Raw genomic sequence first — 55,182 nt, 5'->3', positions numbered from 1 at the left:
AGAGAGAGAGAGAGAGAGAAGAGAGACGAGAGAGAGAAGAGAGAGAGAGAGAGAAGAGAGAGAGAGAGGAATATAAGAGATCGGGAGAGGAGAGGAGAGAGAGAGAGAGAGAGAGAGAGAGAAGAGAGAGAGAATATTAAGAACGGGACGCCGAGAGAGAGAGAAGAGAGAGAGAGAGAGAAAAGATCAGAGGAAGAAGAGAGCGAGAGAGAGAGAATATAAAGATCGGGAGAGAGAGAAGAGAGAGATGAGAGAGAGAAGAGAGAGGAGAGAGAGAGAGAAGAGAGAGAGAGAGAGAGAATAGAGAGAGGATTATAGAGATCGGGGAGAGAGGAGAAGAGAGAGAGAGAGAGAAGGAGAGAGAGAGAGAAGAGAGAGAGAGAGAGAGAATATTAAGAGATCGGAAGATGAGAGGAGAAGAGAGAGATCAGAGAGAAGAGAGAGAGAGAGGAATATAAGAGATCGAGAGAGAGAGAGAGAGAGAGAGAGAAGACGAAGAGAAATAAGAGTCGGGAGAGGGAGAAGAGAGAGGAGAGAGAGAGAGAGAGACTTACCTCCAGGGATATTCTTTGAACAGAACAGAGAATCTTCCCCTTGACATCCAACCCCCTCTTGGCCTCCCAGTCTCTCCTCCCTTATGAAGAGTGCAAGATAGCCAATATATTTTATTACGTACAGGAAACTCCTGTTACAAAGGACACTTTGTTAGCTGATCCGTGGGGATCCCATGTGGGGTTGAGACTTGTCCTCTTTTTCTCTTTCGCTCTTATACTCCATCTTTTTCTCTCTCGCGCTTTTTTTTCTCTCTCTCTTCACTGTTTCCCTCCCTCTACTCCCTCTCTCTGCTCTCTATGTATGTGGGTGGGTGGTAGGCATTTCGGCTGACCGACTGTGGAGCGCACCACGCAAGGGCCTTGGGTGCTTTCTCAGAGCCAAGATGGCACCTGGGTCTCCCAGCGCCTCCACCTCCAACCAGCTCCCATTGCCTGCCCTGCACCCTCACCACAACCATCCCCTGCCCTGCACCCTCACCATAACCATCCCCTGCCCTGCACCCTCACCACAACCATCCCCTGCCCTGCACCCTCACCACAACCATCCCCTGCCCTGACGTAACAAACCCCCTCCAGTCTCTGCAACCAGTCTACACACACACACCCGCTACACGGTAGCAGTTCAGTTGAACAGCCACCAGGAGACCAGGGGCCTGGACAAAATGAGCCACTCATATTATTCCCCATCCCTCCCTCTGCTCCAGTGAATACTTTCAGACTAACTTATTCACATCAATGCATTTTGTTATTTAACAAACAGCGAGAAAGGGGCAGACATCATGTCAGTAAAGCTGCTTTTTTCCACCTTTTGTGTCTTTGCTCCGGTGGTCTGTAACTGACAGGAACTCAGGCACTATTTGTTATCTTTAGGCCCAATAAGTACATCTGGTTCTGGTTTGGTTCCTCCACATCGCCCCTGGAGATGTGGATGGAGGGGACGCAGGGGTGGGGGAGGGTGGCGGGGAGGAGAGAGTGGATTTCTGTGTGGGAGCGTGGGTCTTTTTTTTCTCCTCAGTCTTAAATTGAATTTCTCACCATCCCAAGCTGGGCCTTGGACCAGGGATCTAGGGCTTCTCAAGTCTGTCACACAAAACTCTCTGTTTAGCTAGCTCCCAGGCCCTCAGGCTCTCAAATACAACGTGAAGGGAAAAAAAAACCTGGAAAGAAATCAGTTTCACCTGTTTAGCCAAACGATTGCATGTTCAAAGGAATAAGACATATTAGCTAGATCACATGAGGTAAGAATGGCTCAACTCTTTCTGAACCCTCCCTGTCATGAAACCATTTTTGTCTGTTGTTGGTGAAACGCAGTGTCTGATGGTGAAACAATAATATTCAGTTCCCAGCTAGCCAAGATGAAAAGACAAGAGATGCACTGATATTTTGTTGAATTATACTTTTGATCGCATATCTCATTTCAATCAGGAGGTAGGCCTACTTGTTTCCAAGCCAGTATCACCGTTTTCTCATAACTTTGAAAGAGAAAACTAGGTAAATGTTCTCTTGTTCTGGAGCGAGAGCAGTCATATACTGAGAAGACCAACTTTACCTGAGGGCCTCACACTGTCTTGGTAGGAAGATTCACATTGGAAGAATGGTGAAGATGGCCTCTCCTGCGGTTTAGCTGGCTAGCAGGCAGCTATAGCAGAAGGTAGCTGGCAAGTCCAGTTAGCCAGGAGGTGATCTTGCTAGCAGTTACGCAGAAGGTCATCTGTCCCTGCTAATGTTTCACCGTTGGTACATGTTTATCATATGTTAAGTAGCTTGTTCTACCATGGAATATTGTTATAAAATGCAGTAACGTGTTGGAATCGCGGGTTTATGCACTGCAGTTTCGTTTTTAGATTTTAAAATGGTGGGAGTTACTGCCGGTTTGAGAGTGGCATCATGGGTAATGTTTAAACATTGTTTCTACTTGTTATTACTTTTTTTTATGTATTCTTTATTCAGCATTTACTAACACTAACTGTTACTGTCTGAATTGTTAGGCTAACTGTTGAAGATGTTAAGAATAAAACCATTAGCATAATTAGTAGTGAGCGCCATGAGGTCTTGGTGGAGGACTCTCCCTTGTTTCAATAATTGCAAGCTGAGGCTCATAAAAATGCCATTACCATGCACAGTCACTACAAATGCCTCATACTAATAAGGGCATTTTAATTAGTAATATGAAGAGTGCCTTGGTCCTCCTTTCTTTTTGATGACCAATTTACCCCTTTTACCAAAGAGCACCTTCTATCTACCAAAATGTACTATTGTGTACCTTAGTAGCGCTTACCTTCCTCCTCTTTCTGCCTCATTTGTTAAGTTTGACATTGTGTATCAGAACAGCAGGCCTATACACTATACCAATTTTAGCTCAAGGCGCCCGCCAATAAAATACAAATGATTTATTGGCACATCGAACCTTCGTTTAATTCTTAACAGACACCCGAAAAAGACAGCTTAGAATCCAGACTACATCCAGATGATAACAGTAAGTACTACATTACCAATAACAAAATCACTACCTTTTTCATTTCTTCCTTAGCTACCGGAGCATGACTAGTTGCCATTATCAGCATCTTTCCCACTGTCCAGACAGCAGCCAACCAATGGAAGCCTCATGCAGGAAGTAATAAACACAGACCAGACCAGACTAATCAATTCATAACAACCCCAGTTAACCAGTCACTGGCGTTTCTCTCTCCTGGGCCATCCTCCTAATTCAATCATCTTTCTCATGACATCATCAGGACCGACGGGCCAATCAGAGCTGGACGGGCTGACAGGGTTGATTGTTGTCCTTTGATTAGCTCTCCTTGTGTGGTATGGCCCGGCCGAGACGAGGCTCATAACATTGGGCTACAGTAAGTGCCAAGTCCAGCCCAACACAGGCATGGTTGTTATAAGCTCAATTGAAATGCTGACGGTGGTAAAATGGAGAGAGAGATAACAGAACTAGACAGGGGGATAAGGAGGCGGTTGTGTGGATTAGATTAGATGGAAGCGATCAGGACGGGAGAGCTGAGATACCCTAAAGAACCCCTTTGTCCCTCTGACCTCACACGCACACACACACACACACACACGCACATGCACACGCACACACACACACGCACACACACACACACACACACACACACACACACACACACACACACACACACACACACACACACACACTTGGTTTTCCTTTTTCTTCACTTTCTGACAAATTGTGTGTGTCTTGACAGTGAAAACATGACCATACATATTTGAAAGGCTAGAGCTTTCTGGAAACAAAACATCATAATCAGTAGAAATTAACAACACAAATTCCTTACCAGGTGCTTTCACACAGACACAAACGCACATATAGTATTTGCCCCCTTTCTGATTTTCTCTATTTTTGCATATTTTTGATACTGAATGTAATCAGATCTTCAACCAAGTTTAAGTTTACAAATGACAAAATTAACAAAAATATGAAATTGATACTTGTTTTATTTATTTAATTAACAAAGTTATGCAACACCCAATTCCACTATGTGAAAAATCAATTGCCCCCTTACACTCAGTACCTGGTTGTGCCACCTTCAGCTTCAATGACTGCAACCAAATGCTTCCGGTTAATCGGTCTCTCACGTCGCTGTGAAGGAATTTTGGCCCACTCTTGCATGCAGAACTGCTTGATCTCAGAGACATTTGGGGGTTTTCATGCATGAACTGCTCATTTTAAGTCCTTCCACAACATCTCAATTGGGAGCTGAGGCGCAGCTGGGTCAAGACTATGATGCATGAAAATGGCTAAAAAGCAACAAATTGGACATTTTGGAATGGCCTAGTCAAAGTATAGACCTATTCCCAATTAAGATGTTGTGGCAAGATTTGAAACGAGAAGTTCTTCCTTGAAAACCCACAAATGTCGCTGAGTTGCGGTAGTTCTGCATGGGAGAGTTGCCGAAAATTCCTCTACAGCGACATGAGAGACCGATCAACAACTGTAGGAAGTGTTTGTTTGGAATTCATTGCAGCTAAAAGTGACACAACCAGTTATTGAGTCAAAGGGCGCAATTACTTTTTCACACAGGGCCATTGGGTGTTGCATACATTTCCTTATGAAATCAATTAAATAAGTATGTAATTGTTGTTTTATTTGTTCCCTAAGTTTCCCTTTATCTAATATTAGGTTTTGGTTGAAGGTCTGATAACAGTCTGTATCAAAACATATGTAAAAGTAGATTAAATTAGAAAGGGGACAAACACATCCACTTTCTCGTTCCCTCTCTTTCTTTTCATTCTGTGTTTCTCAGCCCTTCCTCTGGCCCCTGTTAAAAATCCCTGATTCCCACTTTTTCCCAACATAGCTCAGCTAAACCCCATCCACCAGCAGCACCAGCACCCCACCCCACACACTATAGTCCTCTGTTTATTTTTTCAGGTGAACAAACTGTATCCCACACACTGGCTCCCTCAGTTGCTTTTAATTAGGCTTCTGGAATCTTCTGTGCTTTCATCTGATTTCCACGGGTGTGTGTGTGTGTGTGTGTGTGTGTGTGTGTGTGTGTGTGTGTGTGTGTGTGTGTGTGTGTGTGTGTGTGTGTGTGTGTGTGTGTGTGTGTGTGTGTGTGTGTGTGTGTGTGTGTGTGTGTGTGTGTGTGTGTGTGCGTGCGCACGCTTGAGTGCATGTGTGGTGACTCCTGGCCGAGGTAAATAAAAGTTAGAACAGAAATAGTTTGAGACAAGATTGCGTCAGAGGCAGCAGGGTTAACGAGAGGTTGAACTGCCAAGCCAAGGAACATTTTGCTCACATCAGTGGATTCTAACAATAGTTATCTTTAATTGATCAAATCCATTTACGTAATAGAGATGTGCACGTTGTCTGTCTGTGGGTACGTTAGTCCTTCTGACACTTTTTCACCCCCTCAAATACAACCTTGCAAAGCCTGAACACTCAACTCATCACAAACAACAAGGCTGTTTTCATTCCAACCCTAAATCGAAACAGATCTCACTCAAGGATTGCTTTCGCCTAAGCTTCTAATGCGAGAGACCATAGATGGACTTCACTTACTGGGGTCTGCCCTAGGGTATTATGGGGCAAAGGTGTTAGGCTAATCCACACCATCCAAAATCATTCATCTATAAAGGGCCATGACCCTTTGATTTTCTTGGCCAAAGCATTACTAGGCCTAAGGTTAGGTTGAGAGTTCAGGAGGACATGGTTTGACCATGGTGGCCAACCTGGTCTCAGAGCAATTCGTATTATTCTGTACGTAAATCAGCGTCACTCCATCTAGTATGATAGATTGCGTTTCGTATTGTACAGTAGGTATTCTTTTGTGGATGTCCATCGCCCATTTCATTATGATATGTTTTTACGAATTACAATTCATATCATATCTTAGCTAGGCTAGGAGTTAGGGGTTAAGGTTAGGGTTACGTTTAGGAGTTAGGTTAAAGGGTTACAATTAGGGTCAGGGGAAGGGTTAGCTAACATGCTAAGTAGTTGCAAAGTAACAAGTAAAAAAGTGCCTTTGATATTTTAAGTAGAATTTAACTAATTAACTCAATTCTAAAGTTGTCTGTGATGAGATTCGAACTCGCATCCCTTGGGTTGCTAGATGTTCTTGTTATACACCCACCCATACTACTTTAGTTTTTTGCTTTAAGTAACCATCTGCCTTATGTAACCGTAACAAATGTAACATATCATACTAATTAGAGTGTCCCGTGTTTACATGTATTATGTTTAGTCTATAAGACCAGGCTGTGGTGGCATTCTCTGTGTGTAGCTATCGCTTGTAAACCTAAGAGAAGTTAACTAAATGGCATCAAAACAACAATGAGTTATATTTTACATGAACTTTCATGAGGCCATTCTTAATTAAACATGTTTACAAATAATTAAATACCTAGTCATGCTTAAAAAACTATTTATTAATGCTTATTCATGAAATGTATTTTATGCGTCACCCAATAACAATCCTAGTCATATAATCAGAACTCAGGAATGATCCCGTGATCCAAACCATCAATTTATTAATTTCAAATTTGTTCAGAGATTTTATCTAACACCCAAGAAGCGTTTTATAATGAAATTGGCCCCAACTTCCAAATGTTCATTGTGTCCCCTAAATCAGGTAGGGACATTCCTTCATATGATGTGGGAGTGCCCTGCAGTTAAATGCTTTTGGGACAAAGTCACAAAATTCATTTCAAAGAGAATGAATGTAAATATTCAAAGCTCCCCTGCCGTTATGTTACTTAATGATAATAGCCCTTTGAATCTCTCATTTAATCAGAGAAGATTACTGCTGGCAGGCAGCACTGCTGCAAAACATGTTGGGGCTCTAAGATGGCAGCCATCTCACTGTCTCCCATTTAACCAGTGGATACAGTTACTGTTAGAAATAATAACATTAGAATTATCGACAACGAGAATGAATGGTGCCAGTCAAGGAACAATTGAGGCATTGACAAATATACTAAAAGAAGTCAACTAAAACCTCAACATACAAACCAACGATATACTGTATATTTAATGAGACTCTGGTCATTGTGGGGGGGGGTTGATTAGGGGGAATATAAGGGGAAACTCAGGGTATGGATGGGTGGGAGGGGGACTGATAAGCAACCTCGGTTGCCTGGTGGGACAGGAGGGGGTGGGAGGCATGCTTTCTTTGGGTCGGGATGTGGGGGGTAGGGGAGATGAAGATGAAGATGCGGGAGGAGGGGAGCTAGGCATGGTGGGAAGGGGTGGGGAACATGGTTTTCGGGTGGGGGTGGAGGATGCGGGCGGGTGGATGGGGACTGAGGGGGTTGGGGGGGGGGAATGGCTTGGGAAGGGGGAGCCTTTTTTCATTTTCATTTTCCTTGCATACAGAATATTTCTGTTGATGCTGTTCTTTTGTCTTTGTATGCATTTCTTTGATTGTTTCTTCAATGATTCTTTCAGGTGGCAGCCCACAGGAACAGGAAAGTCGGTTATATGAAATACAAATATCACAACTGAATGTATGAATATATCTGAATTAAAATGATGTTGAATGTTCCACCTGTATCTGTAACCACCTTCTGAAAAAAATGACAAACTCAATTTGAAAACTTGGTAATGAAGAGGCAGATCGACAAATGCTACAGCAGCTACAGCCATGCCATGAACACTAGCAGCAAATGGCTATTGACAACCCCTTAAACCAAGGAGATATACTGTACCATCAGACCTGGTCTTAAAAGTACCTGGGTCGTTCCATGAAAAGAGTGCCTTTGATATTTTAAGTAGAAATTGTGCACCGATATTGCATTTTTAAGAGCCTGTTATATTCATTGATAAAGACCACACGGAGAATTGAATAAATCCCTCGGTCAACCCTGCGTCACTTCTAGGATGATTTTAACCCACTTAATCCCAACATGTATCCAAGTTTCACAATCAAAGCCCTAGTTATGTTGTAGCCATTTCTGAAGATGATTCGTTATTTAATGTGATTAGTGAATCATTTCTGAAGATGATTCGTTATGTAATGTGATTCCTGAATCATTTATGCCTGTACATCATTTGAAGTTTAACCCTATCTATACGTGAACTGAACTCTCATTTTAATATGGTGGAACTATTCCTTTATTTTATTATTCTAAAGAAACATTGAACATTTAATGGTCAAATCATAGAGTCAAACCAGGTAAGCTGGTTCTACTCTTTTTGGCCATTTTCTGATGTTTTGTGGTGGTGAAAACTGAGTGGGTTGAGCGTAAAACATCAACCCTGTTACACACAGATAGACAGGCTAGCAATGTTTGAATTGAATTTGCATTCAGTTGCCACTCACTGTTGCTTAAAACAATCTTCCATTCTCCCTGTAACAAGGGAATTTATGGATGATTTAAGAACAAATCGTCAACCCTGTTACTTTATTTGGCACTTATTTGGTACTTGCTATAGTCACTTTTTTATTTCACCAAATGAGATGGGGGGAAAACATGTTTTTTTGTGATTTTTTTTACGACTGAATGTTAAAATTAGGTCGACTAAATTACACTGCTCAAAAGACACCAAATTGGTTGAACGACCCACCTGCTGCAACTTTTGAACATTGCTTTAGTTTAAAAGGAGAGCCTAATGAGCATGACTGTATTTCGTGGCACCCACTTTTGCCCTCAGAACAGCCTCAATTTGTCGGGGGACATGGACCCTACAAGGTGCAAAAAGCACTCCACAGGGATGCTGGCCCATGTTGACTCCAATGCTTCCCACAGTTGTGTCAAGTTGGCTGGATGTCCTTTGGTTGGTGGCCCATTCTTGATACCCATGGGAAGCTGTGCAGCGTTGCAGTTCTTGACACACTCAAACCGGTGTGTCTGGCACCTACTACCATATCCCGTATACAAGGCACCTAAATATTTTGTCTTTACCTGCTGATACGGCACATATTTACATTCCAAGTCTCACAAATCCTTCTTTACCCTGTCTCGTCCACTTTATCTGCACTGATTGAAGTGTATTTAAAAAGTGACATCAACAAGGGATCATAGCTTTCATCTGGATTCACCTGGGCAGTTTGTCATGGAAACAGCAGGTGTTCCTAATGTTTTGTCCACTCAATATATATCTACATTGAAATCCTGAGTATGCTACGGATTTCTTCCCTAGTTTTACTGCCCTCTACTGGACACATGTGTTCAATGGAATTAAAAACCCATTGGGATTGGCTACAGCCAGGAAACACACTGTGATTGACAGAAACTCCGAACTAAAGATTTGTTCTTACTTTATGTTGGAAATACAACACAACTTGAATACGTTTTAAAGAGAATTTCAATGAAAAGACACTTGTGATAATGTAGGCCGTCATTGTAAATAAGAATTTGTCCTTAACTGACTTGCCTAGTTAAATAAAAGGTTAAATACAAAAATACAAAAGTTAAATGATAATAAAGGTGTTTTTTCTTTCGCTGTAATATTTATTTAAGTTTTAATGCTCCAAAACTTCAAAAGTCACATTGAATTCAAAATGTGTTTCACTCCATTGCTGAGATCAGATTATTATTGTATTTTTTATTGTACTCTATCCTTCAAAACAATGACAATCAATGTCCAACGGACTAAAAAGACAGCAGTTTTACTGTTTACACAACTGTAAACCTAAGATAGATATACACCATAGAGGAAAAGTGTAATATATGAAACACTAGCCATATTTAATTCTAATAGCTAGTATACTTTCCAATAGCCAACATTCATGGAAGGTAATAAAGTAGTTTTATTTTTTAATTACAAAATTATAACATGTGGACAAGCATTGAGAAAAAGTTTGAACAAATAACAATAGTAGCTATGGAAACATGTTTGCACAACCCAACACATTGAAATAATGATGTATAATGTGTCATGTATGTACTATAATTGGTTTTACTGAGCACATGAAAGCAAAAAGCATGCTTTCATTAAATAAAAAGTAACAAAGGCAACAAAAATAAAAATCCAAAGAAAACAAAGAAAATACTAATAAAATAAGATTATTTGAATATAAAGTAAAACTGTTGGGGATATATATACATATACACACACACACATTAACAAAATATAATGAAATAATGCAGGGTATGACTACAGGCATAAAAACATCATTTCTAACATGGTATTTTCTCTTAAGTGCCAGGATTAGTTTTGATAAATTCATCTGATTTAAACAAATAACAATTTAAAGTGCACATCCTAGAGCTTATAAAACCTGACCAGACAAGATCCATTCAACCCTTTTCATACTGTAGATTTACAAATATACTAGAACATAGATAAAACATCCCGAACGTTGTCAGATTATTTGAGATTTAAATCTATTAATATTCTTGCTTGAACTTAGGCCTTTCTTTGTTATGTCTGTGTGAAAAAAAAAAAAGAGTATTCCTGCGCAACAATTTCCATTTTCTTTACTGAAAGTACATCTTTTTCCAAAATACAATATAGATTATCAACAGCAATTTATATTCTATAATTCTATAATGGATCGAATGATTTCAAGAAAATGAAAACAGTATAACAATGCTTTCCCAGACTCACTAAGTACCCCAGGTCTGCATTAGAAGTTTAAGCAAACATCTACACATTTGATCTATTTACACCCAATACCAAGAGAGCACAAAACAAACAGCAAACACATGACATTTGTCGGTCTATCAGTCAAGTTAAACGGAAAAATCCTTTGGTTTGATAAATACACACACGTTCCGAAGAAAAGTGGGGTACAGTGCTCAACACGGAACTCTTTTACATGAACAGAAAATGAGATGAAATGGAGAGCAGCATCACAGCATAAACGCTGAGATGCATTGTGGATAACTGAGATGGAAATAAAGCTAATCAAAATGGATTCACACATGAGGGAAGAGAACAGTACAGCTGTACGACAGGGAAACAACATTGGCTAAAAGTAAACATTTTTTTAAAATCTGGAATCTAGTTTGTCTGACAAAATCAAACCCCCAAAGTATTTACAAGATACGAGGTTAGAGTTTGGTGTTATGTCATACTAACCTTGCGTTGCAGATGAAATTCCCATACTGTACCTGGCATACTATCTTTCACGACACCCTCCAGTCTTCTAAGCTTTGGCATCACACTGAAATAGCACTTTTACAGTACATGACAACCCACTCAAAAAAGTACAGTATGACTGTCAGGTAATGTTTCCACTAAAACCAATTCCTTATTTTTGTCTAATTTTTGACCTATCCTTGGATATACGTACAAAAACCAACAAAACAGCATATCTAGTGAGCTAACAGTTGTTCAGGTAACATGTATCGTCCAACCATCACACAGCTACGGTTGTTCTACAGGTTGTAGTTCTACAGGTGTACAGACAGGTAAGCTCCAGTAATTCTACAGGTTGTAGTTTTGCAGGTTGTAGTTCTACAGGTGTACAGACAGGTAAGCTCCAGTAGTTCTACAGGTGTACTTCTACAGGTGTTTAGATAGGTAAGCGCTGGTAAACATGCAGGTGTACAGCAGGCTTGGTCCAGGTGGCCACAGCTGGCGCCGTCTAGTCATCATGCTGCTCAAAACATAACGGGATGGGAAACACTTCAGTTTCAGCAATGTCAACATTTTTGGGCTGTTTTGCTCTAATCTGAATTTCTTACTGCCTTTATGCACAAACATTGAGAAAATGCTTCCCCCTGGTGGTTCCTAAGAGGACATTACTTTATTGTGGAGATTGAGAGCTGAATCCTGACTTGAGACATAGCATTTTGGGGAAAATATTCCATTAAACTGTGTAGGGTGTTGACACAAATGTAGAAAAAAATATGCAGTAGGAAGTAGATATAATTTGTGATGAGGAAGGTTTAGCGTCTTACCTCAACTCTCTGTAATGGGTACGCATGAAGATCTCCGGGAACAGTGACACATGTTCTTCTATAAAACACAAAGTTAAGTCCAATATTCCATAACAATTAGAAACAAAAACACTTCCTAACCTCAGCAAACCAATCAGTGCCTGTTTTAAAAATAGAACTACACCACTTCATAATATAGCAATATTCTCTAAGGTAGTAAGCTGTTTCAAGTTTTTAGGTCACGTGCACAAGTTACGGTGAAATGCCTTTTTTGAAAACTCAAAAACCCAACAATGCAATAATCAATAACAATGCAATTCTAGAAAAACATAAACACAGGAGAAATAAGAAATATGAAGAACACAATGCGTAAGCCTACTATATACAGCAGGGGTCGGCAACCTAAGGCACGTGTGCCAGCCTTCGATACATTGATCTCAAATTTGCGTCGGTATTCACTGCAATGTCATAGTTTCCAAGGTATATCTATCCTGATTAGCCAATGGGCTTTCATGATTTTGCAGGAGTTTCATTTTATTAGTTCAGTGCAAGACAACCCACCTCACCTCTCCCACAAAATTCAAAACCAAGGCAGCACTGAAGATGAGAGATTCGTTTTCACATGGCTAGCAGCAAGCACACCTTCTTTTCTTATTTCAAAAAGTGCAGGGCACAAAATGTCATCAGCAAAGAAAAACAAGGCAGATGTCCAGTCATTTATTGCCTCTTGGACAAATGAATAATGATTCATTTTACTGATGCACCGGTCTATTTGCTCTCTTTGTTGTAAACCTGTTGTTTTGTCGGACATCAAGTGTGCAGCATCATATTTGGAACAAGACATGAGAAAAACGTTAAGGATGAGGTCGGACAAGACTGAAGGAATCAAAAAGACACAATCATCTCAAAGACAAAAGACACGCCTGTGTCTGCCAGAACTGTTGCAAGCCGCGTTACCGAGATGGTTGAAAATGTATAGGAGCAGCAAACTGTAGCGTCAAAAGACGCACCTGTGTGGCTCTTGATGAGAGTTTGGATGTGATTGACATTCCACGTCTGGCAGTTGTTGCAACATACGGTGACTCAGAGCAGGTACGTGAGGAGCTGATTGGTCTATAAAACCCGTGCATGGTACTACTAAAGGCAAAAGCCTTCACAGATCATTTTGAGGAGAGAGGTGTCGATATCAAAAACATATTCACTATTACACCCAGCTACGGTGGGGAAACAAAGGCCCGAAGATAAGATTGGCCACCCCGTGGTTAAATGTCACTACATAAATCACCAAGAGAATCTGTGTTCCAAGATCAAGCCTGCGGGGCTAACGGAAAGCGCCTCTGTTAAGCGAGCTATGGAATTCTTACTTTTGTGGATATTCAACAGACACAATTAGTTGTAATGCACATTTGAAAATCACTACTAGCACACAGATCGCTAGACGTGTTAAGATAAATAGTAAATTGGCACTCCAAACAAAAAAGGTTGCCGACCGCTGACATATAGGCAGTTATAGACAGTTCAAATACCATATTTACAATGTGCAGGGATACTGGAGTGATGGAGGTAGATATCTATAGGGGTAAGGACTAAGCAACAGGATATAAGATTAACAGAGAAGAAGCAGCTTGTACAGTGCCTTCGGAAAGTATTCAGACCCCTTCACTTGGTCCACATTTTGTTGCGTTACAGCCTTCTTCTAAAAATTGATTAAAGAAATAAAACATCTCAGCAATCAACATACAATGCCACATAATTACAAAGTGAAAACAGGTTTTTAGAAACTGTTGCAAATATATTTTTTAAACTGAAATGACTTATTTACATAGTATTCAGACCCTTTGCTATGAGTCTCGAATTGAGCACTGGTGCATCCTGTTTCCATTGATCATCCTTGAGATGTTTCTACATCTTGATTGGAGTACACCTGTGCTAAATTCAATTGATTGGACGTGATTTGGAAAGGCACACAACCGTCTATATAAGGTCCCACAGCTGACAGTGCATGTCAGAGCAAAAACCAAGCAATGAGGTCTTAGGAATTGTCCGTAGCGCTCCGAGACAGGATTGTGTCGAGGAACAGATCTGGGGAAAGGTACCAAAAAATGTCTGCAGCATTGAAGGTCCCCTAAGAACACAGTGGAATCCATCATACTTAAATGAATGAAGTTTGGAACCACCAAGACACTTCCTGTAGCTGGCCGGCCAGGTCAAACTAAACAATTGGGGGAGAAGGGCCTTGGTCAGGAAGGTTACCTAGAACCCGATGGTCTAGGTAAGAGCTCTAGAGCTCTAGAGTTCCAATGTGGAGATGGGAGAACCTTCCAGGTGGACAACCATCTCTGCAGCACTCCACCAATCAGGCCTTTATGGTAGAGTGGCAAGACAGAAGCCAGTCCTCAGTAAAAAGCACATGGCAGCCCCCTTGGAGTTTGCCAAAAGGCACCTGAAGACTCTCAGACCATGAGAAACAGGATTCTCTGGTCAGATGGAATCAAGATTGAACTCTTTGGCCTGAATGCCAAACGTCTCGTCTGGAGGAAACCAGGGACCATCCCTACGATGAAGCATCGTGGTGGCAGCATCATGCTGTGGGGGTGCTTTTCAGAGGCAGGGAATGGGAGATTGATCAGAATCGAGGGAAAGATGAACAGAGAGATCCTTGATGAAAATCTGCTCCAGAGCGCTCAGGACCTCAGACTGGTGCGAAGGTTCACCTTCCAACAGGACAACAACCCTAAGCACACAGCCAGAACAACACAGGAGTGGCTTTTGGAGAAGTCTCTGAATGTCCTTGAGTGGCCCAGCCAGAGCCCGTACTTGAACCCGATCGATCGAACATCTCTGGAGAGACCTGAAAATAGCTGTGCAGCAATGCTCCCCATCCAATGACAGAGCTTGAGAGAATCTACAGAGAAGAATGAGAGAAACTCCCAAAACGTTACCTTTATTTAACTAGGCAAGTCAGTTAAGAACAAATTCTTATTTTCAATGACGGCCTAGGAACAGTGGGTTAACTGCCTTGTTCAGGGGCAGAACGACAGATTTTTACCTTGTCAGCTCGGGCATTCAAACTTGCAACCTTTCGGTTACTAGTCCAACACTCTAACCACTAGGCTTCCTGCCGCTCCATAAATACAGGTGTGCCAAGCTTGCAGCGTTATACTCAAGAATACTCGAGGCTGTAATCGCTGCCAAAGGTGCTTCAACAAGGTAGTGAGTAAAGGGTCTGAATACTTACGTAAATAACATTTTTTTAATTTTTTTTATAAATTAGCAAAAATATCTAGAAACATGCTTTTGCTTTGTCATTATAGGGTATTGTTTTATAGATTGATGAAGGGGGGAAATAATTGTATACATTTTAGAATATGGCTGTAACCTAACAAAATGTGTCAAGGGTTCTGAATACTTTCCGAATGCACTGTATGTGAGTGGGTGTGCGTGTGTGTAGAGTCCGTATAAATGTATGTGCATATTAAGTGATCAGATGATGGAGTGAGTGTGTAGGGCCCTGTAAGTGTGCATAGAGACAGTGCAGAGATAAGAGGTCGATGCTATTGTTCTCTATAAGGAGTGGGTAAGTGTCCTGTAAGTGTGCATAGAGACAGTGCAGAAATAAAAGGTTGATGCTATTGTTCTCTATAAGGAGTGAGTAGGTGTCCTGTAAGTGTGCATAGAGACAGTGCAGAGATAAGAGGTTGATGCTATTGTTCTCTATAAGGAGTGAGTAGGTGTCCTGTAAGTGTGCATAGAGACAGTGCAGAGATAAAAGGTCAATGCTATTGTTCTCTATAAGGAGTGAGTAGGTGTCCTGTAAGTGTGCATAGAGACAGTGCAGAGATAAGAGGTCGATGCTATTGTTCTCTATAAGGAGTGAGTAGGTGTCCTGTAAGTGTGCATAGAGACAGTGCAGAGATAAGAGGTCGATGCTATTGTTCTCTATAAGGAGTGAGTAGGTGTCCTGTACCTTTTCATGAAGTCGGTGATGGAGGACTGGGTCAGAGAGCCAAGGATGTCTCAATGCTTCAGAGGCACCTATCCTCCAACTGCAGATAACACACAAACACAAGCAGTGAGATACATGTAGAAACAGATGTAAAGCTCTGTCTCTTGGCAGACATTCCCCTGAGAGATACATTTTAATATATTGCTAAATGTACTTTATGTGTTAAGCAATATATTCTGGAATGAGGCAGATGTATGCAGGGGAGAAAGTAAGGTGGTACGGTCCGGTACGGCGTCCTGGCAAAATAAATACTGTGAGCCCTTTGACGTGATTGTTTGACAATCAGATGAAAACATCATGACTGGTTGTGTTTATGCCACCACAAAAGCTAACACGTTGTAAAGGTCCCCACGGCCGGCCCGCCCGTTAGGTACGATTAAGCAGCCGCCTAGAGCTGCAGTTTGACGAGGGAGGTCTTTTCCGAGCTAAACTGACCAAGACGCACCTCCAACAACACATAACACCTCACATTACTCTGTCTAAAAACAAGGATAACTTCTCTCACCCAGTGGCATGAGGGCTATTTAGGTGAGCGCTGATGCCGCCCCATGAAATCAGTGTCCACTTTGTCCATGACCAGCGCGCCTCTCCAGGGTGCTGTTAGAGAGACGCAGTGCTGCGGTGCTCCACCAAAGCTCCATCAGATTAAGTTTATATAAATGATGTAGCATACAGTGGAAAGAGTAGTAGCCTATGTGGTTTTTCTGTAGCTCATAGACTGGAGACTAAAATGTATAACAATGTCATGAGACAGACACTTTTTAAATCATTAATTCATTAATGATGAAGTCAAAGAAAAAGGCAGTTTTGGATTGGCTGCGACATAATCAAACAGTGGTGGACAGCAAACGGAGATGAAAGTAATTCATTTTAACAATTGTCTTCATTTAATTCGACTTCACTAACAACAATAGGGCTTTGCTAGAGTCTATTTTCCTATATAAAAAGAGGTAAGCCTACCTGATTGACAGACGTAATTATGCTGCCCTTAGATTTATCGGTATAGCCAAATCCTCCAATACCGTCACCATGCATTCCTTAAATACCTCCATGTCTGGGAAGGGCTTGGTGGGTTTGGTTAAAACCAGGGCTTGAATTTAGTGAGGGTACAGTGGCTTGCGAAAGTATTCACCCCCCTTGGCATTTTTCCTGTTTTGTTGCCTTACAACCTGGAATTATAATGGATTTATTTTTGGGGGGGGTTGTATCATTTGAAGTTACAAAATATTTTGTTATTGTGAAACAAACAAGAAATAAGACAAAAAAAAACTGAAAACTTGATCGTGCATAACTATTCACCCCCCAAAGTCAATACTTTGTAGAGCCACCTTTTGCAGCAATTACAGCTGCAAGTCTCTTGGGGTATGTCTCTAGAAGCTTGGCACATCTAGCCACTGGGAGTTTTGCCCATTCTTCAAGGCAAAACTGCTCCAGCTCCTTCAAGTTGGATGGGTTCCGCTGGTGTACAGCAATCTTTAAGTCATACCACAGATTCTCAATTGGATTGAGGTCTGGGCTTTGACTAGGCCATTCCAAGACATTTAAATGTTTCCCCTTAAACCACTCAAGTGTTGCTTTAGCAGTATGCTTAGGGCCATTGTCCTGCTGGAAGGTGAACCTCCGTCCCAGTCTCAAATCTCTGAAAGACTGAAACAGGTTTCCCTCAAGAATTTCCCTGCATTTAGCATTCCTTCAATTCTAACCAGTTTCCCAGTCCCTGCTGATGAAAAACATCCCCACAGCACGATGCTGCCACCACCATGCTTCACTGTGGGGATGGTGTTCTCGGGTGGTGAGAGGTGTTGGGTTTGCGCTAGACATAGCGTTTTCCATGATGGCCAAAAAGCTCAATTTTAGTCTCATCTGACCAGAGTGCCTTCTTCCATATGTTTGGGGAGTCTCCCACATGCCTTTTTGTTTGCTTATTTTTTTCTGTAAGCATTGGATTTTTTTGGGCCCCTCTTCCACAAAGCCCAGCTCTGTGGAGTGTACGGCTTAAGGTAGTCCTATGGACAGATATTCCAATCTCCGCTGTGGAGCTTTATCTTTGGTCTCTTTTTTGCCTCTCTGATTAATGCCCTCCTTGCCTGGTCCGTGAGTTTTGGTGGGCGGCCCTCTCTTGGCAGGTTTGTTGTGGTGCCATATTCTTTACATTTTTTTAAATAGATTTAATGGTGCTCTGTGGGATGTTCAAAGTTTTGGATACTTTTTTATAACCCAACCCTGATTTGTACCTCTACACAACTTTGTCCCTGACCTGTTTGGAGAGCTCCTTGGTCTTCATAGTGCGTCTTCATAGTGCTGCTTGCTTGCTGGTGCCCCTTGCTTTGTGGTGTTGTGACTCTGGGGCCTTTCAGAACAGGTGTATGTATACTGAGATCATGTAACAGATCATGTGACACTTAAATAAAGTCCCCCTGTGTGCAATCTAACTAATTATGTGACTTCTGAAGGTAATTGGTTGCATCAGATCTTATTTAGGGGCTTCATAGCAAAGTTGGTGAATACGTATGCACACACCACTTTTCAGTTTAGATTTTTTTATTTTATTTTTGAAACAAGTTCTTTTTTTCATTTCACTTCATCAATTTTGACTATTTTGTGTATGTCCATTACATGAAATCCAAATAAAAATCCATTTAAATTACAGGTTGTAAGGCAACAAAATAGGAAAAATGCCAAGAGGGGTGAATACTTTTGCAAGGCACTGTATGCCATACCCTTTGTTAAAGAAAAGGGCAAAAAGGATACCTATTGTCAGCTTTATATTTTGAAATAAATAAATAAAAAGTATCCAGATAATATAAAGTGTTCCATAACAACTTCATGATGCCTTATTCTAGAACCAAGCGTTAAAATGCCCACAAAAGATGTGACTGTGATGCCATTCTGAATGCTGAGCTGTGGCATTCAATATTCAAGGAGATAAAACATTTACTTTCCTATTCTGTCCCTATTATTTGAGCCTTTCACTGTCGGAAAAGAGATGTTTAAACCCAGGCAGCTTTAGGGAAGCGCTTCTGTTGTTGGGTTAAAAGGATCCCCCCCTTTTTTTAAATGTTTGCCTAAAATGACATTCCCAAATCTAACTACCTGTAGCTCAGGCCCTAAAGCAAGGATATGCATATTCATGGTACAATTTTGAAAGGAAACACTTTGAAGTTTGGTCAAAATGTATTATTCCAGCCCAGGTGCAATTTAGATTTTGTCCACTAGATGGCAGCAGTGTGTGTCACAACTCAATCGCTGGTTGAAAACTGTTTTCTGCCCCTCCCAAAAGTTAGAATTTGTAGATAATTGGCCCTCTTTCTGGGACTCACCCACAAACAGGACCAAGCCTGACCTGCTGAGGAGTGACGGACTCCATCCTAGCTGGAGGGGTGCTCTCATCTTATCTACCAACATAGACAGGGCTCTAACTCCTCTAGCTCCACAATGAAATAGGGTGCAGGCCAGGCAGCAGGCTGTTAGCCAGCCTGCCAGCATAGTGGAGTCTGCCACTAGCACAGTCAGTGTAGTCAGCTCAGCTATCACCATTGAGACCGTGTCTGTGCCTCGACCTAGGTTGGGCAAAACTAAACATGGCGGTGTTCGCCTTAGCAATCTCAGTAGGATAAAGACCACCTCCATTCCTGTCATTACTGAAAGAGATCATGATACCTCACATCTCAAAATAGGGCTACTTAATGTTAGATCCCTTACTTCAAAGGCAATTATAGTCAATGAACTAATCACTGATCATAATCTTGATGTGATTGGCCTGACTGAAACATGGCTTAAGCCTGATGAATTTACTGTTTTAAATGGCCTCACCTCCTGGCTACACTAGTGACCATATCCCCCGTGCATCCCGCAAAGGCGGAGGTGTTGCTAACATTTACGATAGCAAATTTCAATTTACAAAAAAAAAAATGACATTTTCGTCTTTTGAGCTTCTAGTCATGAAATCTATGCAGCCTACTCAATCACTTTTTATAGCTACTGTTTACAGGCCTCCTGGGCCATATACAGCGTTTCTCACTGAGTTCCCTGAATTCCTATCGGACCTTGTAGTCATAGCAGATAATATTCTAATCTTTGATGACTTTAATATTCACATGGAAAAGTCCACAGACCCACTCCAAATGGCTTTCGGAGCCATCATCGACTCAGTGGGTTTTGTCCAACATGTCTCTGGACCCACTCACTGTCACAGTCATACGCTGGACCTAGTTTTGTCCCATGGAATAAATATGGTGGATCTTAATGTTTTTCCTCATAATCCTGGACTATCGGACCACCATTTTATTACGTTTGCAATTGCAACAAATAATCTGCTCAGACCCCAACCAAGGAACATCAAAAGTCGTGCTATAAATTCACAGACAACACAAAGATTCCTTGATGCCCTTCCAGACTCCCTCTGCCTACCCAAGGACGCCAGAGGACAAAAATCAGTTAACCACCTAACTGAGGATCTCAATTTAACCTTGCGCAATACCCTAGATGCAGTTGCACCCCTAAAAACTAAAAAAAATTCTCATAAGAAACTAGCTCCCTGGTACACAGAAAATACCCGAGCTCTGAAGCAAGCTTCCAGAAAATTGGAACGGAAATGGCGCCACACCAAACTGGAAGTCTTCCGACTAGCTTGGAAGGACGGTACCGTGCAGTACCGTAGAGCCCTTACTGCTGCTCGATCATCCTATTTTTCTAACTTAATTGAGGAAAATAAGAACAATCCGAAATTCCTTTTTGATACTGTCGCAAAGCTAACTAAAAAGCAGCATTCCCCAAGAGAGGATGACTTTCACTTTAGCAGTGATAAATTCATGAACTTCTTTGAGGAAAAGATTATGATTATTAGAAAGCAAATTACGGACTCCTCTTTAAACCTGCGTATTCCTCCAAACCTCAGTTGTCCTGAGTCTGCACAACTCTGCCAGGACCTAGGATCAAGAGAGACGCTCAAGTGTTTTAGTACTATATCTCTTGACACAATGATGAAAATAATCATGGCCTCTAAACCTTCAAGCTGCATACTGGACCCTATTCCAACTAAACTACTGAAAGAGCTGCTTCCTGTGCTTGGCCCTCCTATGTTGAACATAATAAACGGCTCTCTATCCACTGGATGTGTACCAAACTCACTAAAAGTGGCAGTAATAAAGCCTCTCTTGAAAAAGCCAAACCTTGACCCAGAAAATATAAAAAACTATCGGCCTATATCGAATCTTCCATTCCTCTAAAAAATTTTAGAGAAGGCTGTTGCGCGGCAACTCACTGCCTTCCTGAAGACAAACAATGTATACGAAATGCTTCAGTCTGGTTTTAGACCCCATCATAGCACTGAGACGGCACTTGTGAAGGTGGTAAATGACATTTTAATGGCATCGGACCGAGGCTCTGCATCTGTCCTCGTGCTCCTAGACCTTAGTGCTGCTTTTGATACCATCGATCACCACATTCTTTTGGAGAGATTGGAAACCCAAATTGGTCTACACGGACATGTTCTGGCCTGGTTTAGATCTTATCTGTCGGAAAGATATCAGTTTGTCTCTGTCAATGGTTTGTCCTCTGACAAATCAACTGTAAATTTCGGTGTTCCTCAAGGTTCCGTTTTAGGACCACTATTGTTTTCACTATATATTTTACCTCTTGGGGATGTTATTCGAAAACATAATGTAAACTTTCACTGCTATGCGGATGACACACAGCTGTACATTTCAATGAAACATGGTGAAGCCCTAAAATTGCCCTCGCTAGAAGCATGTGTTTCAGACATAAGGAAGTGGATGGCTGCAAACTTTCTACTATTAAACTCGGACAAAACAGAGATGCTTGTTCTAGGTCCCAAGAAACAAAGAGATCTTCTGTTGAATCTGACAATTAATCTTAATGGTTGTACAGTCGTCTCAAATAAAACTGTGAAGGACCTCGGCGTTACTCTGGACCCTGATCTCTCTTTTGAAGAACATATCAAGACCATTTCGAGGACAGCTTTTTTCCATCTACGTAACATTGCAAAAATCAGAAACTTTCTGTCCAAAAATGATGCAGAAAAATTAATCCATGCTTTTGTCACTTCTAGGTTAGACTACTGCAATGCTCTATTTTCCGGCTACCCGGATAAAGCACTAAATAAACTTCAGTTAGTGCTAAATACGGCTGCTAGAATCCTGACTAGAACCAAAAAATTCGATCATATTACTCCAGTGCTAGCCTCTCTACACTGGCTTCCTGTCAAAGCAAGGGCTGATTTCAAGGTTTTACTGCTAACCTACAAAGCATTACATGGGCTTGCTCCTACCTATCTCTCTGATTTGGTCCTGCCGTACATACCTACACGTACGCTACGGTCACAAGACGCAGGCCTCCTAATTGTCCCTAGAATTTCTAAGCAAACAGCTGGAGGCAGGGCTTTCTCCTATAGAGCTCCATTTTTATGGAACGGTCTGCCTACCCATGTCAGAGACGCAGACTCGGTCTCAACCTTTAAGTCTTTACTGAAGACTCATCTCTTCAGTGGGTCATATGATTGGGTGTAGTCTGGCCAAGGAGTGGGAAGGTGAACGGAAAGGCTCTGGAGCAACGAACCGCCCTTGCTGTCTCTGCCTGGCCGGTTCCCCTCTTTCCACTGGGATTCTCTGCCTCTAACCCTATTACAGGGGCTGAGTCACTGGCTTGCTGGGGCTCTCTCATGCCGTCCCTGGAGGGGGTGCGTCACCTGAGTGGGTTGATTCACTGTTGTGGTCATCCTGTCTGGGTTGGCGCCCCCCCCCCCCTTTGGTTGTGCCGTGGCGGAGATCTTTGTGGGCTATACTCAGCCTTGTCTCAGGATGGTAAGTTGGTGGTTGAAGATATCCCTCTAGTGGTGTGGGGGCTGTGCTTTGGCAAAGTGGGTGGGGTTATATCCTTCCTGTTTGGCCCTGTCCGGGGGTGTCCTCGGATGGGGCCACAGTGTCTCCTGACCCCTCCTGTCTCAGCCTCCAGTATTTATGCTGCAGTAGTTTATGTGTCGGGGGGCTGGGGTCAGTTTGTTATATCTGGAGTACTTCTCCTGTCCTATTCGGTGTCCTGTGTGAATCTAAGTGTGCGTTCTCTAATTCTCTCCTTCTCTCTTTCTTTCTCTCTCTCGGAGGACCTGAGCCCTAGGACCATGCCCCAGGACTACCTGACATGATGACTCCTTGCTGTCCCCAGTCCACCTGGCCATGCTGCTGTTCCAGTTTTAACTGACCTGAGCCCTAGGACCATGCCCCAGGACTACCTGACATGATGACTCCTTGCTGTCCCCAGTCCACCTGGCCATGCTGCTGCTCCAGTTTCAACTTCCACCTGACTGTGCTGCTGCTCCAGTTTCAACTGTTCTGCCTTATTATTATTCGACCATGCTGGTCATTTATGAACATTTGAACATCTTGGGCATGTTCTGTTATAATCTCCACCCGGCACAGCCAGAAGAGGACTGGCCACCCCACATAGCCTGGTTCCTCTCTAGGTTTCTTCCTAGGTATTGTCCTTTCTAGGGAGTTTTTCCTAGCCACCGTGCTTCTACACCTGCATGGCTTGCTGTTTGGGGTTTTAGGCTGGGTTTCTGTACAGCACTTTGAGATATCAGCTGATGTACGAAGGGCTATATAAATAAATTTGATTTGATTTGATTTGTGTGCAAAGTGTTAGACTGATCCAATTAACCATTGCATTTCTGTAAAAAAATGTGTATCAAGATTGCCCAAATGTGCCTAATTTGTTTATTAATAACTTTTCATGTTCAAAATTGTGCACTCTCCTCAAACAATAGCATGGTATTATTTCACTGTAATTGTTACTGTAAATTGGACAGTGCAGTTCAATTAACAATAATTTATGCTTTCTGACAATATCAGATATGTCTATGTCCTGGGGAATGTTCTTGTTACTTACAACCTCATGCTACTAGCATTAGCCTACGTTAGCTCAACCGTCCGGTGGAAGGGACACCGATCCCGAAGAAGTTTGCAACGGATGAGTAGCCAGCAGTTGAAAATTGAGATTTACTGCCTCGGTTGAGTCTCTGTCTGGGTGGAAAGGTAACTTTTGAAAGTGACATTCTTAGATTCATACGGATGTCTCATATTGAACTATTTGCAAAAATCAACCGATTTGTTTCCAACAAGACCCTGATTTGACAATGGAGAAATATGGTAAGAATGCCTATTTCTCTGTCCATTCTTACCTGAAACTTCTATTTATTATCCACCTTTCTTGAGATGTTTTCCCTTGATTGCAAGCTGTTTTTCCCCAATCAACGCACAAATAAATATAAAAACAAATTTCATAGAGACATTGGTGATTTTATAAGTCTATTCAGAGTGAAAATATTAGGATACGTTATTGACATTGAACTGATTATATAGCTACTAACCAGATGTGTTAAACATTGTGTTTAATTTGTAGCATATGAATTGGGCTGCTATTATGTTCTGTTCTACCGACTATTAGCTGAGAAGAAAATTAACCCAAGGCCAAACCTCTCGGGGATAGGAGGGGTTGTGGCAATTTTTTGTCTCGGTGCAGCAGAACGTCCAGAGCCACTCCAGGCCCATAAATGTTTGGGGTGCATGTGAGTGTGCACATTGGAGGTCCCGTACCGGGAAGAAATTAAATCTACTTTCACCCCTGGATGTATGATACCTTTTATTGACGATGAGTAGTTTAGAGATGAAATCTTTGGCTTCCTCTGAGATGTCTGTAAATTCTTCCTCGTCAAAGTTCCACTGGCAGGCAAGGATGTTGTTCAGAGTCTCAGGGTTATTGTCGCCCAGGAAAGGACACAGACCGCTGAGACTGTAGAAGGAGAGGAAGAGCCTTCAGAATGAGTGAGTGAGTGAGTGTCTGTGTCTGTGTCTGTGTCTGTGTCTGTGTCTGTGTGTGTGTGTGTGTGTGTGTGTGTGTGTGTGTGTGTGTGTGTGTGTGTGTGTGTGTGTGTGTGTGTGTGTGTGTGTGTGTGTGTGTGTGTGTGTGTGTGTGTGTGCTTACAGCATATATGTAATGACTCCCAGACTCCACATATCGGTGTTGAATGACACAAAGTCGTAGTTGACAACTTCTGGGGCCAGGAACTCTGGGGTGCCGAAATTCACTCGCAACTTCTCTCTGGGCATGTATCTGGGAGGAATACATGTTCATTTTGAAGAGGAATCTATCAATACAAATACCATGTTATAATACTCCATGCAGTGATACATCATATCATAAAAAATTATATGAATGAAACAAAGATCAATGTGAATTTGAAACCTACTTTCTGGCAAGTCCAAAGTCAATGATCTTGATTTTATTTGTGACTCGGCTCACACATAGAATATTCTCCGGCTGAAAGACAACAAAAAAGGAAACCCTTCAAGGTGAAAAAATATCAAGACGCAGGTAGACAAGTGTTTATCTGTTGTGCACAATCTGTGTATTGCCCTGCTCTCAATAACATCACTGCCCCTGTCAAATACAGTGTGATTGTTTACCTTGAGGTCCAGATGGAGGATGTACATCTTGTGCATGTGCTGAAGGCCCTCACAGATCTGCCTGATGAACATGACCGTGTCCAGCTCCATCAGAGTGTAGTTCTCGTCGATGATCCGGTCAAAGAGCTCCCCACCATCCACACTGCGATCACACACACACAAAGACATTGTACACTCGCAGAGAAAAAGGGTATGGTTAGGGTACAGTATTATTCTCTGGGGTACAAAAATATCAAAATACGCATAATGTACCTTCAGGGGTACACATATGATCTCACATGGTGCTGTTCAGTACCTTTTAGGGTACATGTGCATATAATCTAGTATAATGGTACATTTTTGTATCCAATATTTTTTATATAAAAAGGTACAATCACTGGAGGCGTAGCTTAGTGGAGGCATGGCTATCAGTTAGTTATTTTTGCCCACCCGTGAGTGGAAGTGTTGTACCTATGGTTATGTTATGGTTATGGTCTATGGTTATATTAATTAAAGTTTGAGCATGTCCGCTGCATGTTCTGAAGTCTTTATTAAGGCTTACATAAGATCATGTCACCATAAAGAGCTGTAATCAATATTATAGCAACCTGAACACAACACTGAGTGACCTTGTCAAGAGGACCTCTTAGAAAAATGGTTAATGTGTTGGCTTAAAGGTTGCTTGACCCAGTCCCGGTCGGGGCTACCCTTCGAATTTGATACACTGGTGTCAGAAGTGGGATGGCGGAGAGGCGTGTACACATGAGGGACTTGGTATAGAGAAGAGGTTTTAAAAAATCCACTTAAAAGAAACAGACAGCGTTGTCGCTGTGGTGGTACTCTAAAAATAAAAATGTGTATCTTATGTCTCTTTTAAGGTATGAACTGAAAGGGTGATGGGCGTTCTGAGTCTTTCCATGAGCCGGTTCATTATTATGCTCTGTTCACATAAAAGAGACGCTGATTTGTCTCCCAAATGGCTCTTTGTTCAAAATGCTTACAAATCTACCAACAACCATGCACTTTTTTTTATCTCTTATGTAAAGCTCAAAAAGTAGTCTGCCATTCCGTTAGATTGTTAAATGCGCTTTCATACATTTATTAGGCACTTCTGGTGGGTACCAGAATGACGCACTCTCCCCACTATTTTTTGTTTCTGCGGTGAAGATTCACTATCTACAGAGAATTATCTTGTAAATTATCTGCAGATATTCATTGCTTGAGCTCAAAGAGCAGTAGCCGCAGTATGCAAATCAGGGAACCAGATAAACGTCTCTTTCACCGATGCAATTCGGTCCCCGACATTCACCAAAAAGATGCAATCAAAAAGAGCCGTTTATTGGCGAGCGAGCCAACACTGAAGGGTACAATTATGTACCTATAACTAAGGGTACAATGGATGTACATTACAGGGTCAATATCAAACTGGGTAAACTTACTGTGATTGTTGTAATAAAAAAAGAATAATATTTCTCAAGCAAGAATTTTGCTACGACTTTCTCAGAGTGGTGAGGGAAAAAAATGAAAACTAACTGTTCAACTTTCACAACACAAGAACTGTTAGATCTCTGAAACGTTTTAACAAACATGCATTTATTGATCACTTGAGTCAAGTTAATTGGGACCCGGTACTTATATATCTAGATGTGGATAAAGCATGGGACTGTTTCAACTGTTTCTTAAGCATTGTGGATAAAGTGGCTCTATGGAAAACTGTAAGAATTAAACAAAAAACTGAACCCTGGATGAATCAAGAAATCCTTGAGGCCATTAAATCACGGAATACCACATTTTGAGACACAGAACCCTAAGGAACAAAGATAGTCAGATGATTGAAGATGCCAAAAAAAATCACATTTTAATTGCAACATTTGTGAGAAAAGGAATAATCCTAGGAAGTTGTGGCATTCCCTAAAACAGTTGGCATATAGCGATAAACAGAAACAAATGGCAAAATCTTGGGTCTTGAGGTCAAAGGACAAATTACGTTGGACAAGAAAGTGGCAACAAAAAAATCTTAATACCTTTTTCACAACAGTTGCCTCAGATTTCATTTAGAGGATACCTGGTTGTACTGGAGTGTATGGGGAGGGTCGGGACCCAGGCCGTTACTCCAAGATGATTGTACAAGCTGATGCATTTTCCTTTACAGCAGTGTCTCCTTTACAGCAGTGTCTCCTTTACAGCAGTGTCTCCTTTACAGCAGTGTCTCCTTTACAGCAGTGTCTCCTTTACAGCAGTGTCTCCTTTACAGCAGTGTCTCCTTTACAGCAGTGTCTCCTTTACAGCAGTGTTTCCTTTACAGCAGTGTCTCCTTTACAGCAGTGTCTCCTTTACAGCAGTGTCTCCTTTACAGCAGTGCCTCCTTTACAGCAGTGTCTCCTTTACAGCAGTGTCTCCTTTACAGCAGTGTTTCCTTTACAGCAGTGTCTCCTTTACAGCAGTGTCTCCTTTACAGCAGTGTCTCCGGCTTGAGTTGGCAAGAGACTGTTTAAACTAAACTGCTCTAAAGCTACAGGCCTCGACAATATCCCTGACAGGTTTTTAAGATATGGTGCTGAATTTATTGCCCCCTTTGTCACCCATTTAGCAGGGAAGAGTTTCCACACATACGAAACATAATAGAGTGATCCTATTCACAAGAAGGGCAACAAAACACACATGGGAACTATAGACCTGTATCTATTTCGAGTGTCTAAAGTGCTGGAAAAAGTTATATACAAATTACCGTCTGGTTTATGAAAGTCCCACTCCGCTGACAAGTCGATTGTTTTCAACTGACTTTATCAGGACTTTTCTGTGGAATGATAATGCTGGATCTGCAGATGGCATTTGACAAGGTTGATCACAGTATCATGCTTTTGGTTTTAACAGCCAAAAGCATTAAAAGCGGTTAGATCCTATTTATCAAGTAGAGACAAAATGGTGGATGTTAATGAAAACTTTCTAGTGCAGTGGTCACCAATCATGATTACTGTCACAGCCAAAAAACAAGTCGAGATCTAACGTTCAGATTTTTTAAAAACATTATTTTAAACATTAGCCTAATAAAAACCGTTCTGTATGAATGAGGTTTGTGCAGTAGGTCTAATATATTATCACAGCATATTGGCTATATGCCTGGCTTGCCAATACTGTTATTCTCAGACCATATTATATTTCAGAATTCAAACTTTAATAACAAAATAGATCAGTTGGTCTGGCACTTGCAAGGCTGGACTGATGGTACACCGTACCTGCATCTCATGGTCATGGTGCTCTTAACTGTGAACTCGGAAAAATGGTTTTCTCGTTTTTTTCCCTCAGAGATCCCAATTGTCTTAAACACACTGAAGTAAAAAGTCATAGATTTTGTTTTGAACACAGCATTAGTCTCAGAAGTATTCCTTTTCTCCGGTGAGACTGACCAGAGAGAGGGGACACCGTTTTCCACCTGATTAAGAAACTCGAGTCGCACCGCATCTGCCTCAGGCACAAATTCATGTTGTTCCTATGACCAGAGAAAGTGAAATACTCCTCGATATTAAAATACACATGACGAGCTGCTAATAATAATACAAATGCAGGGCTATCGATACACTTGGCTAGTGATTTATTGCAGCGCGAGTGGAAGTAAAGAGAAGCGCATTTTATTCTTTGTAATATTGTTGAATAAAAAACAGTGTTGAAAGTGCTGATTAAAACTTAGACATGAACTCACTCCTAAAAACAACAGCTCTTTGCTACATTGTAAATTGCTTTTGTATGTGGATGACTCTGCTCTACTGGTGTCCCATTAGAGCAAAGCCTCAATAGAAGAGATCCTCAGTACAGTTACCCAATATCAGTAAATCGCATCCAGATAACACATTTCATCTGCATCATGAAAAACAGAATCCATCTTATTTGGTTCCAGAGTAAAAGCTGTCAAGGTCCACTGGTTTTAGTTCCAAAGTAGGCAACTCAATGGTTACACCAAAAACATCAGTCAGGTGTGAATTGGATACGTACCTGCCTGGTGAGACTATGACTATGGAAGGTTTTAACAAAGATAAACCACAAAACTAAATTCCTGGACCTCAAAATATATTGATGTGACACCCTAAAGACTCTGGCAAGTGCGTTAGTTCAGTGTCACTTTGATTATGCGTACACATCATGGTTCACCAGCATCCCTAAACATCTATCAAATACAGACAGACCAGCCAAAAACAAACTGGTGAGGTTTTTACTTAAAATCCCCCCACTCATCTGGAGGTCATTTTCATCAGCTAGAGAAAAAGGTCAAATTAATTCCACTTGCTCTGGTCCATAGAATCATTACTGACTCAGCCCCTATGTACCTATCAAATCATTTACTTATATTAGAGATGTTCCACCAGAGCCTGATATCGCATGTTTTAAATTCAAGAGTCTATCTGGTAAGAACACCTTTTTATATACCGTTGCTGTTGAGTGGAACAAACTACCCCAGCAACTTAAAGCCATGCCGACCCCAATCTAATTTTAAAAAGAATGTCAAAAGCTGGCTGATGATCGAGCAATATATATATTTTTCAAGTCTTTATGTAATATGTCTTTATTTATGTAATGTTGTTATGCTTTCGCACCATGGAATTTAGGGATTACAATGGAAAGAAGTCAGACGTTTTTGTGATATCCCTGACACTTTAAAAACATGTATCTGTTGTGTGTGTTTATTTAACTGGCAAATAATATCTATCAATCAAATTTACCACCTGGTGATGTCACCAGGCAGTCCAAAACAGCTCTTACACTAAAAGGGCATTATCATTTTCACAATTTCACGGTTTTATTCAAACCTCATAGTGTAGAAATGTATATAAAACACAGGGGGAAAAAAATCACATTTTTGACTGCACTGGTCCTTTAAAGATGTGGGTTGAGAAAACATTATGAGAAGGAACATACAGCAAGGTAGAAAACCATAGAGATTCAGTATAATGCTGATAACGTTCCTTGTCATTCTGTGGAGGGAACGTACTATTCCAGCACCAGGATGATATCATTCCTGGACTCGTAGGCGGCGTAGAGCTGGATCAGGTTGGCGTGGTCCAACTGGTTCATGACCATGATCTCATTCTTGACCACCTCCTGCATGCCGAACACACACCAACCACACAATGAGAAGTGTCAGATGTTCACTCACAGCTAGCAGGCAAGGTACGGCTTCTCTTTTCTGGGTCAAATTAAAAACATCTGAGGAAATACATCCCCCATCCACGTAGACTGAAGTGTCCTTAGAGCATTATGTTCCGATGTCTACTTCCACATTTTGAATAGGAAGCGAAGTGGGTTCGCCTTCAAAAAGTAGTTTTCAAGGAAGCTACAAGGATGTGTGGAGGTTTTTACATGCATGCAAATCATGTATCAAAAAAAATGTTGACTTTGTACCTTTTCTTTCTGACTCCGGGCTTTGATGATTTTGGAAGCTAGCGTGAGACCTGAGGAGTTTTCCATGCATTTGTGCACCTGGCCAAAACGACCCCTAGGAGAGAGCAAAGATAAGTAAGGTGTCGTCAGTTCAATGTTTCTGAGTTACACCTGTCTGGGAACGTTTCAACACAACCGTACTCCCTCGACAGGGGTCAGAAAGACTTGCCAAAACTATCACCTGTAAGTCACAAATCCTAGAATGTCACACATCAAGATAATACATCCCCTGAATTGATTGGGATCTCACGGTCAGAACTTGAACTATCAGAACTATTTTATCAGTATGTCCTCAAATACAAAATCAGATCTCTTCCAATACAGGAAAGTAATATCATATTTCTCCTATAATATAACTTTGAAGCTATGAACCAGGGGAGAGGAGAAGAGAGGAGAGTTACACAACTGAACATTCTGCCCCTGAACAGGCAGTTAACCCACTGTTAACTCACTGTTCCTAGGCCGTCATTGAAAATAAGAATTTGTTCTTAACTGACTTGCCGAGTTAAATAAAGGTTAAATAAATAAAAATGCTCACGGACACAATGGCATCTAGGATTTGATACTAGTAACGCTCCATTTGGAACACTTACCCTCCTAGAATCTCAACTCTGTTGATGGTGTAGAAGTTGTTGATCTGGTTGGGTTTGGCCGACACTATCCGATGGTTGAATGGAGCTGGTGGAGGAGGACTTTTGTCTAAAGGGAGGTATGAAATACATAAAAATATATTCTTATTTATTTATCCTTCATTTAACCAGTGAAGTCATTTTGAGATTGATATCAAGCGAGCCCTGGCAAACAGTAGCATGGAGGGGAAATATAAGCTGTATTGTTAATCAGTTAACATGTGCTCTTGTAATGGTACCTCAGGATTGTCATAATCAAATTAGCACCCTGTGCTTACTCACACCCTGTGGTAAACATGACAGAAGTTACAAGGTTGGTTATGCAAACTTCAGTTCTCTCGTACTTTGCTACTCCGAGAGAGCATGCTTTTCTATCCAAATCCAATAAGGGTATGAATATTTTCTACAGAAAGAGATAATTGCCACCATATCAGCAATCTATTGGATTTCATATTAGGCCCGAATCCTAAAATGTGTTTGCGTAATTCCAGTCTTCCACTGAGATCAATGTGTGACTTATGGAATCGTGTGCACATTTCAAATGAATAAGATTCCGCCCACTTACCACCTTTGCGCCAGACTTAAAGCCACGGTACCCCATAAAGATGCTGGTCCTCACCAATGAAGAACGTTTCCCCAGTAGACTGCTTGACTTCTGTGGCCTGATCTTTCCCCAGCCTCTTCTTCCGCTCCACACGGATATCCACCCCGTCTGCCTTGAAGACGCCCCATCCCTCATCCTCTGGTCTCTCTGCTTCTTCCTCCTCCTTCCTCTCCCCCTCCCTCTCCTCCTCCTCTCCTTCCTCTACCCGACTCTTTTTGTGGTCCTCTACTCCCAGGTCTTCCTCCATCACCCGACGCTTACTGCCAGTGCTGCCCTCCTCCAACTGGTCCTGTTTTGCTGCCTCCAGAGACAGAGAGGAAGCACTTTTGTTGTGGTCTTCACAGCTGGAACAGACGGACATGTTTTAGAAATGTTTCAGAAAATGTGGAATGCTGTTTCGCATGTGTGTGTATACGTGGAAGAGAGGGATCAGCACATAAAGCACCATTGAAGTAGGGTGAGAGAAAGGTAGAGTAAGATCGTGTGAAAAGGGGGACAAAGAGAGAGAAAGATAGAATGAAAGAAGTAGGAAGAGAGTGAGGGTAGAGGAGATACTGTACCTCTCGGGAATGGAGTTGGTGTCTCCTGGAGCCTCAGAGGAGGTTGGGAGAGAAGGGATATCCTTTACCGACATATCAACAGCTTCCGATGGGCCTTTAGAGAGTGTAGTGTCCCCCTCTTTCTCCTTCTCCCCCTCTTTTTCCTCTAGTCTTCCATCCTCCTCGGGCTTCTCTGTGGTTTTCAACAGCTCCTCCTTTCTCTCCTCTTCCTTAGATTCATTAACAAGGTGGTCTTCCTTCTCCTTTTTTACAACCTCCTCCTCCTTCCTCTCTTCCACTTTTAGTCCATCACCTGCAGCCTCCTCCTCAGACAATGAATCCTCTTCAGTCACAGGGGCCTTGGGGCCCTCGAGGATAAGGTCCAGCAGGTTTGGGCTGAGGGAACCCTCTGAGGCCCCTCCAGACCCAGCCTCCAGGTCCAGGAAGCCATCAGGGGTGAGGTGCTGCTGCTGGTGACCTGATGATGATGATGATCTCTCTGCATTCTCCCTGTTGAGCTTCTGAACCTCCTCTAGTAGCAACACCTGCTTCCTAAGGGAGATCGTAACTGCAGAGGAACAAACAGAACGTCAGAGGGTATACAGTCCAAATTAATTCAACCACCTGCCTGAACGTCACTTTGGTAACTTTAATCAGACAATTGCACAATGCCTCAGAATGTCAACACACTCCTAGTACCCTCCTAAGAGGACGACGAGTGGTTGTCTGATGTTTCTGTCTGAACTTTTGAGCTCTTTGATGTTTCTGTGTCATGATATACTTGTTAGTACAATACTGTTGTTTACGTCTGACAGGAAGAGTGTCGTGACTTGCCTGTTCCCTTTCCTTTGGCTAAAAAGAAAGTATCCATTTTTCCTCTCCCGCTCTCGAAGCTTTCAGAACAGGTGTTGTTTACATCTCACATGTTACATGTTGTGAGTGCTGCTGTATGGGATTTAGGTTGTTTTGACTTATAAAGGTCACTGTGTGTGTGAGTGGTGTATGGCTGTGATGTATTGTTGACACATTTGAATGTGCTGTGATGTGAGCACCTGCTGTGTCTGGGAGCTTCTTCTTTTTCTGTGCTTTCAGACCCTTCGGGCTCAGACCCGACTTCTCCTTCCCATCCTTCTTCTTGTGATCTTTTGGCTAAAGGAAGGGAAGGACGCGATATAAGATCATCGCGCTCTGCATTTGGTCTGCATTTCAACATTCCTTCAAATGAGGTCAGGTATGTATATTTCCCTTAAACCACTACCAGAATGCAATTACAATATCTACTGCTCAGAAATGTCATGAAAACATGTTTTCTTTGAGCAATTTAACACGTACAAAGTTTGCGGTGGGTTTGCTGTTTGCAAGGAAATTCTTTGGTCTGTGGAGCGTTGTTGTCTTGTGACTGTGAGTGGTCTCCGGGGAGCTGGGTTGCGTTCACATGCAGGGTTTATCATCCCATGAGTACCTTTAGTGGCTTTAGTAGAGGTAGTTTTCTGTTAAGAAGACCGACAGCATGGCAATGTTAGTTGGACAGGGTGAATGGCATGCAACATGAGATGGATAAAGACACAGTTAGGAAGGGTAAGGAGGAAGGGTGAGGGGTGGTGAACATATCAGTTGTTTTATTCAGGACAGCACTCTGATACTGGTTAATATGCATCAATTGTTTCAGTCAAAGCATGCTGTTGATTGCACACAGCAGATGAATGGATAGGGTGTTACATACGTACGAGGCTGTGAATTTATAGCTCATCACCCGTCATAGTGAGTAATAGCATGCAGTGCCAACCCTGAGCGGAAACATTTCGCGCAAGCAACCAAACAAGTCTTCTCAAACAGACTTCAGTAAGGCGGGGCTGACTACTACCACAGAAAACGCTCCAGTCCTTTTATGAGCAGGTCAACATCTTAAAAAATGTCTCTTGAGGGCCTCTTAGTTGTTGGTTGTGAGGTAAGCAGAGAAGATATTTTGAGGAGAGGGTTTCCACAGTGACAGCAGTGTTTCTTCCTGAAGGACAAATCTAAGGATAGGGGGGTTGGGTACAGTGTGTGTGTGTGTGTGGTGTGTGTGCGGGGAGGGGTGGGGGTGGGGGGGGGCTAAAGTGACAGATGTCTGTGGTGGACAGACATCTCATACCTTGAGTTGATGGGAGCTGGCCAGAGGCTGAAGGTAGAACCTGACGAAAGCTCTGACGACAGCGGGAATTCCTGGCGATCTGAGTCATACAGTAGCCAATAGCCAATAGCCAATAGCCAATAGCCAATAGCCAATAGCCAATAGCCAATCACAGAGGTATGGATGCTGCCATAACGTGTGGTCTTATAAACAGTAAACATCTGGTTTTCAATGATACAGTATATTCAACCTATATTAAAAACAGATTGTAGGGACCCCGCTCAGACGTTTCTCTTACACCTGCTACGTGAGGTCAGGACTTACATGACCTCCGAGTTGCTGTTTGAGTTCTAACCTCAAATCAAGCTGAAAAGGTTATGTCTGTATCAAATGAGTCTGTTTTGTGCTGGAACTGTGTTGAGATGGAAGGAACCTTATCGAACCAAATAAGGGTCTGACTACATTCAAATGTTCCGATACCAATACCTATTTAGAGTACCCCTTTCCTTATTCCCTAGTTCATCTACTTCACACTACTCTGCACCATGAAATGTGGAAACTCGTACACTACACTGTCTATGCTTGATTTGATTTTTCAAATAAAATAGATCCTGCAGGTAATATACCCTGGGCATGAAAACAGATACCTGCCTGGCATCCACCCTTGTGCCAATGATGGAGAGTGATGGGGTACCTATAACCTGTTATAAGGCTTTAATGCCAAACACTACTACCCATTGACTTTCAGTGTCTGTGCCTAAGACCACCCCTCCGCGTGTTACTGCTATTCACATTGTATCAACAATTTCAAGTGCTTGTTGAAGTTGGAAGTGACTGCCCTTTAAGCTCAGAGGAATTGGGTGTAAAGTTCATCTTCCACAACACAAACAGTGCCAGACATTGTGTAACCCCGTGCAGTAGACAGTATGAATCAAATTCCTCTCTTTCTGTTATCTATTCAGTCCAGTACCAAATCTAGTCAACCAAATGCTTATACTAACTTCCCTAAGATAAACAAATATATTTATTGTCACATACACCAGCTAGCTTCAGCCATAGTAGTACAGTATCAATGAAGTAAAGTAGGGTTAAGTGCTTTGTTCAAGGGTAAATCAACAGATTTTCACCTTGTCATCTCAGGTATTTGAACCAGCAACCTATCAGCTACTGGCCCAATGCTCTAACCACTAGGCTCTCTCTCACCCCTGTCGCTACCTGTTGCCACCTGTTGCCAATGAGTCCTTAACCAGTTAGATCCCTATTTAAGCCACATGCCTGCTTCTAGTACAAAGGCAAATACATTCTACATGTCCAGCACTCCATCCCCAAGCAATACTATAAATCAGAAAACAGCACCTACAGCATATAGCAACTGAAATCAAATCAAATTAGTATTAGTCACGTGCGTAGAATACAACAGGTAGCTTACAGTGACATGCTTACTTACGAGCCCCTAACCGACAGTGCAGTTTCAGAAAATACAGAATAGAACGATATAGAACCACTCCACTATTAAAAACTCTCCCCTATACAGGTCCATCCTCTTCTTCCTATTTTGAGCCACTCAAATCTGAAGAAGTGCCGACCTCTGTGACATGTATCATACAGTGTTAAGTACAGACATTTAGATCAATGGCTGTTTGACACTGTTACTATGGCGGGAGGTAAACAATGTACATGGGGGGTTGCCCTGAATCAGAGCTTGGAGAAGCCTAATTACCATGACTAAACGGTCACGTGGAATTAAACTGCCATCACAACTCGTGGCCGCCGTTCTGGTGGTAATACAGTCACAGTAACAAGCCTAGTGGTGGAAAGTTCCCCACCAATTTTACCACTGTGTATAGGCTTTGGCACCTTCCATGCAGTATGGCATACTATGCATGGCACTATAAAACCAGTGAAGATCGCTATAAAACAGTGGAGATCGCTGTATAAGTCATATTGGTTTGACACATCATCCAGCACTGCATAAGGAAAAGTAGCATGAGCAAAGCCACAATCCTTCCTTAGGAAACAAACTCAACTTGACTAGTCAGCTTTGCTGCTCTGATCATTTTCCTCTGCAGTGGCAAAGTCATAAAACAAAATCAAATCATAAACCAAACATGACAACATGGAACGCCATGTCTACCTCCGAACCTATATACAACTGTGCAAATTTGTTTCAGGACATGTAACTTGCAGGTCCATGAGGGAACAGTGAACCCAGCAACTCATCTAACCTAATTTGCCGTCACATCCATATCGTCAATCCATTCTAAAAATATGAACGCAGTTCACATTAACGTATCCAAGTGCCTTAATAAAGCAACCTTTATATAGTCTACATAGACCTGCAAAAACACACCTCTTTGGTTAGCGCAGTGTCATGACGTTGGCCTGGGGGTAAGGTTTAAGACAGTCATAAATACCTCTTCCCCCCTTTTCCCTTCTCCAACCTACTGAGGTTACTTTTTTTTTTTGCTTGGTTAACATAGAGATTCTGGAAACATCAGTATGTGGGGGGAAATGAACAATATTCTGGTAATCCGAACAATTGAACATATGCAGTGGTACTTAATGAATATGATGTCAGTTCGGTTGTCATCTGAGACATTCTCATCGATGATAAGATGACATAAACTCTACAGTGGAAAGTCTACACATCAGAGTTATCGGATTGGAATATTAGTTCAATTTAAATGCTTGAATATGAAATTATTTATGATGGGATGAAATGTGATTTTAGCTTCTAAAAAGTGAGATGTGGGTTTTCATAAGTTAGGGCTGCTCACTCAGTGGCCCGCCCACGTGAAGAGACAGGGATTGTAAACTATGAAACACACCCCTTTTCTCCCTTCCTATATAAGCCCTTGACGACAATAGAACTTCCTGTTCCGATGAGGTAGGATGACGATCCTATGTCAGAATGGTTCAGAAAATAACTACAGGACGAAGCCAACATCAGCAGGAGCTTTGGTTGCGAATGGTATGAACTTTGAACTCTTATTCACCACAGAAGTGATACCTCCTAGCTGTTGAGTTAGCGACCGCAGCTGCAAATGCAGGTTAGGAAGGAACAGACAGAGTATCCCGTCTATCACACAACGACGTTACTACAACGTATCCCATTGACAACCAGAGACATTCTTCAAAGGACAGAGGACTCGGTTTGGCCACATGGCCTTCAATCTACCACCAACCTACTGAAGCGCAGCTCAGAGTAAATATTTATTGCATTTTCCTTTTCCAAATGGGCAGTAATTTAGAATGCATAAGATACTGTATTTACGATAGCACAGCTTCGCCTTTGTTCCTGTCTTCCCGCTATTTCACTCAACCCAGCCCCTTTTCCGTTGTGTAACAAGTCGTCATATCTGTTCCGCCCGCTAGGGACGTTTTCCTATGACGTTATTTGTAATGAAGTTATGATTTAATTATGTGTATGTGAATTATGTGTGATTAGTTAGGTATTTAGTAAGTAAATGATCAAACCCAATTTTGTATGCTGATTCAAATTGTTAGCCAGGGTTCTTGCAGATAACCAAGAATTTACAACTTTCAGATGAGACTGAAGTAAGATGAAGATTAATGTTGACTGCTATGGATGTAAAATATTACTAGGTCTTTAAGAGTTTATTCGGAAGATAACTGCTCTATAAATATTATTTAGTGGTGCCCGACTCTCTAGTTAATTACATTTACATGATTAGCTCAATCAGGTGATATTAATTACGGAGAAATTATTTTATAGAATAGCAAGTCATATCACATAATCCGGCATAGCCAAACACACGACAGCAGTTAGAACTCCCAGTCTCACCTTGTCAGTCTTCTTAGTAACTGAGCTCTTGCTCTTTTCTGCGGACGATTGCCTCTTAATAGCCATCTTGATGTCTTTTGACTTGGAGGCCTTGTGTGCTGCCGGACCCATAAACATCATCTCCATAACCCGGGGGCTCTTCATCGTCTCCCCAATGAATCTGATGACCTGATGGATGCTGAGGACCAGCTTTTCCATCCCGTCCAGCTTCTCAGCCTGCTTCTCCGAGCGCTGGTCCAGCACTGTCATGATGGAGCTCATCTCCTGACACATCTCTCTCACCTCGCCCCCCATGCCCGTGCTCTGGGTTTGAGCCAGGGCCGGTGGTAGAGTTCGGGCTCTGGCAGGGATATGGATCTCTTCCTTATCCACCTTCAGTGTTTCCATGTCCCTCTCTATACTGTCAATTTCCTGGGACATTCCATCCAGCCGGTTGAGGACCTTCTCCTGGATGTTGATGAGTTTGTCCATCTTAATGTTCAGAGACTCAATACGATTCTGAATGAGGTCCAAGCCAGCACCATTGCAATCGGTTACGTTATCCATCGTGCTTGGCTTTCTTGAGGTTGAGTTATAGTTCACTACCTTGGAACTCATGATAGAATCATGTTAGGACGCCCAATCGAAACAGAAAAACGGTCACGGAAAGGTTGGTGACCAATGTCCGTGAGACAGACGGGGAACCTTTTTTGGAAAATGTAGCCAGCCTTATCCCTCTGTGCTCATCTTCAAGTGTACAGACAAGCTGACCTAATGACGGAAACGGGAATGTAATGCCAATATCTCGATGAAAAATAAATAAGTGAACAAAATTCAAATCCATGAAGAGTAAAACAGAAAGATACAGCTAGTAATGGTCACGGTAATCTGTGAGATTGTCCCTATGCCCCTATGTCGCTCACCCACAGTTTGACACCTCTGCACTTCTCCCTACTGGAGGTGGTATTAAGAATGGAATAAGCTGACCTCCCTAAATGTAAACAGAACAGCCAACGTCAGCAGGGGAACAGCAATGGGGGCGGAGGGCTGTGGGTGGCTGTGACGGGCAGGGGTTCGGCTCTGGAGGGGCTGTCAGACACATGCCCACGACCGTCATCAGTCGCTGGCCCGCCTACCAAGTTTCAAAATGGCCAGTGTACACAGTCCCGCTCTCTGAGGCAAAGTGAAAAGTTGTCTGGGATGATGCTAAACGCTTTGGGTTTCTTTGACTTTATTTGCATGTAAATTAGTAGACTTTTCAGTCTGACTTGGTGGTTTCACAGTGATTAGGCTGAACAGGTGTCATAGATGGGGAGGGGAAAGGAGGGGGGACACTGGCGAGTTTTATTTATAACCGGTAGGGGACGTTTTTAGGTCAACTGAAAATATCAAACAATTGTTAAAAGATCCACTCATAAAGAACAGCTGTGTTTGCAAAAAAAAAAAAAGATCCTTATTAATGACAGATGGATCAATTCACATCTTAGAAGTGTTTATGAGAGGCTAAAAAATAATGGCTGCGATAACAGCATGTGAGCCCCGATTTTCAGTATTTAAGACAGTCATGTACGTTGCTACGGAAATCTCTTCGCTGGCTGCGAAACAGCTGTAACGAGCGCCCACCCAGTGAGGGAGCAAGAGAAAATCAAGGCAGGTTCAGGTTGTAGCCTGTAGTCCCCTGGCTGAGAAAGCACTTAAGATCTTTAGCCTCTGTGCTGAAATTGGAGAGGGGGTGACAGCCATGATTAATACTGTCTCTCTCTCACAGGAACATCCAGTCAGATCTTTCCCACACCATCACACACGCTTAGCCTACTCATAGACAGATAAGACAGTTACAATTTGTTTTACTTAGGGCCTGGTAATTGGACCCCTCAACAGTGTACTCTATAAGCCTATCAACATATGCTTGATGCAGTGGTCCATCTGGGACATACAGTACTAGTCAAAACCTTGTACACCGACTCATTCAAAGGTTTTTCTTTATTTTTACTATTTTCTAGTAAAGACATCAAAACTATGAAATAATACACATGGAATCATGTAGTAATCAAAAAAGTGTTAAACAAATCTAAATATATGTTATATTTGAGATTCTTCAAAATAGCCACCCATTGCCTCGATGACAGCTTTGCACACTCTTGGCATTTTCTCAACCAGCTTCATGAGGTAGTCACCTGGAATGAATTTTAATCAACAGGTGCCTTGTTAAAAGTTCATTTGTGAAATTTCTTTCCTTCTTAATGCGTTTCAGCCAATCAGGTGTGTTGTGACAAGGTATTGGTAATATACAGAAGATAGCCCTATTTGGTAAAAGTCCATATTCAAGTCCATATTATAGCAACAACAGCTCAAATAAGCAAAGAGAAACGACAGTCCACCATTACTTTAAGACATGAAGGTCAGTCAATCTGGAAAATGTAAAGAACTTTGAAAGTTTCTTCAAGTGCAGTTGCAATAACCATTAAGGGTTATGATGACTGACTCTCATGAGGACTGCCACAGGAAAGGAAGACCCAGAGTTACCTCTGCTGCAGAGGATAAGTTCATTAGAGTTACCGGCCTCAGAAATTGCAGACCAAATAAATGCTTCGCAGTTCAAATAACAGACACACCTCAACATCAACTGTTCAGAGGAGACTGCGTGAATCAGTTCTTTATCGTCAAATTGCTGCAAAGAAACCACTACTAAAGGACACCAATAAGAAGAAGAGACTTGGTTGGGCCAAGAAATACAAGCAATGGACATCAGACCGGTGGAAATCTGTCCCTTGGTCTGATGACTCCAAATTTGAGATCTTTGGTTCCAACTGCCGTGTCTTTGTGAGACACAGAGTAGGTGAACGGATAATCTCAGCATATGTGGTTCCCACCGTGAAGCATGGAGGAGGAGGTGTGATGGTGTGGGGCGCTTTGCTGGTGACACTGTCGATGATTAATTTAGAATTCAAGGCACACTTTACTATCTGGTTTGCGCTGAGTGAGACTGTCATTTATTTATCAACAGGACAATGACCCAAAACACACCTCCAGGCTGTGTAAGGGCTATTTGACCAAGAAGGAGAGGGATGGAGTGCTGCATCAGATGACCTGGCCTCCACAATCACTCAAACTCAACCCAATTGAGATGGTTTGGGATGAGTTTGGGATGGACCGCAAAGTGAAGGAAAAGCAGTCAACAAGTTCTTAGCATATGTGGGAACTCCTTCAAGACTGTTGTAAAGAAAATCCTAATGAAGCTGGTTGAGGGAATGCCAAGAGTGTGCAAAGCTGTCATCAAGGCCAAGGATGGCTGTGAAGAATCTCAAATATAAAATATGTTTGGATTTGTTTAACACTTTTTTGGTTACTACATGATTCCATATGTTTTATTTCATAGTTTTGATGTCTTCACTATTATTCTACAATGTCGAAAATAGTATAAATAAAACAACTCTTGAATGAGTAGGTATGTCCAAACCTTTGACTGGAACTCTATGTGCTTTGCATCAATGGAAAGTGTAATAAGAGACATATGCGTCATCAATACAAACACTGCTTATTGCCCCTGAACGAGGGAATGGGTTCATTCACATTGAGATATATGGTTTTACACGGACACTTTGGAGCCAAAAACATATGGGAGAAATGTTGTACTCTACTGCATACAGAATATGCAGTCCTTGGGTACCAACAGGTGACAGACTGGCAATTTCGACAACGTAGGTCATTCGACAACGTAGGCTTAGCTTGCGTCACTTTCATAGGTGCAGAGGATTACCTTACACATGCAATTATTTTCATGGAATAAAAATGTTCCATTGAGCGAGGGGAAAGGAAAGTCAAGGTGGGCTGCCTCAGAGGATCATTGCACACAAATGACGCTCATAAATCAACATTGAGCTTAAATACTCACACTACTACTAATTCAATTACTACTAATTCAATTGAACATTGGCTGATCAACGGTTGCACTCATTGGTACAGATCCGAAAATATAGTGCTCTAAAGAATACCACTGCAGATATCTATTTACCTGAATATTTCTGGCCTCCAATAGAGGCCTTGGAGCTATAAACTGCAGCTCTAAGTAGCAGGCCACAAAACTCTGAGCACAACTGTGAAAGCTTCCCCAGATATGGGTTAAAATGTTCACATCTACCTCGAAAGTCAATGCATTTAATAGTGGTTCATATTACGCTACATTGCTGTGGGCCGGCTGGGGGGAACTGTAAGACGATTAAACTGTGGATGAGACCGGGAGGAATAAACATGCTTCAGTAGTGGGGCTGATTACATAAACCAGAGGTCGAGTTTATATCACCAACACTTTAAAGTGAAACTGGAGAAGTGGCTGTCAGAGAGCCCAAACTCAAGTCCCTCCCTACCCACCCTCTCAATATAGTATGTGTGGAGAATTTACAACTTCAGCCACACACACACACTCACACACACACAGGAGGGTTGCAGGCAGCAAAGGAATAGCATGATCAAAACGTTATTTGTGTGTGTGTGTGTGTGTGTGTGTGTGTGTGTGTGTGTGTGTGTGTGTGTGTGTGTGTGTGTGTGTGTGTGTGTGTGTGTGTGTGTTTAACTATTCTTGTGGCCGCGAGAAGTCCCCACAAGAATAGTAAACAAACAACTTGGGTAATTTTGTTTGTCCCCACGAGGTCAAATTTCTAGGGGATTTAGGGTTAGGAGCAAGGTTTTAGGATTAGGTTTTGGGTTAAGGTTAGGTTAGGTTTTTGGGTTAAGGTTAAGGTTAGGGAAAATAGGATTTTTAATGGGACTGAATTGTGTGTCCCCACAAGGTTAGCTGTACAAGACTGTGTGTGTGCGTAAGTGTATGTGCATGCACGTGTCCGCGCGCAAGCGTGTGCGCACGTGCGTGTATGTTTGAACGTGTGTGTGTCCTGACTGACCCTGTAGGTGTGGAACACCTAATCACGGAATAATAAGAAACTGTCATTCACCTCAACAATTGTTAATTGCAGAAAGGAAATGACTTTCACCTACTGTTGCTAAATCCCATCACACCCCTTAATAGTGAGTATTAGCAAGTACTCTAGCACATTTGCCATGCCACTACTATTGCAAGAGTGACAGCACACTTGCATGCATACTCCCACACACACATCTTTATAATGCTAATGTCTGCGTTAACTTTAACCGTGTCTTATTCTGAACAGGATATACAGTCTCTGCCGGGGGAGTGTACTGTGTGGTATTAGAGGGGCGTTTGTTTTGTCAAGGAGACAAACTACGCTGTTATAAATGGACCTCTGCCTCTCTCACCCGGAACACGCAGCTCTGGGATGCTCCAGGGTCGTGTGCTGCCTGCTGGGGAGGCCTGAGGTTGGACACCTATCCCCCTACTGTCCCCTAGCCCTGTCCCCCACATCACACCGCCTAGCCTGCCAACTCTTTACCGGTCCTGGCGGTCTCTTGGAAAGTAAGGGGAAAATACTAACACGTGGCAGCTAAGAAACTTAACAGCTGTTAACAGCTTAGAAGACCCCCATCACCCCCATATTCCCTCGTTTTCTTTACGGAACTTTGTGGGATGGAACACTAGGCCAGTGTTTGTGAGACAAGATGAGTACTAAGTTTAACTGAATTTACTGTTAAAATAAATGGAATTAAAAAAACATGTGTGAGCATATGTTTTTGCTTATCAGTTAATAAAAAGGTTTTTTGATTGGGTAACAAGAGTTTGTGTTATTCATTAGATAATTATTATGTAGGTACCATTTCCTCAAGTACATTCCTGAGAAGTAGCAGGCTAAAATGAAGATTAACTTTAATTCATTGATTTATCTTGCTTTTTATATTTACAATGACAGCCTACACCAGCCAAACTCAGACAACACTGGGCCAATTGTGCACCACCCTGTGGGACTCCTAATCACAGTCGGTTGTGTTACAGCCTGGATTCGAACCAGGGTGTCTGTAGCGACGCCAATAGCACTGAGATGCGTTGCCGTAGACCGCTGCACCACTTGGGAGCCCGAGCTTCCTCCAATGTAAGTCCAACTGGCCTCACAACCACAGACCACAATCGTTGAAATTGTTGCATGTTGCGTTTATATACTTTTTCAGTATAACACATGCAAGATCCTTACTGTGTATTATAACACTTACATAATGGCCAATTAGTCTGAAATGTAAGGGCATCTTCCATGGAGGACGCCATACTGTTGCATACTGTACATGTACTGTGTTGCAATCTCGTGTAACTAGCAAGTCGACTCGATGTCCCGAGTTACAAATGGAAAGCTAAGCCCCATGTATTAATAGTGCTGCAGATCTTACCAGATACCACGACAGAGAGGGGAACAGGAGAAGGTGATAGATCATCTTGTCTTTGGAGCTTTACTGATGGAACACGCTTTACTGATGGAACACATCATTGCTCAACTTCGAAACCAAAGCCAAGATGAACAATGACTCATCCGTAGTCAGCAGTTCTTTGAACCTAATAACCCGCTGAGCTATTTGTTCAGCGCGCTGCTCACAGTGTGCCAAAGGCCTGTCTACAGTGTCGACAGTGTATAGTGCTGTACAGATCCCATACCTCTGTTGTATCAAGATATCCCCATCTTTGCAATGAAAACGATCCAACTTGTGAAAAGGGTGTTCTTTTCCACACGTTAATGCTTGCCTCAGACTATGGAAGCCATGAATTCTGTATTCGTCAAAACATCCTCAATATTATACAGTGAGGCAGCTTCAAAATCATTCACTGCTGGGATCCTCGACTCACATGACTCTTCAACACTACCACACATACTGTAATCCCCATTCCATGTTTTGAGCTCAGTAATTGAATTGAATGTGACATTAAGCTAAAGCTCATCATGTTCCAGGTGATAATACAGCCGGTAGAGCTGTGATGGTTACCTGTGGTATTAGAGATGGGATCAGGACAACATCAGGGAAAATTGATATTGACTTGGGTTGACTACAATGAAAGATATTGTCTACCCTGGCCATTTCAGGACAATGGAAACGGTACTGTACGTGAAGATTCTTGGTGGTTGGATGGCAACTGTCTGGCGGTAGAGTACTGTGTTTATGATAGGGTGATTCAAAAGGAAACCCGTTCCCTGCTGCCATAAAATTCCTTATCTACTGATGGACAGTGCAGTACCCTTTGTCTGCACTGTATCACAACACCTCATGTTATAATAAGTCACGTGCTCTATCCGTAGTTCCCCTTGGAGCACAGCTTCCTTTCTCCCCAACTGAATCAAATTGGGTGATTTCCAAGGCTTCACAGGCTACCCACGCTAACCAATGCCATGTCCAGGGGGTGGTCACAACACCCTCTGAAATCTGATTGGCCCCCCTTGTGCCCCTACCCTGGAAATTCTGAGATCTGATAGGTCGTCTCTCAATATATTGAGAATTTTGAACAAGACACGCACCAACAGCGAGCGAAACAGCACCTCTCTGTCTTAGGAGGTGAAGCTCATGTATCTAATGCTGTCTGGCCAAAAAGAGTATGACAAGCACGTGCATACATAGGAGGTCCCATGAAAAAATGAAGACCCTACCGAATGCCATGGTGCAATTTGCACTCTGGATGGAATTCTCAATTGAATTTACTTCTGTATGCTGATACACTTATATACAGTCAAATCCTGACCTTGAACGCAAACACTGTAACAAGAGTTTTGGAATTGATTTCTGATTTATTTGAACAGGGAACTGTACCAAACCTAAGCTGAAGCATTTAATGCATTAAACTATCATAATTATATAGAGGTTCAAAATGTTATGGTCCCCTTAAACTGGGTCCATGCCCCACCTTGGCCACCCCATAGTAAAGTGTTCTGGACACGCCACTGCATGCAACCCCCATTTGACAGGCGCCAATTTCTGACTACATGTCCACGTGGTGACCAACATGCCTTTTCCTCCTCAAACTAACATACTCTAAAGGGAGAAGAACTGAAACCACTTATTGTTTGAGGAAACACATTGAGGAAACTTATAAAGAGCTAATGAGTGATGAACTGCTTTTGTCTCCAAGTCCCCCCCCCCTACCTGACCCATCACCCGAGTGGTCCAAACCCACTGCTGATTTGTGACCTTGTGTTTACTATTGTGACAACTGTGACATTACTGTCCTGGTCCAGTTCCAAAATGGAGATGTCTCATTACATCAATCAACAGAAGGGGTGTCTGTACAAATATGGGTACCTGGTGGGTATGAGAGAACAATTTCAGCAAGCATCTCTGTACTGTCACACAGTGTCCTGCAATTTCATTTGACGTCAATAATGACGCTGCTAGTTCAAAAACATGCCAGCCTTAGTTGGCTTGTCTAGCCACCCCACAGTAAGTATCTGTCATATCAAAACGTGATGCCAGGTTCTAACAGACGCTATTAAACTGCACTGTTACTCACTGATTTGTACTGCTCTAGATGCCTCTCAGAGAGAGACAGCAAGAGAGAGGGAGAGACAGGGAAACAACTGTAGGCTTCTCTCTTTCGCATAGTCTTTTGCTCTTCCAAATCCCCCATTTACCTTTATGGTTATGTCCATAACGTTAAAGACATCACACCATATATTCCCCACCTACAGTGTACAAATGAGGCCTGTTGAGGGCCATATTTAGTTCAGTTGCACTGTTACATAGCGGGGACACCACAGATCCTGTATACTGAACGAAAAATGTAGATTTCAATGATTTTACTGAGATACAGTTCATATAAGGAAATCTGTCATTTGATATAAATTCAATAGGTCCTAATCTATATGGATTTCACATGATTGGGCAAGGGCATAGCCATGGATGGGCCTGCCTCCCAAGTGGGTGGGCCTATGCCCTCTCAGGCCCATCCATGGCTGCACCGTTACACCGTTAGTCATGTGAAATACATAGATTAGGGCCTATTGAATTGATTTAAATTGACTGATTTCCTTATATGAACTGTAACTCAGTAAAATCGTTGAAATTGTTGCATGTTGAGTTTATATTTTTGTTCAGTGCATTCAGAAAGTTGTCAGACCCCTTCACTTTTGACACATTGTGTTACTTTTTGGGGGATTCCACCTGTGATAAATTCAATTGATTGGACATGATTTGGAAAGGCACACACCTGTCTATATAAGGTCCCACAGTGCATGTCAGAGCAAAAACCAAGCCACGAGGTCGCAATAATTGTCTGTAGAGCTCCAAGACATGATTGTGTCGAGACACAGATCTGGGGAAGGGTACCAAAAAATGTCTGCGGCATTGAAGGTACCCAAGAACACAGTGGTCTCCATCATTCTTAAATGGAAGAAGTTTGGAAACAGCAAGACTCTTCCTAGAGCTAGCTTCCCGGCCAAACTGAGCAATTGGGGAAGAAGGGCCTTGGTCGGGGAGGTGACCAAGAACCCGATGGTCACTCTGACAGAGCTCCAGAGTTTGGAGAAGGGAGAACCTTCCAGAAGGAAAACCATCTCTGCAGCACTCCACCAATCAGACCATTATGGTAGAGTGGCCAGATGGAAGCCAGTCCTCAGTAAAAGGCACATGACAGCCCGCTTGGAGTTTTCCAAAAGGAACCTAAAGGACTCTCAGACCATGAAAAACAAGATTCTATGATCTGATGAAACCAAGATTGAACTCTTTGGCCTGAATGTCATGTGTCATGTCTGGAGGAAACCAGGCACCGCTTATCAACTGGCCAATTACCATCCCTACGGTGAAGCATGGTGGTGGCAGCATTATGCTGTGGGAAATGTTTTTCAGCGGCAGGGACTGGGAGACTGGCCTGTATTGAGGGAAAGATGAACAGAGTACAGAGAGATCCTTGATGAAAACCTGTTCCAGAGCGCTCAGGACCTCAGACTGGGGCGAAGGTTCACCTTCCAAAAGGACAATGACCATAAGCACACAGCCAAGACAATGCATGAGTGGCTTCGGAACAAGTCTCTGAATGTCTTTGAGTGGCCCAGCCACCGCCCGGACTTGAACCTTGACTTGAATTATTGTGCAAGCGACATTCCCTTCCAACCTGACAGAGTTTGAGAGGATCTGCAGAGAAGAATGGAAGAAACTCCCCAAATAGAGGTGTGCCAAGCTTGTAGCTTCATACCCAAGAAGACTCGAGGCTTTAATCGCTGCCAAAGGTGCTTTAACAAAGTACTGAGTAAAGGTCTGAATACTTATGTAAATGTAATATTTCAGTGTTTTTTTATTATACATTTGCAAAAATTTGATTTGTCATTATGAGGCATTGTGTGTAGAATTTTTGAATAAGGCTGTAACGTTACAAAATGTGGAAAAAGTGAAGGGGCCTGAATACTTTCCGAATGCCCTGTACATGATCTGTATACATGACCCACTGGGGAGCCAAGCCCAGCCAATCAGAATGACTTTTTCCCTACAAAAGGGCTTTATTGCAGACAGAAATATGCCTCAGCACACCCTCAGAGAATCTCACATGTGAAGAAGCCAGATGTGGAGATCCTGGGCTGGCGTGGTTACGGTTGTGAGGCTGGTTGGATGTACTGCCAAATTCTCTAAAACGACATTGGAGGTGGCTTATGGTAGAGAAGCGAACATTCAATTCTCTGGCAACAGCTCTGGTGGACATTCCTGTAATCAGCACGCCAATTGTACGTTCCCTCAAAACTTGAGACGTCTATGACATTAAAAAAACATGCTTGTCTTGTCCCCTAAATATGTTTCATACATTTAAGTTTGTGTTGAAAGTGAAAATCTACAACTATCACATAATTGCTGGCAAGTTCTTCAGTGGAAACAAACTGGTGAAACAGCACGTGGTCATTTTAAGTGTAAAGGGTCCAATGCCTAAGGCCTTCTCATATCTTACTATGGTGCTGACAAGTATCGGTGGGCTATGTTCTACTTCAAACTTGTATCCAATGGAACATCACACCTGTGCCAGAACTGTAGGGTTTTATAGTGTTTTAAAGCAACAGTAACAGCATGCCATCCTGAATGAACAAACTGAAACACTAAAGAAAAAAAGCTACGTTTCAAAGCCCTGCCTTTCTAACTAAGGTCCTAGGTCACATGAACCAGGTGCTGCATGCTGTCCCGTGCTTTGGGAGATTTCAATCATTTTCACAACACCCATTGGCATAAAGCAGACGACACGCTTCTCTTATTTACAAGACATCAAAAATACTTATTTTCTAACTGCATGTTGGAGGGGGATGGATTCTGTGGGCTTACTCCTTCCTGTAGCAGAGTAAATCCCAGAGTCTGCGCCAGAGTTACGAAGCCATCAGACACATACTGCTCACTAGCCAATTGTCCCTGCCCTTGAAAAAGTTACCTGTGGCTTCATCCACTCTCCGCTCTGTCTTTAATCTCAGTGTCCAACAGGGTCCTCTCGAACCTCAGAGAGAGGATTCAGAGGCTTCAGAGAGGTTTAGACAGATAGCAGAATGCTGATTAGCAGAGAGAGTGTGCCCAGTTTCCAGGGTTAGCAACGCCCAAACATTACTGCACAATTACCTCTGCTCCAACGCGCAAATGGTGTCTAAGAGACAGACCTACTGAGAGGTCGGTGCTAAGTACGTCCGAATACGTACTTAGCACCTTGGATATTATTTTTGACAATATATCGTATCATTTTGGCAAACATTTTTATTTATTTTTTATTTCACCTTTATTTCACCAGGTAGGCAAGTTGAGAACAAGTTCTCATTTAAAATCACGACCTGGCCAAGATAAAGCAAAGCAGTTTGACACATACAACAACACAGAGTTACACATGGAGTAAAACAAACATAGTCAATAATACAGTAGAAAAATATGTCTATATACAATGTGAGCAAATGAGTGAGATAAGTGAGATAAGGGAGGTAAAGGCAAAAAAAAGGCCATGGCGGCAAAGTAAACACAATATAGCAAGTAAAACACTGGAATGGTAGATTTGCAATGGAAGAATGTGCAAAGTAGAGGAAAGGGAGCAAAATAAATAAATAAATAAATGTGCAAAGGAGCAAAATAAATAAATAAATAGTACGGGGAGAGGTAGTTGTTTGGGCTAAATTATAGATGGGCTATGTTCAGGTGTAGTAATCTGTGAGCTGCTCTGACAGCTGGTGCTTAAAGCTAGTGAGGGAGATAAGTGTTTCCAGTTTCAGAGATTTTTGTAGTTCGTTCCAGTCATTGGCAGCAGAGAACTGGAAGGAGAGGCGGCCAAAGGAAGAATTGGTTTTGGGGGTGACCAGAGAGATATACCTGCTGGAGCGAGTGCTACAGGTGGGTGATGCTATGGTGACCAGCGAGCTGAGACAAGGGGGGACTTTACCTAGCAGAGTCTTGTAGATGACCTGGAGCCAGTGGGTTTGGTGACGAGTATGAAGCGAGGGCCAGCCAACGAGAGCATACAGGTCTCAGTGGTGGTTAGTATATGGGGCTTTGGTGACAAAACGGATGGCACTGTGATAGACTGCATCCAATTGATTGAGTAGGGTATTGGAGGCTATTTTGTAAATGACATCGCCGAAGTTGAGGATCGGTAGGATGGTCAGTTTTACAAGGGTATGTTTGGCAGCATGAGTGAAGGATGCTTCGTTGCGAAATAGGAAGCCAATTCTCGATTTAACTTTGGATTGGAGATGTTTGATGTGAGTCTGGAAAGTCTGGATATTGCAGTATTGTTTTTGCGCTAGTTGACTGTACCTGCACCAAACCTCGAGTATTTTTCCTTCGTCGCCTGTTCTCCATCTTCTTTTTAAATAGGCTCATGGCTCTCTCTTGTCCCTCTGCTGCAGACATTTGGTGAGCAATATGTTTACAACATTAAATCGCAATAGAATCACAGTGTTGAATCGCAATACATAACAGAATCGTGGGAATCGCAATACATATCGTATCGGCACCTAAGTATCGTGAGGTCCCTGACAATTCCCGGCCCTAATGATTAATGGATAAAAACAACATGTCAACATATCAATGGCTGAGCATTTGTAATGTACACTAAATTGCATATCGTTAGAAAATTCACTATATTTAAAATGCAGAATTAATGCTTAAGGCATTATTTCTCTCCTGTGGTGTCTACCGGTATGTCAGCAGTACTTAAAATGTTCCTTAAGGTCCTCTCGATAATGTGATGCTTCAGCAGAGCAGAACTGCTCAACAATTAAACATTTGGGCTGTGAAAGGACATACTGTCCCTGGCGGCTGGCGACTGGCAACACATCATCTGGCGAAATAGGTCAAATCAAATCTGGCTCACAGTGCCAGCTTGACACTCTGGGAGGCAGCATGGTAACAGAGATACCAAAACAACAGTGGCAAATGTTTGGCATGTCTGAAATGGACCCTGGATTCCCCTTGGCAGCGCCACAGCCTCTGCCAGGCAGAGTGATGAGTTCACAGGTCTGGTGAATAGCAACCTACCCTGCACAACTGTACAATGTAAGTGTTGCTCTAAAATAATTTGGTACTGTAGACTTGTGAACCACACCACTGGTCTTTGACTACTTATAGAATGTAGACCAGGGTGACGTGGGGTAACAATAATAATAATAACAGAAACCACTTTAACAAAACATTTCTATGGTAAGCTGGTCAACTATTTTGAAACAGTTATATGTATATCATCTAATTAAGTTATTTCTACAAATGTTTTAAATGTAAAATATATACACCATATATACAAAGGTGTGTGGACACCCCTGCAAATTAGTGGATTCTCCTATTTCAGCCACACCTGTTGCTGACAGGTGTAGAAAATCAAGCACACAGCCATGCAATCTCTATTGAAAAACATTGGCAGTAGAATGGCCTTACTGAAGAGCTCAGTGACTTTCAACGTGGAACCGTCATAGGATGCCACCTTTTCAACAAGTCAGTTTGTCAAAGTTCTGCCCTGCTAGAGCTGCCCCGCTCAACTGTAAGTGGAAACGTCTAGGAGCAACAATGGCTCAGCTGCAAAGTGGTAGGCCACACAAGCTCACAGAACGGGACTGCCGAGCGCTGAAGCGCGTAGGTAAAAATCAGCTGTCCCTTGGTTGCAACACTACCGTGTCCCAAACTACCTCTGGAAGCAACGTAAGCACAAGAACTGCCCGTCGGGAGCTTCATAGTGCCAACTGTGTGGAGGAGGAATGATGGTCTGGGGCTGTTTTTCATGGTTCGGCCTAGGCCCCATAGTTCCAGTGATGGGAAATCTTAACGCTACAGCACACAATGACATTCTAGACGATTCTGTGCTTATAACTTTGTGGCAACAGTTTGGAGAAGGCCCTTTCCTATTTCAGCATGATATTGACCCCGTGCACAAAGCGAGGTCCATAAATGGTTTGTTGAGATCGGTGTGGAATGGCCTTCCCCAAAGTATTTTGAATGCATTGGAACTCTGAGTCAGGCTTAATCGCAGTTACCCCAGTACATGGAATAAACGGTCCATTATTTTCATTAAATAACAAAATAAGTGTCAATTGTAGCCACTTATTTTCCTTCATAGTTTGTTTGTCTAAGCAACTTTCCCTCTGACAGCCCCACATTTTTGACGAGGCCTACTCTAGGGGGCGCTGCATAATGATTCTTATCAAGTCCAAATTAGAGTGCAGCAGAGCAGGGTGTTGAGTCAATATAATGTCTTCTTTCTCAAAGTTGAGAGCGATACCACCCAGTGGCTGAAAAACTGACTACATCTTGGTTCTGTTCTTTAATTCCATAGATTTATGGTTCGAGTTACAGCCCTCTCTTGGGGAACTCAGTAAACTAGAGCTCAGTAGACTCCTCGAGGACCCCCAGCCCATCCATGTATTTAAACTATTCAAGAGCTGCCTGATTCAATTTGTCAACTAGTTATCAAGCTGTTGATTTTGTGAAACAAGTTAGCTAGTTCAGGGCAACAACAAAATTGTGAAATGGCCAAGGGGATCTCTGGACTGGAGATTGCAGTATGCTGCAGGGAAGGGACTTTAACACTAGATGGTGGAAGTCAACCAGTAAATTCATGGGAGTGGCAAAGTAAAAGGACACATCAAATCTGCCATATATATTATGCCTACCTCCTCAAAACCTCCCTCCAGCTGGATGTGCTTCAGCTCCCAGAAGCAGCACATGGTCTCCACCCTCTCCAGGGAGCAGAAGCACGCCAGCTTGGCTATGTAGTTCTGACTGTCAGTGCCCCTGGCGGCCCACCTTCAGCTTGGCCACCTTGGCTGGGGGAGACACTGAACCACAGTGGGCGTTCTCTGTCTTCTGCAGGGGGACCTCTGGTGCCTGTCTCTCATGGCTGCTGGGCCTCTTGTCTGAGCTGAAGAGAGATCAAATATAGACAGTCAAAAATGCATGTAGTTGCAACAGAATATGTTGCTCCTGACAAGAGATGTTGATATACATTTGAATAATGGGGAAAATAAGAGTTGATTTACTTCACCTGTTCCACATTGCATCTAGCCCAGAATCCCACTCTCTGCAGAGCTATAAACTACAAATCCCATAATCATGCTAAAGAAATGTGACACCCCTAAACTGAAGACACAAGCGGCTCACATGTTGCAAGAGAACTCAAGAAATATGAAGTGAGATTGTAAAAAATTATACCTGCAATGATATATGTAAAAGAGAACACGTGGCGAGTTCACTCAGAAGCAATACCCAATACCCACCCATACACACTTTGCATCTACCTCAGATTCCTGGAAAGATACATTCATTTTGAGTGTGGAATCTCAATCTGATCCAATGATGCCATTTGCGAGATAGATATTTCTCATAATTCTACTATTAGAATGGGGTATCTGGTATTATATCACCCAAATAACCAAGACAACTCCATAGATTTATGTTGAATGTTAATGGCCATTATCTCCTTTCACAGCTCAACACCATTGTGTGACAGTGCCCACACACCATTGTAAAAATAATACTCGCTCTTTTGGATCACGGTTTTTGTTGTACTAAGTGTTATGTTATCTGGGACAAAGAACAACATCTTTACCACTGACCAGTACATATCGACGAAAACATATTTGATCCAAAATTTTTACAAATCTTACAGCATGCCATGATTGTTTTAACATTCATACAAAGTTGAACAAACTACAGTAGTAATAACATAGCATCACTCCGATAACAACTGATAATAAGGATATTTATTCTTCCTATCTACATTTTGTGTAGTATAATGTGATATGATAGCTCTTCATTGTGGCACAGAACTACGCTTAATTCCTGTCTGTGTAAATCCTGATCAAAATGAACAGGTAGTTAGAGCAGGGCCGGCCCTCTACACCCTGTTCGGCTAAAGAGGTGCTAAGACGCAAAACACAGACATCATGGCATGCACGAGATAGCTTTGTCCTTTAACCATGTACCCTATAATGCTTTTACACTGCTACATTACAAACCAATGTACAATGAGGGATAGTGCCAATGGTATTTCATTTGCAGGTCATTTTAAGCACTATGACCTACCCTTCATATTGAGTCACTTTAAGGATGCTCAAGCACTTCTTTTCCTCCAATGTCTCTCTTCTTTTTTTTTTTTTTTATCTCTCTGTCTCCGTCTCTTGTTGTCTGTCTGTATGTAGGATACCTTCCTCCCTCATATGGAGTGTGGGACAGGGACTCTGATGGGGGCGACCACGGAGAACCCTTTGTTCCAGGTGAACGCAGCTCTGCTGAGAAGGTGCAGGGTCCTGGTTCTGGACAAGCTGTCTGTGGAGGCGCTGGGGATCAGCGTACTGGAGAAGATCTCAGCGAACTCATGGATCAAGACGAGTTAGACTCAGCCGAGCTCGGATCCGAGTAAGTAGATAATGCCGTCTCCTCCGGGAA

The 55,182-nt window shown here is 42.3% G+C and overlaps 1 protein-coding gene across 1 annotated transcript; it reads right to left on the bottom strand.

Annotated features, from left to right (window-relative positions):
* Positions 1-9,760: 9,760 nt before the first annotated feature.
* LOC109871935 (myosin light chain kinase 2, skeletal/cardiac muscle) lies at positions 9,761-39,398 on the bottom strand. The gene is made up of 14 exons (XM_020462973.2): positions 38,446-39,398; positions 33,580-33,676; positions 32,549-33,095; positions 32,004-32,332; positions 31,349-31,454; positions 30,717-30,810; positions 30,307-30,416; positions 25,344-25,485; positions 25,127-25,197; positions 24,862-24,990; positions 24,517-24,669; positions 15,823-15,901; positions 11,877-11,934; positions 9,761-11,572 (listed from the first exon to the last, which is right to left on the bottom strand). Exons 1-13 carry the CDS (start codon positions 39,040-39,042, stop codon positions 11,878-11,880), a joined length of 2,511 nt encoding a protein of 836 aa, XP_020318562.1. The 5' UTR covers positions 39,043-39,398; the 3' UTR covers positions 9,761-11,572; position 11,877.
* Between the last annotated feature and the right edge of the window lie 15,784 nt (positions 39,399-55,182).

This window comes from Oncorhynchus kisutch, linkage group LG27, assembly GCF_002021735.2.
Source record: "Oncorhynchus kisutch isolate 150728-3 linkage group LG27, Okis_V2, whole genome shotgun sequence".
Taxonomy (NCBI): Eukaryota; Metazoa; Chordata; class Actinopteri; order Salmoniformes; family Salmonidae; genus Oncorhynchus; species Oncorhynchus kisutch.
This window is presented reverse-complemented; position numbering and strand designations above follow the sequence as displayed.

Coding starts and splice junctions, on each gene's coding strand:
- LOC109871935 (XM_020462973.2), bottom strand. CDS start 39,042: ATGAGTTCCAAGGTAGTGAACTATAACTCAACCTCAAGAAAGCCAAGC. Junction 25,486..30,306: donor ATCATCCTGGTGCTGGAATA/GTACGTTCCCTC, acceptor GTGTGATCGCAG/TGTGGATGGTGGGGAGCTCT. Junction 24,991..25,126: donor GACTTTGGACTTGCCAGAAA/GTAGGTTTCAAA, acceptor TATTCCTCCCAG/ATACATGCCCAGAGAGAAGT.